Here is a 72,089-nt window from a genome sequence, read left to right as displayed (position 1 = left end):
GGCCCACTACCGTTACTCACAGGCTGGCGGCGCCGCGTCAACCACCCAAGCATGATTCCCAAATTCTACCAAGACGAAGGATGGAGTCACCCCAAATTGCAACGCCCTATGAGTCCGAAACAACTCACCCCGCTTACATTATGACCCGCCGACGGGATCAACCTGGCGGGATACAAATAAATTTCAAGGCCGAAGACCACGTGATATGCGAAGGAACAACTACTGCCTGGGGAATTCAACATCACACAATGAGCCTGCGAATGCAGAAACGAGATAAAGCAGAGTCGCAACCGGCTACATGCACTTTTGGAAGCAGGACGGACTATCCACAATGACACACCGAGAACTTTACTCGTCTAGTGAACTCTGCAGAGCGGAAGACAAACCCAGACCTTACAATGACCACTCAAAGGGCACAGGTCAGCTAGACCCATGTCCAAGGATACGTGAGAAGCGATCATGCAGCTATCGCTCTCTCGATCCACACCAAACCAATGGGATCCCAATGAAAAAAAGAATTACTGAATGGCACAAGAATAAGGAGAGATCAAAGGCAGTACTGTTGTGATCATGACGCTTGGACGAAATGCATTTGAAACAAAAATATGAAGTATGACAAGACGTACACAAATCATAAAGGACCTGAGAGCAATCCATGTCTGTATGGTGTTTTGCATCTGTGCATGCAAAAGTACTAAGCCCTGCTGTTGTTGCCTTTAGATGCTATTCTTCGCAGTCTATACCTTCTCCTTCAAATTTGCTCTGCTGAATAATATACGTGTTACAGGTGAAAATTCAACAGTTCTGCATGGAACCACCCCTTTTCACTAGAATATTCACAATTTCACTAGAAAAATGAACGCCAACCTTCGCGTAGTGAAACGTAAAACTTTTCTTATAGGTAAAAAAAAGTGTGAATGATGGTATCCCGAGAAAACAGAATATGTGTGCAGGTACTCCACCACATCTGGGCACTGAAACAGGCAGCAAGGTGACAAATGTATTCTAGTGATTTAAGAGGTGAAGTAATTATGCGCACCCGCTATGTGCGTCATCACATTATTGAGCGACAAGGGCCAGCTGGCGCTCTGGTGGCTCACGCCGAACTCTTCCATGAAGGCCACGTAGAAAACAGCACTATTCTTTGGTATCAGCATCGCCAGAAGAGCACAGATCATGAACAATGGGAGAAGGCTCCAGCAGCGATCCACAGGAATGTCACCGGTGGCGAGGAACCATTTCGCCATGGCCACGCAGGCTGGTCCTGTCTAACGAACTTGTACGACGAAACACACAAAAACAGAGGGTTAGGGAGACCATACAACATAGTGAACGATTTCAATAGCAATCAAGTGGGTACTAAGGGAGGGTGAAATGATTCAAAAGAATACCTACGAAAAGAATAGAAGCTACAGATAACCATAGGTCGGTTTCTGTACGGCGTCCTAGAGCTGTTTAATTTTGTATACCCTGTTGTAGTGGTACCTTACTATTCCTGAACATTGTAGGGAACAGGAGCAGAAATTTGCTCGGCAACGCTTTCATTTCTGAATGATTCCCTTCAAAAATTATGGGGTCTCTCCCTAAATTTTCCATGACGGCCTCAGCTCACACGAAGTTGTGTTGTAAGGACTATTGGTTTGTATCAATAATTTCAATCAAATCAAAGGAGGCCACTCTAATGTTTGCTACCTATAACGTCAACAAAACAACTGCTTGTGCTCCGTTAATAAACAAGCAGACGAATTTACTCAATTTTTTTCCGCGAAGAATTACACTTCTTAAAGCATCGATAAAGCGAACTGTTTTAGTGAGAGGTGTAGGCCATCGTGCGTGAATACGGACGCAAACGTTAGGGGTTCAAGTGTTTCGGGGTTTTTCATTCGTGCAGCACGCTCACCGTGTGCGTAGAATGAAGCTCATTCTATTGTGCTCCTGCCTGTGACTGCAGGGTGGTTGGCGGTTTGTTGTGCTGCGTTTTATTGCCTCTCCCGAAAAGCCGACGTTTACGTTGAAAAATGTCCTGCGAAGCAGCACACATGGAGTGTATTCCCGGGTTTCCGGCGATTGCAAATGTATGCAAATATTGAATGAGTGCATGTTTTCAAAAGTCCAGCGTAGATTTAAATAATTTAAAAATGCGAAGAACTATGGCGCGTGCATTGTGAAAGTTTGCATTTTAAACGCTTCTTTGATAAAAGGAGAATGAAGGAAAGTTGGGGCAAAATGTGAACAAGTAAATTCAAGAACGTCGTGTAAAGAAAGTCGACGCCAATATCTAAAACTCGCTGTAATTTCCTGAGCGTAATACAGTTCAAAGCAAACAAAAATTGATGGGATGGAATCGCAGCTATACTTTAATCGGATGGGACTTATACCCCTGCCACACAGCAAATTTAATGTCATTCCCATCGAATGTCATTCGTTCAAAATGACACTTGTTTGATGCCACACGAGAAAATGTAATGACATTCGATCAAAATGACATTACGCACCTAATGAGGATACGGAACCCATTCGACTGCGTTCTGCCAGCAAATGTATTATCTCGACACTAGACACTCGGGGAGTCCACACCCAAAACAGATTACCAAACCGTCAATAGTATTATATTTTTACATGCGGATAATTTTTAGTCAGTGTTTTATTCATATGAAGCGAGGCGAATAGAGTTGTAAAAAACGAAAACTGCTAGTCCCGCTACCATGTTGAATCGTGTTCTATATGTTGCTGCAACATTGCTTAAAGTGCATGGAAAAGTGGAGTATAGGTATTCGAGCTCCTTTCTCCCAGTTCCCCTCACACTGAAGCGCTTACTAAAATATTTTCTCTGCGCGAGTTTTTACCCATTGCAACTGCCATCCTTTGCCAATGACAATAATTTGGGCCGTGTAGCTGCTTGTCAAGAAAATGGCATTAAGTGAAACGAGTGACATTCGCTGGACTGACATTAAATTTACCGTGTGGTAGGGGTATTAAACGGCTTCAGAAGTCACCCTCTCAAATTAGAATATCAGCGGGCGACCATACGGAAGCTAGACGATTCACAGAGTAACCTGTGTCCATTATCAACCATAAAATACGCCAGTATTGAACGTACATCTCAATAACCTGAAATATTTTTCTGCGAATTTCTGCAAATTTCAGGCCAGATAATGTGCTAGAAGGCATAGGAACCAGTTATTCGGTTTGTATGCGATAAGTCAAATACATCATTCCGTGAACTTAGCGAAATGTCTAAGTTCACGGAATCTTAGCGAAATGTCTATTGAAACAGTGCATCGGTGGTAGCACACTGTGCTACTATCGTTCGCAGTGCGCTGTTTCCCCCTCTGTTCAACTCAAAGACACGTACTACCACATCTTTACAGCCCAAATTCTCGCGTTATAATGGCGAAGTCTGATCGATATGCTCTGTCACGTCCGCTTCCGCTCGTGACAGAGCATATCAATCCGGAGATGCAATATTGGCTACCTCTGCCGATGCGGTTCCCCGTGACACCAAAAGTAGGATTATGTTTCCATGCTAGAGCCGAGAGTTTTTTCATCACGCACCACTTACTGAACGCCATATATTAAACTCTCCGTAAAATCTCACGTGCCCGCATGAAGCGATATACATAGAGCAACTTTAAAGTCGGTTTACTATCTAAGAACGGGAAGCTGACAAGGCATTTCTTTAAGGCACTGTCTTCTAGGAATGGGATGATAGGAGTTCTTTCTGTGTCAATGCAGGAAGTCTAATACAAATGACGCGAAAGTATGCTGGCCGAAGTGCCCTTAATGCCACTCCGAAGAAGCTCCAGAAAAGTCGTCTTCACCAACAATCACAAATGCATTGCTTGGAAGGAATTTTTTCAGGCTACGTATATAAAGCGTTATTAAGGGTCCATATATAAAGGCCTTACCGCCTTTTCTCTTTGCATTTCACAATGCGGCGAATGTGTGCCACATCAAGCGTTGAAAGCAGGCAGACGTATCCTTTTAGAGCGTCTCTAAAAGTCTTAGGCACCCTAAAATTGGCATTCGGCTCACAATAGTTGATAAGGTAAAAGAGGAACCGATTGCTCATGCAGATATGTTGGTTACTGTGGTAATATTGTTTAATTGGTTCTGCCAAGTTCGGGGGCGCACAAGAGCGATTGGCTATTGCACTCGTTAACGTGACACGGTGATGACTAATGGTAAGACATGATAGTAAGAGCTCGCTTGCCACTATTTTTATGGCGGCACTCAGCAGTGGCATTCCTATACCGCTGCTGAATTTGCTGCTGCGGAGGCAGGGTGACATGGCTCGTATCTCAAAATGACAGCTGCGGGTATAAATACCAATGTTGCGGACCACGTGAGCAGTCAGAGCAAGCAATCACAGCGCCCTCTGACCATTCACGCGCTTCGCTTATGCCTGCTAAAAACCCGGGTTTCGGTCTTTCATAAACCAGGCATGTTCTGGTGTACCTGTTAATAAACCTTTCCCAACGGGGCAAAGTAGTCGCGGGGCAGTTTTAGTAGGCTTTGTGTGCATCACAAGACCTATATACCAGCGCAATGTCGTGGTACAATTTGGGCATGTGGTTGTGCACCTTACACTCCTTTGCACCAATAGATGAAGGGGACTTCAAGAACCATCCCTGCCTGCGCTTGGAATGTACGCTGAAGCAGACCGTCCAGGCCTTTAACATACCACTCTTAGCCTGGCGGTGACGTTTCGCTATCGATCGCGAAATGTACTGCTGTAATAGACTCCATGACGCGAATGTACTGCTCACCTGCTGATTGCGTGTCTAGCTCCTGCCGGTGATCTGACAAAACTGCCAGGTATATCTCGATCTCCTGACCACAAATGACCTCCGGTGTTGTGTAGTCTTCACTTGCTGTGCTAGAGTTGCGGGAGGCAAAGCTTCGGCAACCTTCTTTGTCCTTTTTGCACTACGCTCTTCAATGATCCTTAAGCACATTTAGTTCCAACCGTTAGTGCCAGCGATCGGTCTATACCCGGACATTTGTCCCACCCAGCATATGTAGATCGTTTCGAGAGTGAACAGTACAGTCAGGCGGCGTTTTAACGTTACTAAATAGATTTGTTCTGCTTCGGAGAAATTAAAACTGTGTAATGGCAGAGGAGATATTTTGTTATTTTGCTCCAGTAGCTCAACGGCATGCCGTTAAGTCCCTCTCAACGAGAAGTTGTCGGGTAAAGCCTGGGAACCACAGGCTTGTGGCGTGTGCAATGGTTTCAATGGTGCATGAAGACCACGTGGTGCCTGCTTTCCTTTAGCAGCAGCAGACGCAGAGGCCTTGTCAAGTCAAAACAGTGCGGAATGGAGTGCCTGTAAAAGCAACCATACCCAAGAAGCGCTGTGCACTTTTCATGTTTTGTATTTCCGGGGACCACACGGGAGCCTTGAAATTTCATGTTTGGACCTGCTTGATCTACCATAAAACCAAGGAGCTCAAACTTGCCAATGACCACATTTGCATCTTGTGGTGGTACACACTAAGGCCTGCGATCTGCACTCGATGGAACGGTATCCGCAGATCGAGGTCGTCTGAAAACATAGTCACATCGTCTTTGCAGGGCATTCCGCAGTTAAACTTGGTTTTCTAAAGGATTATTTCCGCGAAGCGCTATAAAGTTAGTGCAGAAACTCGCGAACCGAAAGGAACTCAAGGAATTTTAAAAGTATATCCTGCATGAAAACGCTGATTCTCATTTCTAGATATCTTATTTGAGTCTGTAAGATGTAGAAAACCCCCCCTGGATTGATGCGTTGAGAATTATAACGAAAGATTAACAGCGTTAAAGTAAAGAAGGAGAAAATGGAACTTCCCAGACCGACATCTGTGATCTCATAACTTCCACCTCCCCTATCCTGTGGTGCGGATTTTTTGCACTGGTTCGTCAATTAGTTACAGCGTCCACTTCAGTTGGTAATGATTTATAGTAGCATGGGTATTACATCACCGCGTCGCTAGAGATGTAATCGGGTGTGCGTCTGTAGTTATTTCCAATTTTAACTATTACGGAGTGAGCGAACACTCGAACGGAGCAACGTTTATATCTGAAGAGATGTTTAAAAATCCCCATAAGCTTTGAGGCTTCAATGCTGCAGCATTCACCGGTCCTTGCGAAACTGCGCCCACATGCGGTGACCTTGGTATGGAACCGAAGCGGCACCACACTACCCGTCTCGATGCTATTTTAAGGCGACAGCACTAGGTATTTATGTCTCATTGAAGGCTTTATGAGGTACAGAAAATCATGAGGTGCAGAAAAAGCCCCGGGAGCTTGCGCCGGCACTCTTAGAAAAAGTGTAGAAAAATGGAGAAAAATGCGTTTTTTCCCCCAGCCCAGCGAGTTTCTCCCTTTAGCTCATTACACGTAGCGCCCTCTGTCCGGCCTCTACGAAACACGGACACGGGGGGCATACATTCTCCCCTGTCGTCTGCCACATAGAGTTTCTTACAAACTCTACGGTCTGCGATCTGCCGTCGGCGCCGACGCCGATAACAAAACAGTTCTTCGTTGCACAACGGCTTTCGCCGATCGGGCGTACACGATTAAGCACCACATTATTAATGTGGTGCTTCCTTGTCCTCTCGGCGTTTTTTTTTATCACCATGTTCTCCACGCAAACGCACGCTTCTCCAGCCGTGTTTTTCGCGCACATTCCGTGGTAGCCGCTCCATTCTTGCTGGGTACGACTCGCCTGCGCCCAGTTCAACGTTACCGCTGCATTTGTGGGCGCTTTATACTCACTTCCAAGGGCAAAAAAGGGCAGCGATTACACTAAACTGCCCATTTCTTCATCAACGAGCACGGACAGCAGCATATTGATGCATCAGTGACCAACAACAAAAAGACCCCTGCAGTAGCGTTGACAGCATTTCAGCTGGCATCTCCGAATGGTTGCCAGACCAGCGGTGCGCTCTTCGCTAAAAGAGCGAAGGCAATGTAGTCACTCAAACAAACCCACCGTACTGTTTCGTTACACGTTTTTTTTTCTTTGAGCTATTGTACTACTTCTTACAAACCTAGAAACTAATAAAAGGTTGCAGCTGCATGAGTTACATTTGACCAAACAACAAATTACAGCTCAAGCGCACGCATTGCTGTGGGTTCTTCGAAACAAACAACAAGCTCATTATTCGTATTTGCACGCTCTGCAATCAGTGTTACAAATACACTGTAGCCGAGTGAGGTGTATTTGTGCTTTGTGCTTTGCAGACACGTGAAAAGTGTACTATGTGTTGTGCAATATGTATGTATACCTGTATTATGCTTGCGCTGTTGTCTATTGTATGTATTGTGCGTAGGCAATGCCTTCAATGAAGTGTATGTCGTTGCGTTGTGCTGTGTTTCTTCCCAATTTGTGCCCGCCAGCGTGCGGCCTCTGTAATGTTGCTATATATATATGTTAGCCATAGAGGAAACGCCTTGATGGAAGCGCCCGCTGATAGTTATGCTTAGTAGCTGCCCCTCCTACTCCCCAACTGTTTTTTTTGCGTCATCTATCGGTCTTTTTAAACGTTACGATTCGAGCTCGCTAGATGGCGAGCAGTGTCAACTTTTTGCTCGGACGGATGCGGTGGGTCCGTTTTTTGTGCCGCCTGCACCGCCTTTGCGCCGAGATGCTCGATTGCAGACGATATGCCGTTTTGATGTATAGGTTGTAGCAAGGTAAGGTAACTAACAACTAGTTCTCTAACGGCCGCATTGGATGTTTGTGATCTCGTGAATCGGTGAACGGCAAGATTACAAGCGTTTGGGAAATAAAGGCAGCATTTTGAATGCAATCATTTTGACTTCCGTTCTGTTTACAGCGGCGCGTTCGCGCTAAACGCATAGACGGAGCGCTTGGCGGGATGGATGCAAGTCGCGCATATACGACTGGCGTCATGGCTTGCTAACCGCAGTTCCGGTGCGCGGTAGGTAATGTTTTGGGTATTTTAGCGCATTTTAAGCGCACACAACCACAGTATCTACTTATTTGTACTTGCTCTATCCTCAAATCGATCACCTCGATAGACCTTTCTCTCATAACAAGCATTGCTCTGTTAGCGCCGCCAGGGGAGGAACGCTCTTTCATTAGCTCACGAAAGGGGGAGATCTTCCTCCATTCTTATGGGGGGAAACGCGCTCCTTCCTGCTCATGGAGGAAAGAAAAGGTTAGGAGAGGCCCTGACGTCACATTTGTGAAGCCGAGTCCCGCCATGACTTGAGCCCACGGAGCCCAGCACTCTATCCCATCATCCTTTGCTGTCTCCGGTTTGATTTGACTAACATGGCGTCGCCCTGCCCTCCCGCTTCGAAGCGAAAAACAGTTCGTCGCTAATTCCTCGGTGCGATATCATGTTCTAAGCTGTTGATCTCGCCTTCAATTTGCCCATTCTAACCCTCACCCAAAGTTTCAATCGAAAAAGGGCCTTCGTTTTTGAGATAGAAGGACGATTTTAAATGCAGAGCATTTCAGTAACTCACGATGTCACCGGCGTTGGCGTCCGTAGTCCGCATCGCCCCCCTACACAAAGCTGTGTTGTGTGAAATGAAGCTAACGTACGAAAAGACGCAAACATCGGTATCAAGGAAGATGTATAACTACAGCCAGGGGGACGTAAACCAAATAGGCTTCGCATTACAGGAATTCTTTCCAGAATTCGAACAACTTTCAGGGGGGGCAAGCACAATTGAAGGGTTATGGCTCCTTTTTAGAGCAAAAATGCTTGAGCTACAAGAAAAGTACGTGCCCTCGTGGGTGCAGACTTCACATCGTACCAAATCTAAGCCATGGTTTAATGGTCAGCTGCGCCGCCTTACTAATAAAAGGAACAAGATATATACAAAATTTAAAAGAAAACCCACCTCCAAGAATTGCGAACAACTTAAATGCATTACAAAACTCCTGCAAACAAAAATCCGCCAGACGAAAAAAGAATTTTTCCATGATTTGCCTTCTCGATTCCAAACAACGAAAAAGTTATTCTGGAATCTTGTCAAATGTAACAAAAAAGACAAAGTTTGTATTCCCTCACTTCAGCATAACGGAACAGAAATAGAAAATAGCTCAGATAAAGCCAGATGCTTCAACACGTTTTTTGCCTCCATTTTCTCATCGTGTGCGTCGAATGGGATACTGCCTTCGCCTTCCCACAGCAGCATGGCAAACATGGATGACATAGTTATTGAGGAAAGCGGCATTCAATTACTTCTCGAACGCTTAGATTCCAGCAAAGCCGGAGGGCCGGACGGATTGACGAGCGGTATTCTCAAATTGTGTGCACCGTTTATTCCACACTTCCTTAAGGTACTCTACTCGAAATCATTGAGCACGGGAAGCCTACCGCACGAATGGAAGGTGGCACGCGTTGTGCCTGTGTACAAATCAGGTCCTCGGGAACTGGTCAACAATTATAGGCCAATATCTCTAACAAGTATAGTCTGTAAAATATTGGAGCATGTCTTGTGCAGCAACATAATGAAACACATAACCAATCAAAACCTTCTTAATCCAAAACAGCACGGTTTCAGGCAGGGGCTTTCCTGTACAACCCAGTTAACGGAATTCGTTCATGAAGTTTGTAGTGTACTCGATGATCACTCCTGTGTTGACTCGGTATTCGTAGATTTCAGGAAAACGTTTGACCTTGTAGATCACAGATTGCTTTTATGTAAACTACGTTGGTTTAATATTAATGAACAGGTTATTAAGTGGATTCAGGAATACTTATCTTTACGTTCTCAGTATGTGGTGGTAAATGGCGCAGAATCGGGTACGGTACGCGTAACATCTGGTGTTCCTCAGGGCTCAGTGCTGGGTCCTTTGCTCTTTTTAATATTCATAAATGACCTTCCCGACACCATCGCTTCTTCCGTCAGATTATTTGCTGATGACCTTATAATATATAGGGAAATTACAAGCGCTGCTGATACCACTATCTTACAAAACGATCTAGCTGAAATAGAAAACTGGTGCTGTAAATCACAAATGCAAATCAACGTACAAAAAACTGTCCACATGCGTTTCACAAAAAAAACGTATGCCATCAACAGTTTATACTCTATCTGGTTCTCCGTTGCAGACGGTTTCAGAATATAAGTACTTAGGGATATTCCTCACACCATCCATGTGTTGGCACAGGCACGTTGATTTCATTACAGCAAAGGCATGCAAAGTGTTGGGATTCTTATGGCGTAACACGAAGCTGTTTCCTCAGCAAGCCCGCGATGTTCTCTATAAGAGCTACGTGAGACCAATTTTAGAGTATGGATGCACTGTATGGGACCCTAGCACGAGTACCGATCGCGAAAAACTTGAGAGAGTTCAGAACATTGCTGCAAGGTACGTTATCGGTAACTATGACAGAAACCTTAGCATTTCTGCTACAAAAGAAACATTAAAATGGGAGCCTTTAGGAAAAAGACGGCAAAGTTTGCGCTTGAAGTTCTTTCACGAGCGAGCGAGCGAAGCAACTTTATTGAAAATGCCTGCAGAACGATTAGCCCTCCCATGTAAGGAAGGCGTCACCGTGACGAGGCCATGACGTCTTCCCGGCTGTTGGCGCCTCTACTCCGGCCGCGGCCTCACTACTCCCTTTGGTCGACTGCGCCTGCCCCGGTTTTGGGGTGGCAGCCTCCCTCCGGTTTCGCTCGGTCGTTGCCTTTCGAGGGCCGCCGAGATCTGCTGGACGGCCTGGGCTTGGACTTCTTGATCGTAGCAACGCATTGCTTGCTGCGGGTTCTTGGCACAGTCCTTTCACAATATATTTTATGGCCACACTGGACTAGACCGCAATCAGTACATTTTTCAGCCGCATTATATATCCAGACGAACAGACCATGAACTCAAGGTTAGAGAATATAGTTGCAGAACTAATCTTTTTAAAAACACTTTTTTCCCCAAAACAGTTTCAGAGTGGAATCGACTGCCTGCTGCCACAGTTAGCCTATTAGACAACGAAGCTTTTGCAGCCGCCATTTGAAATCTCGTTGTACATGGTTCTATTATATTTGTGCAGTGTTGGATACCTAGGAATTTATGTTGGTCCATACATTAACACTGACATGCGTAACTTTTGCTTCGTAGTGCTCTTGAATATATACCGGTGTTTGTTGTAGTGTACGGTGTAGTTTACGGTGTACGGTGTATTCTTCATTACGGTACTTACAATGCATTGTTATTGCAGACTACCACACTGTTAAAACTGTGTTGTAACCCCCCCCCCCCCCCCCGCTGTAATGCCTGAAAGGCGCTGTGTGTACAAGAGTAAATAAAAAAAAGTAAATAAATAAATATATAAAAAAATAATACTTACCGGCGCCAGGTTTCGAACCAACGACTCTGCGGGCGGAACGCAAGGTGCATACTCTACCCACTGCACCACAAAGCTGACACAGAATGGAAGGTTACGAACACGCCTTATATCCTTGACTCATTCAACCGTCGGCCGCAGGTGCGCCCTCTCCCCCGCGTCCTCCTCGCCTTCTCTCCGCTCGCAACGCCCTCTCTTGCCGCGTTCGGTTCGGGCGCACAACAGGTGGGAACGTGCGCAACACCCTCTCTCGCAGCGTTGGGTTCGCGCTGATCAACAGTCGGTTCGCGCGCAAGAACAGGTGGGGGCGCTCGCATCGCGCTCTTTCGCCGCGGTCGTTTCGCGCTTAAACCACATATGTCGTTCGCTCCGGTCGCTAACATCTGTGGCGTGATCGTGACGTCAACATCACGCGTTCGTGTGGTGGCGCGATTTCGGCGCTATAACACTCCTCGCGATGGGCATTGGATTGGATTCGATTGGATTGGCTTGGCTTGGCTTGGATTGGATTGGATCGGTTTGGATTGGATTAAAGTGGATTGTGTTGGATTGTGTTGCGTCATAGCCGCGCCACGTTGCGTCATAGCCGCTCCACGTTGCGTCATAGCCACGGCAGGGGGTTCACGGCACGTTTCACCATCGACTTCATCGACAATGTCTACGCTGAAGACAACAATTACAACAACAACCAATACGTAATCCATACGACTTGCAGGCGCGCCCCCCGCGGAAATGCTCTGCATGTGATCGTGCCCCTCGCGAGGGGGATGTTTTTTCTTGTATCAAACGCTTCCACCAACTCTCTTGTCAATTCGTCATTGTGGCGTCAAAGAATACACGCTGTCCTTATAAACTGGGTTGCATTTTTCTTGAAGGGTTTCCTCGTGGGCCTTACAGTGCGGAGTGATACGTGCAAAAGAATTATTCTTGAGGGAAGCACGGTGCTCTATCAGCCGTACATTGACGCACCTGCCTGATTGGCCAATGTACACATCACCACATCAAAACGGCAAGGAGTACACGATGCCCATCGAGCAGGGAATAAAACGTGGCACATGTTTCACACTGCACCCGGTGCCAGATTCCTGTCCTGACAACTTGTTTCCCACCATTTTACATATTTGATGCCAAGGCTCGAGTACAAAAATCTACAAAGCGCTACTGCGTTTCTCTTCCTATAAGATGGTCAATTTGCCCGCCCTTCAGCCGTACGTGCTTCCTCGAAGGTCAAAGGCAGAAGACTAACCACGCATGAGGCCGCAGCTTGTGTTTGCTTTCATGCTGGTTGCTTGCGCGGCGTTCGAGGGGTGCATAGCGTACCCGCAAGAGTGCTTTTCACCCTTCATCGTTTGTCTGGGGAGGCCAGAATGCGCGTCTGGCTGATAGAATTGTTCCCTGGCGGGGAAAGAATAGAGAGTTTTAGCAGTCCGTCCGTTCTGTCGTATGCGTTGTTACTGGGTTGACCGGGACCCGGCTGGGCACTTGGGCATTCGTCGCGGTGGGGGGATTAGTTCCGCGGGCCTGCCTTCGCCATGTCCGTGCCTCCGCACCCTTCCTACTCGCCCTTCCGCGCGCTCAGGAGCAGACCGGTCCCGGACAACCCGGTAACAACGTAGCCAACGAAACGGACGGACTGCTAAACGGGACCCGGACATTTCGGTGTCGGACATTTCGGTCCAGCACGTTTCGGTGTGGACATTTCTGTGCACGGACATTTTGGTGCACGATGTCTTGGCCCAGACATTTTGAGTGAGGGGATGTCCCAGGCATTCTTTGAACATTTTAGCTTTAATATTGCAATTTTGTGACTTCATATGATTTTACGTTCGAGACTTGTGCTTGCGCCGCCGTTCGTAGAAACGAACGCTAAACCTTGGCGGAGCATTGCCGCGTGAAACCCAATTTCTGTAGCAGATGGTAAAAATAAACGTTGTTAATTTGGATCCGTTCAACCATTTTTCTGTTATTTTAACATTCATGTGAACAACCCTAATACTTTTGTTACCAAAGCGCTTTCCTTTCACTTCACCCAACGGTGCAAGACGCTGCTGCTTTTAGTCTATTCCTTCCCTCCGCTCCCCCCCCCCCCCCCAGGAAAACTTTCGCAAAAAAAACAACAACACAAAAACGAGGTCGATTAGGCGTGTGTGCATTTCGTTTTAATTAATCTCTCAATCAATCTCGCCTTCGTTGCATTCGGCGTCAGTTCTACTTAAAACTAACAAACGAACCATCGCACTTACGGTGGCGTTACTTAGGGGAGGGGAAAGCTGAGCCCCGCCGGCAATCATCCCCCGAAGTAGAGAGAGAGGGGTGTCACTTGTGCTTCACCATTGCGTCGACTGGACTTCGAAAAGTTGAAGACAACTGTTGCCGCTCTCGTCACACTAGCCCATTCATTTTTTTTTTGCTCCTTATAATGGGAGGAAGCGATGTATACCTGGGGTGTCCATGATATGCGCGACTTGATGAGTTAATTCACAAGGGGGCGACTGAAGGCGAAGAAAGAGCGATTCCTGGAGTGGCGGCGCCGTCGATATGACCGCGACGCGCGGAAGGGCGTAGCCAGCAAACGATAGTAGCCATTGTGTTCTCAGAGGCTTTTTGGGTGGCTTTTTGTTGCACATTATAGAGGTTCCGTGCGCCCATGGTGAAAGTAAAGCTTTTTCTCTGTTTTAAACGCGAAGTGTGCTATGTAATTGTTCTGAATGTATCACCCAATTCCTGCAAAAACCTCCACTAAGAGGCTAGCAGTATTTTCTAAATAAAAAATAAAAAATCACTGCGGTGGCGCTTCGGATACCGTGAACTCCACCACGCCAGTAGGATTTTCAGGGGAAACCGAAAATAATATTGCTGAAAAAGAAATCTGGTCGAGATTCGAGCGTACAGGCGGGAGGTGGGAGGGGGGGGGGGGGGCGCTAGAACAAAGAATTAAAAATGGGTTAATGTAGGCTTGTAAACATTAAACGAAGGTTGGTTGTCCCGAACACAATGGCTGGGTTTTGTATGCGCAACCGGTACGCGCTTAATCAGCGTTTAGGACATTAGAACCTGCGGCTGTTTTCCAAAAGGCCCGTTTTTCCTCCCCGACAATATCCTAGACCAGTGTTCGCGAATTCATTTTAGCAAGGCAGCCCAGCCTACGCAATACTCTTCATAAAGTTTTCTTCATTCTGATGGGCTAACTAATATTTGTTACTTTTTCGATATTGAGAGTGTGCATGTAATTTATGTAATTTGAGGGTGTGATTTAAAAAAAATACAAAAGAGGTGGTAGACCATCCTAAACACGGGTAATTGTCTTAGCTAAAAAAGAGCGAATATAAATTAACAACCTCTCATAAATGGAAAAAAAAACGAGTGCTAAAGAATTCAATCGGCTGCATAACAGGTGTCCCCAGAAAGAGGTATTTCAGCTCTTAAGCCTGGCACAGTAGCGTTTGTCGTCGTCATAGCAACAGGCTCGCGGGATGGCGAACGCAGACGACGGCAGCATTGTTTGGGGTCGTACACCACTGCGGTTTTTGCGCGCTACGTCTGAGCAGCGATAAATTTCACTTCACTTCATAACGAAGAAACCCAAAGTGAGCAAAGAACGAACTGTGGCTCTCGCCAACGCTGAGCGAAGGCGATTTTTCCGGCAGGTCGCCGGCGGCGGCAGCGGCTCGCTCCGCCGATCTCGACGCGACGTAAGCGCCTTTGCGGACGGGGTATGAGTTAAGGCCGCCTCCAATGGTGGAGTTTTCAAACTGGCCTAATCTAAAAAACTAGGGCAGCATACCATTGTCATTAGTAAATGCGGAGTTGTTAACTAACTAAGTAACTAAGTAACTAACTGACTGACTGACTGACTGACTGACTGCAACGGCTTACTTGCACGAATGCTTTGCTCTGTGGACAGCCAATGCACTCGCCATTTGTACAAGTGCGGCACGCACACACACAGCTGGCTGGCGCCGCATCTTTTCTAAGTGGTACGAGTTGTGCCGCGCCTCCGCCAGATGGCGCCACGGGTACCACGATCGAGAGAAGACGCAGTGAAACATCCCCCTCGCGAGGGGCACGATCAAATGCAGAGAATTTCCGGGGGCGCACGACGTTAAGTAGTTTGCGTTACGTTAATGTTGTTGGACTTGTGGCAACTGCTGACGAGAGAGCGCTCGTCAGCAGTAATTTGAATGAGTCAACGATATAAGGCGTGTTCGTAGCGTCCCATTCTGTGTCGGTTTTGTGGCGCAGTGGGTAGAGCACCATGTACATAGTGTTCCGCCCGCAGGGTCGAGGGATCAAAACTGGGCGCCGGATAGTATTTTTTTTATATAGTAGGGACAACGACGGTGCGGACTACGGACGTCAACGCGGGTGACATCGTGAGTTACTGAAATGCTCTGCATTTAAAACGTTTGTCGTAGCGACTGCGCTGGTTTGCAAGCGTAGCGAGGCAGCGACATACCAAGCACCTTAACTAAACATTTGTCCGTTCTATTTGCCCAAATTTGACTGCCGCAGTTGTAAACAAGTAAGCAACATTGTCCATGGGCTCAAGAAAAATGACGTAACTTCCTCCACACTTTTCGCAATGCATTGGGATGCTAAGGGCCTCTCCTGAGTATTCTTTCTTCCATGTTCCTGCTAAAGGGAGAATCTTTCTACCTCTTGGGGAGCAATATATGATACATTCCTGTTTCACCCTTAAGGGAGAAACTACCACACCCTTTTTTCTGAGAGTGGGGAAAGGGAATCAGCCGTTCCAGGGGAGCGCAGCCCTCTGCCGCACGTGCAATATGAACCACCTTGAGAGTGGAGGTACCGCCTGGGTGAACAGGAAGCCCCTGGCGATCGCAAGTGAGCGGAACGAGCTTTGGAGGGTACTTTCCAGAGGGGCCAATGATGATAATCGCGTCTAAAAAGTGCAGTGTTATATCAAGAACAGATCCACTGAAGGTCTAACTTGGTTTCTCTATTCACATTCTTAAAAATTTGAAAGCATAACCCCCCACTTATTTCCGATGTTGGGATTCCATGGAGCCAACATGAGCATGGCTGCAAATGCAAGTTGGAGTTCTGTAAGCGGGCGCTTTTCCTAAGTTTGTCGAGCCAATTCCTCAAAAATACCGCTCACGCGACCTGGTACAGACAACGCACCATGTTTCCGCTCAGTCAGCTCCAAAGTCGCTCCTACTGGTGGATCAAGGAAGTTTATTGATCGCGTTTTCGTATCGTAGTGTTAATAGTCTGCCTGTCACGGCCAAAAAATGCGGCCTTGAGCAGCACAGCACGAAAGTGCGGGAAGGTACAGAATGCCATTGTTCGATGTTTTGCGTGGTAGCCTGCAGAATTTGCCAAATAGCCGACTGTGCTGGAAGCTTTATGTTGGAAACCAGTTAATGAACTATTTCGTAATATGCCATTTGTGTTTCTACCGCACTTCTTAGCGCAGCGTCTTTGCTACTGACCACAACGACGCGCTTACGAGTCCTGGCCGCGGCCGCCGCTTTTGTGGTGGAGGCGAAAAGCGAAAACACCCGTGTGTTCAAGATTTCGGCACAGGTTAAAGATCCCCAGGTGGTCAAAATTAATCAGGAGCCCTCCTCTACGGCGCGCCTCATTGCCTGCGTAGTGAGGGCGCGTTAAACCCCACAATCAATTAATTAACCTAGGGCCCAATCACAGAAACCGTCGCGCCTCGGCAATGCTTTATAGCTGATCTTGGCAACTATCTGCACGATAATCCGTCGGGGCTTGTCGCGTTGCCCCTACCCGATGTGCTGTTAAAGATTGACCGCGTTGCGTTTCATTGTCTAGGACGCGGCTGATACTTTGGTTCTAACGTCAGGACCTGGGCTTTGAACATGAGCGTTCCTGAAACATTCGGTGACTACGCAGCGGAATTTACGCCTTGACCGCACCTGCACCGCGTGTCTAACACACTTACAACGAAGGTTCTGTCTCTTGTCGGCATGGCGCGCTGGATGCGCCATTGGAGATGTGACGACCATACTTCGAGTGGTGCAGTGACGCATGTCATTTTCAAATATTTTCGCACACTTCAAATGTGCGGTTTACCCCCATACGTATGGTTAGTTCAATTTAAGGACAGGAGTGTTTCACGCGGTGGCGCACATGCTTCGCGTAAGTCGGGAATAGACAAATTTCGAACGCGGAAGTGGGCTGCTCGGGCGAGCGAGGCGCGAACTCGTGTCCCGTGGTTGAGGCGCGAAGCTCAGGCATGCAGTGGCGGCTGGTCTCAGACGACTTTATATTCTTCATGATCTGCCCCATTCCCTAAGTGAAAACAAGTTGGTAGGACCCTGTAATTACCTGCCCTGCCCGCTGAACACGGCGACTTCTGGCATTTGGAAGGACTGCTCGGGCACAGCTCCTAGCAGCACCTTCAGGTGACAGAGGAGTGTGGTAGTATGTCGCCCCAAACAGCTAGGCCTCTACGTCCGGGCCCTCAACCACTAGATTGACATAGCCGAAAAACCAACGCAACCGCATATACAGCAACAATTGTGGAATGTCCTTCGCTTATCCTCAGAAACCTATGGCGCCACGGTAGTACCAGTTCACATAGGTGTATAGAGCACAAATATTCTACCAGGCTTCCAATGTGACCTTGTTCACGTGGACAAAGTGCATCTTAGACTCAGTAACCGAATTGAGGGGCACGCAAGCTTCATTCATGTGCATGTTAAAGTAGATAATGTTTCCAGATAGCTTCTTGTTGTATCTGCGGACACCAGAGTCATCTTACTCAACAACTGGAGGGTCACTGTTAATAAGCGTGCTATCCGGGACTACCACGGCTAGTTGATATCTGAGAACTCATAAAAACTCACCATCGCTTCGTAAAGAAAGTTGGGACAATTGACCAAATTTAGAGAGACATGTTGAGACAAGCGCTAAAGGTACAAGTGCGTTTACCATTCGCTAAAAATACGCCAATCAATCACCGAGCCTTCAAAGGCCCAAATCACATACGAAGAACGATTCCATATGCGGCGATTTTTCGTGCACTCTGTACGAGCGATTTAAATGTAAACCTACACGTGTTTTATGAGATAAATAAAGGTACACTATTGTACTCCTTCTTCGTGATCGACGCGTATATTGTCGTATCTAAATTCGTTCCTTTCTCGCGATTTTCAAGTAAGCGTTTAGACACAATGGAAGCCCGATTTTACGCACACTCCGTGTGTCCATAGACTTTACCAGAGCTTTTTGGTTGACCAACCGGTCTATGAGGAAATGCATTAGTTTTTGAGGGGACGCCATCGGTCCCACTAAGAATGTTTTCGCTTTAAAAGTTGACTACCAATTTGTAGTCGGTGTACCGGGCCTCGTTTGGTCTGGTCAATGTTTACTGCCATACCTTGGAGAGTCAAAGGCTTTTTTTCACTCCGTACTGCGCGGAATAAAGCTTTATCCTAACCCCTAAGTTCGCCGCCACGAGCATTTTTAGCGGCAAACCATACTCTCGTTACTATTCTAGAAGCCTACTAAGCTATCAACTGAAGAACTGGCTACGTGCCCTCTAGTATTGAATCTTGTGTGCACGGCACTATACGAGTGCACTAGTCATCTGCTTATCTTTGATGAGAATAGTGCATTTTGTTTGGCAGGCTTCTTGCATAATGAAGCGACAAATGCACCAGTGGTCTACAGATAGTGGCGCCTTGAATTATTTTTAATGATCGCGCCCTAAAGCATGTATCTAGTGAGCAGAGTATGCTGCGGTCCTATCTATGGCGTTTGCCCCACTGAATATTTCAAAGTGACGATGAGAGCAAGGTTTGTGGCAAGAACTCACCAGATTTATCGAGCCTCCTTGAATCGCCCCACTCAACCGTGTGCATCCACGTCGGCCCTGGCCGCTATTTGCTGGACGAGGTGGGTTGCAACCATTATCAGGGGATAACGTCCAGCGAAGCTGGACGGTATCCTGTTGGTGCCCTCGCATAGCAGCAGCTGGTGTGACTACTGCTGCCACTGTATTATGCAGGATAGCGGCCCGATCAAAATGTAGGCAGTTGTAAACACGGCAATGCTCAATGCTCTATCAGGCGGATGCAGGTTTCATGGCATATGTGAAGGTTCAAAGGGAAATAAAATACAGGAGTACATATGTAAAGTAGCTGCGGAGTTTTTAAAAGAACTTCCTTCATGTGTAAAGTGGCCCTGACGGTGATTCCATATGATAAAATCGAGCCCACACGCAAACACCACAAAGCACCGCTTTTTATTAGACAAAAAAAAAAATGAAAGGGCCCTAAATATTGACAGGAACCATGGCCATGGGATGAACACGGCCATGAAAATCATTTCACCGACTGCATAGTAGCACGTAATGCCGTGGAGCCTGCTCGAAAGTGGGGCATCCGATTCCGAGTGGAAAATCTACGCAGTGTGAGCCCATCACTGAAAGTGTTTGGTCACGATCGACACCTGTAGATAGTGGCCTGAGTGAATCGCTCAGCGGGGACAAGGTTTTTAATGTTTTAGATACGTTGACAGTTTTTCGTTTTGGTTTTGAAAAAAAAACAGGACCAAGTAACCTGTACTAAAACAGTCACAGAGGTATTAAGTAATTTTAATTCGGGCGGCAATGGTTTAACGTTTACGTGTAAGCAAGCCCTTCACAGCAGAATACAGTTTTTAGATATTAACCAAACTTTTCTGGACGACCACGTTTGCTGGGAATACTTATATAGAATCTCAAAGGGACTGTTAAAACTTTATAGATCATCATCATTGCTGCACCGATGAGATCATTATCATCGGTGCCCGTATCACGCGGGAGCAGCTCTCGCTCGAGCTGCTTCGTCTTTCTCCATCCGCCGTCTTGTAAAAACAGAGCAACACCGCATCACCGGGACGTCTCGGCGCTTGGTTTCTCTGCAAAGCCTATGGAGACGGCTTGCTGCGCTACAGCCTGCCTGTTTTGCAACGGCTGTCGCCCACATGCAAAAAGCAACTCAATGTGGCTAGGAATAACTGTCTGCGTACCTGCCTCGACCTTCCTAAGGACTCATCGTGTGTTGGCACTGTCGCAGAGGATAGTTGCTGGCCTTTAGCTATTATTAGAATGCAGGAAACATTTCGAATATTCTTGAGGCATACGCTGCACGCAAAATCCAAGTTCTTGGCAGGTATTGTACGATGCAACAAAATTTCGAGCTTCGCAGAAACTATAAATACTATAAACATCTCTGTACCCACCCAACGACGACAACTCATGCCATCTGATTTCCCGCCTTGGACTCTATCACCCCTATGCATAAAATTAAACATACCTGGACTCACCTCAAAAAATGTTATGCCTCAGATATGCCTCCTTCAATTACCACTTGCCCATATAAGTGACCAATACTCTCATATGACCCACATTTTTACTGATGGATCATCTACGCCTGACTGCAGTTCTTCTGTGCTCTTCATTTCATCAACCCGCCAAGCACTCTCATACCGTCTTGAGCGCCCAACGTCATCTACATCTGCTGAGCTTTATGCCATCAAACAAGCACTTCGCTACATTCTCCGCCAGCAGCCAGCACAGTGGGTAATCTTCACGGATTCGAAGACAGCACTGCAAACTCTTCGACGTGCCAGCTGCTTCAGCATTCACGAACATATATCCCGCGATGTCTCTTACCTAAATCATCTAGTTTGTGTGGCCGGGCACCGCGTGATACTGCAGTGGGTCCCTGCCCACTGCGACCTCATAGGCAATGAAAAAGCAGATGAGGCTGCCAAGAGAGGAGTACGACTGTGGAACGTGAGAAACATTTTCTTCACGAAGCAGGATGCCTCTAGATTAGCAAAGGAGCTTGTTTTCAGGGAAAGAAGCACCCTCTGGTCTCTTCTGCAAAACCAGCACTAATGCCTGCATCATGTCGACCCAACTTTGGCACTGAGGTTACCGGAGCGACTTACACGTCGGCTAGAGACTTTGCTCCATCGCTTACGTCTCAACGTGGCGCTAACACATACCTACCGCTATCGCCTTGGCCTAACCTCGAACCCCTATTGTGAGATCTGCTGTTCACCAGAAACCGTCGAGCATATTTTACTATTTTACTGGAGTGTCCTACATACTGTCAAGCAAGGAACGACCTCACACAGAAGATCGAGTGCTTCAACCACAGTTCCCTGACTTTAAAAGCACTTCTGGGACCATAGCCATCTCCCACTTCTCAGCGTAAAGTGCTAACCGCATTATTTGAATACCTGAATCACATCGGCGTCGCTGAGCTGAGATAGGACCAGACCATCCTTGCACTGTACAATCGTCTGTAGACTTTTCGCGTGTCGCACTGACAGTTCCTAACGCACACGCTACCTCACTTTTTTACTTCTTTTATTTTCTTCTTTCTTCTATCTCTTCCGCCTTTCTTCCTATTGCAACTTTATTCCCTCTTCCCGTACCCCGCAGAGTAGCATGTCGGCGTTAACATGCTGGCAGACCTTTCTGCTTTCCTCTAATAAAGAGCTTTTTCTCTCTCTCTCTCTCTGGTCTCTCCTCTTAATTTATATGGTGCCGAAACCCGGGATGAAGGCCCTCCTGTGACTCAGAGTTATTAAACTTGGGCTATTAGAAAGAGAACACCCTTCGATGCCCACGACTGACCGCTGGGATGAAAAGAGCCGCGGTTATGCTGCCGAAAGCCTACCGACGTGATGGGCAGATGGCACGACGATGAAAACTCACCTCCGACGACTGCCCGATGGGTCGAGAAACTAATTTTGTGGCAGGTGAGGTGCACGCTAAAGCTCATTGCGTAATAGCAGATCCATTACCCGAACAGAGTATTCCTGTGTGTACAATCCGTCTTAATGAATTGAAAACAAGACGAGACGTGCGGTTCATTGCTCAAAAACTACGCAGAGACGCAGAAGCGGCACTACAGTTGACCGCAACGATTAACGAGGTTCATGATGTGCTGAAGTGTTTCATGTGCCAGTTACGGGAAACTGAAGCCCTCTTGTGATCGTTAAACCAGGGAATGAAACCGTTCGTTGACACAGAGTCCCTGGATGAGGAATATGCCACCAACACTGACTGCGAGGACAAAATCACGCATATAATGATCAGATTATACTACTGATTGAAAGAAACGAAACCTGAAACCGCCGAGCAGTGCGAGAACATTCAGAAATTGTATTCTTCGGAAAACTTCAACAAGTTTCTTGCGCTTACGGAACTATGCTACGGCACACTTTATTTTAAAACCATTGGTGAACCAGCCTTGTTGCTAGAAAAGTTGCCTCTTTCCTCAGAGAGAAGGTGACAACGCGTCCCCTTTGTTGGCTGCCTTTGAAGTTCAAGCGGAAAGGGTCTTACATTCGTGTGAATTTGAAGAGTGCGCCAATATGACCGCGACCAAGACAAAGGGCTCATCGACTACCATTGCGTTTGAAGAAGGTGCGTATGCCTAATGTCTCGAGCATGAGGCCATGAATGTTCCACTGCCAAAGTTGAAATAGCAAGATTAGATGCACATATTATCGACCTACATACAAGCGATGCACGATACTGAAGAGCGGGATCACTACGTTTTCGTAAGATATGCAACGAAGATAGCCGCAGCACGTAGTTGAAAATGCGTTCTAAAGAAAACATTATACTGCAGAAACCTTCTGAACAACAATGCTCCTGACAGCGACGAGCTCATTACGAGAGACCAGAGCTTCAGAAAGAAGCGGGAGCTTCCAAGACAGTATATGGAAATTGCAGTGAAGAAAGCTGAGGAACTTGGATCAGAGTACAAGAACATCGAAGACGGGCTTCGTATTTCAGCCTGGCTGCGTCGTCTGCGCCGACATTATCGGCGTGCCTTCAAACGGCGTCCCGAGTGATAGTTTCACCGTCTGACTGCCCTATCGAATCGGACCGGACCGAACACATTGTAGTTAATGGACGCGGACTGACCACGGCTTCTTTGTGGCCGGGGAAGATGTTAAAACTTTATAGATCATCATCATTGCTGCACCGATGAGATCATTATCATCGGTGCCCGTATCACGCGGGAGCAGCTCTCGCTCGAGCTGCTTCGTCTTTCTCAATCCGCCATATCGTAAAAATAGAACCACCACCATATTGTTACGTGGCGCCAGGACAATGATGAGGCGAACCATGGGCGACGGTGAAGTGATGTATTTACAAGATGTTGCTGCAGAGCGATGCGATCTATTTACAAGCGGCCATGATCACTCGGGCCAGCCGCATCCTCTTCGTCGTCTTCGGTGACGGGTTATGGCACTGTTGGGCATTGTCCGCATTGGTGTTCCGTGACAATATCACTGGGACGCCGCGGCCCTCGGTCTCCCCTTTTATTTTATAGGAACTGTTGCCTTTTGATTCTGCGCATTCTAAAACTGCAAAACGTGTCATGGCCACTTGTGCCCTGCAGAATTCTTTTGAGCATGTTATGGGAAGCAGTTTTAACCATCAAATGGCGAGACTTCAAGTTAATGGGTTTCCGAGCTCAATTCTTGCCGCTGTGGCAAAGGGTTTGTTAAGGAAAACGAACGTTGCTCCTCAAGGGGCTCCTGGTGAGCGCCTGCCAAATGAGCGAAGGGCTGCGGTCCTACCGCACTCGCACCGAGTTGCGCACAACGTTAAGTAGGTCGCTTCCGGGAAAAACGTACCAGTTGTGTTTTCAGGGTCCTTAATACTTGTTACGCTGTGGTCAAGAATAGCCCCAGAAATAAATGGCAAAAAATGCAGAAATAAACATGCTAAGGCTTTCATCAAGTGTGCCATAGGTGTTGTGAATGAGAAATGAGATTCCTTTGGAAAATAGAACTTGTTCACATTTGCTGCAACATTGTAAGGATTGCGATTGTGATAGCAAACCCGACCTGGACAAAACAAATATAATCGAAAAAAACAGAAATATGACTGCACGTGAGGATGCCGACGCATTTTTATTAGGCTGCGTGAGTGCCGTCCGACGGTATTATAAGCACACCACTAGTATATTGACGTCCACCAGCGTTTTGTGACAAAATTGCCTCGTCTGGCACTACGTCGCTATAGATAACGTAAAGCTAAACAACCTAACCTAAACACAAGATAACCTAACGCGCACAAAGAAATAATTTTAAGCACCAAAACTAACCTAAGGCATAAAAATTATAGTTTAATTTAAAGTTCAAAAGCGTCTCTCCGGGGTATCACGCAACTCCTGCCCCTTCCCGCGTGCTCTAACTGCGGGCATCTATGGGAGCTGTTGACTCGGGCAAGCAAAGCAACGTCAGTTCTCCATATCATCTCAATAACACGTGATCCTCGCCCACCAGCAATTTTGCAGAAAAGGAAAAATCTTGGCCCCTCCCCATTTCCAGCAAGACACGAATCACAAAACAGTGCTTCAAAAAATTCGTGCAACTACCTTTCCTTACGGAACTTGGCTCCGCGAAACACTAATTCTGCCTGTCAGGCGGCGCTCTATATCATATGGCATGGGAGCACTCTCACTTCCCAACTGTGCCTCTTGGGCCAACACCATTCCAAGAGCCGTAGGAGGGCCAACTGGCCAGGTCCCACCAGGAATATCAGCTACAGCTGATCTCCAGCGCAAAGCTGGCTAAACGTGCCCAGGACAACCTGGACTACGGAAGCCCGCGGGGGGATTGAACGAACGGCTTCAACAACTTCCGTTTCGCTCAATATAAACGTTCGCTCGTTCTCCTCGGAGTGCAGCTTCCAATACACCATTTTATTTTAGAGAGCTCTCTTTCACCTTTGCCCTTTCCTGCTTCCCGCCCTTTATTTTTGCATACAGTTTACATAATTATTCTGAAAACAGAGATTTCTTTATCCACCGTGTTCCAACTCGAGCTCTGCGAAAGTATGCACAGCTCGTACTGCAAGCTGTTCCACTAGATCTGGCCGCTTGAATAGAAAATAAATGTTGTCCCACGGCGCTCAGTTTCCTTTCTTACGCCACAATTTCGCTGCAAATAAAATATCTAACGCAAATTATCGACGTGGGAAGCCCTACATGGTAGGGTGGTTGTGGCTTGCATAGAGAATTTGTGGCTGGTTTTTTTATAGAAGGGACTGCTTGCGGTCATTTAAAGTCACGTAGTAAATTATTTTACAATTCTGTTAAGCTGCTGGCTAGTGGGTACCACCTGCCAAACCACCCCGGATAGGTCCGGGCTGACAATGAATAGTAATAACCTGTGATCAATGCCCCGATACTACTGCTATTGTTACCTAAGGAGGTGCAGGAAAATTTTTATTACCATATAGATGCTGGTTGTGATCGAGCTGATATTTCTTTCTTCTACAAGCCGTTCCACGAAGCCAATTCCTGCCGGGAACTCTTGGCCCAGATCAGCCTCCGAGCTATCCAGAAGCGCGCGCGCTCCAACTATACATTTCCCACTGGCACAGAGCGTAGCCGCCACTTGCCCGCACACTCATTGTGAAATCTACAACTTGTTTTGTAACAAACTGGATGTTTTTAACGCATCCCCATGACAGTTTGCGCAGGCCTGATCAGTGCTTTCGAGTAACTATGGTTATGTGTTCTCGCTTTGTTCCGCGTAATCTTCATCTATGCCCTGCACATTCATGGATAAGTGAAACGCGAACACAAAAATATGAACCAGCACACACAAGTAGTGCGATATCTTTCTATGCAATGAAAATTACAGGCGTCTCAGTTACAAAAACAAAGTTGCTAATTGTGGATTTCGCAATAAACCATTAGCACGCCATTAAAGAATCTCAAGGAACAGTATCCTTGAATTTTACGCGGTCTGGTTCACATTTTTGTGTTCTCATGTAATTTGGCCATGGCTCTACATGCTCATTCCTTTGCGTATGCTGACCGCTGAACAAGCTAAAAGGCACCGAAAAATGAATAAAGCCAAAAAAGGACTAAAAACACGTTTCGGCTCCAACAGAGGAGCATTGTTCACGAAGTGGTTTAGCAGACAGAGGGGCTGCCTTAAATAGTGTTTACTCGTGACTGAGACAGTGCGCAGGGTTTCGCTGTTCCGATTAGTTGTGTGAAATCTATATTACGAGTGATTCTAAATTTATTTATGCAGCCAGATTCTTCTCCTTACAAATTACGTGACTTTTTCCTGTGTCGATCTCATGCTTCGTCAGTTCTGCTGGCTCGGCGAAGGCATTTGACGTCACTTTCTTGGTTTTCACGTCCCAACAGTGCCGCTTCAGGCACTTTTTGAAGGAGCCAGTTTCGCCTAACTCGATGCAGTGGCAGTCTGCACGAAGGACCTCGCAGAAAACTCAAGGAAATCTTTCTTTTCGGAGCTTATCTATTACGTGGTTCAGCTTATGCAGCAGCTTCTTCGACTGCAATCGGGCCAACTGCAATCGGGCTTCTTCGACTGCAGTGCGCACAACTTCAGCCAGAGCCTCACTTGTTCCAGAAACGTAGGGAAGGGCAGCCCGATTCTTTTTGCCGGCACTTGGCACATTCTGTTGAGTCACCTCTGTATTTATCAATGACACAAAAGCATCAGGGTAGCCTCAGCACAAAACGTCTTACTATATTTTGGTAATATCTCTCGTCATGTCTTCCTGTCTTGTGCAAACAGTCAGGGCTCGTCGGATCATACAGTACACTACAGGACGATTGTGTGAGGTGGGATAAACTTGGTTGAAGCGGATATAATGGCCATTGTGGCTCGCTTTTTGGTATACGTAAAATCTGAACTCTGATCCTGTATGCTTCACAAGAACGTTTCAAAACGGCAACTGGCCTGTTAGTTCCTGTGTGGGCATTCATGCGGTCTAGGTGCTTTGTAACGTCGGGGAGTACGTCCCTATGAACAATGCTGAAGACATACGCACTGAATTAGGTGTGGCTTACCGTTTCAATGAGGTCCCATCAGCTCTGGACCTGGGTTGACCCAGTGCGGACGAGTGCTTTTTTTATTTATTCATTGGATGGTGCAGTTTACCTTTCGCAATACATCCTCCCGATCAAATGAGCATTCGTCTAACACTCTACATCACGTACCCTTAAAATACTTCGCAATTGTTTTTGCTCTCTTCCTCATACTTCCTGGCTTCTTCTTGGTACTAGTCTGCCATTTAGTTGTTTATGTGCGTTTCCTTAACGCAGCGCATTATTTGCCTCTTTTATTACGTGCAGTATGCCCCTTGTCACTGCTGTTATTTCCGATCTCATTGTGTTATTGTGTTAGCTTTTAGCATACGTCGCGTTATGCGTCATTGTACTGTCATTATATTATTATTATTATTATTATTATTATCATCATTATCACCATCATCATCATCGGACTGGTTTTGTTCACTACATGACGAATGCTTCTCGCGAAGATTTCCAGGGACGTCTATTGAGTTCTAGCTGAGTCCACGCTTTCCCCAAAATTTTGTGGTACATCCTTCCATCGAGTCCTTGGCCAACGCCTTTACGTGACGGAGTATTGGAAGCCACTCCATTAAAAGGATGGTCCACCTGTTGTCCGTCATGCGCATGGCATGACCCGCTCACGCCCATTTCCTCAGGATACCGTATAACATCTTTTGCCCGAAGCTGAACGCCATGGCATTGGGTTGCTATTCCACAGAATCTCCGAGCTAATGTTGGCATGGAGAAGACTAGCTGGCATGGATTGAACAAGGTCACACCGTAGGCCATCGTTTGTATAATCTTTATTGGAAAGGCGAAAAAAGTGAGCTTCAGTGCTTTTACGGGTCCAGTTGAAGTGCGGCCACTACAAGTGTATTAAACATAAAGCTCTGTTAGTGGGGTCGATGGCATTCTGTCAAAAGACCCATGAATTTCCCCAGAGACCGAAAGCTCTGATAAGATCGCTGGACATGCGGCGCGCGCGCGAATGCGGCTTTTCATTGTGTCGGAAAGGTTACTCAAAATCGTGAAACAGGAACGGTTCTATATAAGACAACACACGCACCGATCATGAAGAAGAATACCTTTATATCATAAAGCACAAATTGGTATACATTTAGATTGCTCGTAGATAGTGTTGCTTAGTGAGCGAAAAATTGTCTCATGGGTGCGTTTTTAATTTACAATTTGCATTTTTGAAGGTTGGACGATCGATTCGACGCCCTTTCAGTGAAGGTTTGACAAACGTCTAGCTTTCGCGCTTTTCTCAGCCTTCTTTAAGAAGGGTTGGGAAACTTGTTATCCGCAGGATTCATTGCCGTTAGGATAGTTCTTATCCCAGGGTGCTTTAAAAGTTAATGCGGTTTGTTATTGGGGAATAACGACCAAATGTGAGCACCGCGGGGTGGGGCGCGAACACCATAATAGGAAGACGACGATTGGGTGTGTCCCTTGCAGCCTCGCCCAATAGACTTCATGATGAATTGAAAGCCGGACACCTGGTCTATCGAGGCTTCCACCACCGCGGCCTTTCGCATCACACATGGTTCGTCTTGCAAAGAGGATATTCGACGATGCTACGGATCTTAGCGGCATTACTTGAGTGTAGAGGCATGTTTATCCGACGTCTCGTCCTTATCTGATCCTCGCTTTGTCCTTTGTCCACTTCGCTTTAAGTCTTGAATGTACACGTAGAGCGTTTTGGAACCAAAGTTCATATCACTGAAACGATGGCCATAACCCAACGCTTGCGATGACTTTGTCGTTGTGTGGCGTCTCACCGAATGTTTCTGTCCACCGGTACCAGTCCACCCATTTTTTAAACACTCTGCCCGGGCAGTATAGAAATCCCAGCTTCAAGACTAAAAGGTGCAGCGAGGGGACTGTACGAGGCGTGGTTGGTGCTTTCACTTCCTCTCCGTGGGCTTTTTTAACCGTGAAAAAGCAAACACGGCGAGAGCAAACGTGATGCAGAGAGCTGCCATCATGCGGTACAAGTTGTCGTAGGACCCCATGCTGTCGCGGAACAAACCTGAAAGGGAGACAAAACAGAGTTTTAGGGCGAACGTTTTTCTTCGGAGAATAGATAGCCCGATACCAAGTCGCCTTTTTCTGGAGACTTTTGAGTGAATAGCCTTACGAACTTATCCGATGTGTTTTTTCAGTTTACTGAATACATTTGAGAGGATGAACTGCACGCGCCTACGGTGACTGTACTATCTGTTGTGTTGTATCGCCAGTGAAGGATGCATGGCCAGTTGTATCCTGCTTTTCGCTGGTCTTTCTCGAGAATGTGGCCTTGCGTGTCGCTTCTTGTCAACGCAGCATTGGTTAAATAATCAAATTCTACAGAATGTGTTGCTTTTGTGAAGAGATATGTAGTATTTTTAAACAACCAACAATTAAAAATACTCAAAGATTTTCTTTTAAGGAAATAGGAATGTGGTTAAAGAATCTGCTGTCGTGCTGTCCAGAAGTGCATTGTTTTTACCAAAAAAGACACGAAAACATTTAGAAACACGGAGATTACGTGCTACAGAGCGTCGCGGAGGAAGTAATAGACAAAATTAGAAAAGCAGACTTATGAGTGTAGTAGCCATACATGAACATTCATGCGCCACGACAAAACAAAATTAAGTGCTCCACTGAAATAGCAGTCATGCTTCTGAGCGGCGCCTATGGCTGGTGACTGGCAATCTCAAAATCAAGTCGCTCGGACGTCAGAGTGATTGGAAGAAAGAATGGCTAGTGAACCGCCGCTACTTTATCTTTTTCCTTTTATCTAACCTAATTGTTCAAAGTTGGCGTTCAAAATCGCAGCATTGGTATTTGGGCTCGACAGTTTTTTTAATGAAAGTAACTTCTATTCTGTCTCCATGGTCTGTAAAGAATAGCATACAAGATGCACGTTTACACGCACACACACGAAAGAGAAGACAGGTTTGAAGGAGCAGTATTGCTCTATTTGTTTAGGAAATATGATACGGCCGTTTTAATGTTCTGCGGAGGCACTTCATACCAAGCGGCTGATGGAAGATTTAACGAAAACATTCCTTCGCATTTTTGGCATTGTAACTCTTTTATCCCAATGGGATTCTAAAATATTTCCAAATGACAACCGCGCCCTTATTGGAGGAAGGCAAATTTTTCTTCAACTGCGAAATTTCGAGAAAGCTGTTGAGATTGTTTTTTTGTAGCCGTACGGCTGCATATCAGGTGGATGTCAAACTTTAGTTCGAATACACTTAATGAACCTATGACATTTTTTCCTCAATCTAGTCGAAGCAACAGTTTAAATAGAGGAATAACTGTGTGATAGTGGAGAAATACATGTATTGCAGTACATCCGAATCGGGACCCTGAAGATACCGAGTGTTTTGGGTTGCCTTTGATGTTTTACAAGAGTGTTTTCAGACGTAGAGGCATACCGAAGTAGCGGCTGATCTATAAGAAGAAAAACCATTTATTATAAAATATACTATTTCATACGAACTGCTGTGCACAAGGCTAAGTTAATAAGCAAGGTAAAATAGCATCGTATTTTAAGTAGTAGATTGATTGATTGCGGGGTTTAACGCGCCGACGCAACGCAGGCGATGAGGCGCGCCGTAGTGGAGGGCTCCGGATTAATTTTGACCACCTGGGGATCTTTATCGTGCGCCGAAATCTCGTACACACGGGCGTTTTTGCTTTTCGCCTCCATCAGAAAAGCGGCCGCCGCGGCCGGGAATCGAACCCGCGACCTCGTGCTAAGCAGCGCAACGCCTTAGCCACTGAGCCACCACGGCGGGTCATAATCTAGAGTACTCGTAACAGGGAAGTGCAATGAATATTATAGTACGGACAAATCAAAGGATTTAGGCAGGCTGATAACGCCAGCAATCCTGTTATTCGTGCTTCATGCACGGCAGTTAAAGTAATGAAAGGCGGCGCTGACGTTTTGTGGTGAGAAGGCATAAAACACCTGATGTATTATCAAAACAGCCACTGTTGTCTCCTGCGACGTCACAACGGTGCCTAAATTGCCCTCGCCTAAGACGCGTAATGTTAATCTAGAAGGCTTGGCGCATATATAAAACAAAACAAAAATGAAGGAAGCTCATACTAATGCGTAAGACTCGAAGGTAGCGAACCTGCACGCAACAGTAGCGTTTTCTCTCGTTCTCGCCTCACGGTGTTTAAGCCTCGCCGCTGTACGAGGAACCGGAGCTGGATGTTCGTCTGCCTCTATCGCCCATGGTTCTACGCCGCACGTGGCCTGATGTCCTTCCTTCGTGGCTCACGCTTATCGCTGCGACGGCGGCCTCCTCGCCTTCCTCCGCCACGTCCCGCGCACTTCTCCTTTCCCTCCTCATCTCTCCCTCCCCTTCCGCCTTTCTCTCCCCGTTCTTGGGCCGCTTCTCCGTGCCGGGCGCCAGCGGAAGGGGGTGTGGTTTGACCTCTAGTGCTCAAGGACAAAACTGGTCACCCCGCGAAGATTGCCCGAGTTAGATTAGTGTAGCTTGCGCTACAAACGAGCGCACGTGCCTAAAAAATAGAACACAAGCCCACCGACATACGCAGAGCCGGATAGAAAAGACCTCTCCTCGATGACCCGCCTGATTAAACAGATTCGATATAATCACGCACCGCACCGAGCTTTGCACTCCGTCCTCTTCTGATGCTCCTGCCCAGCGGAGCAGTAGCCACAAGTGAGCCGATGCGCTGTACGGAGCGCAGAGAATTTGGGTATTAAATTTTGGCACGATGCGCCGCTTAATAGGATATCAACTCTTTCATATTCACAATTCATGAGACGTGCTCACAAGCGCTGGTTTTTTTTTCTTTTTTCATACGCTATGCGCGCTAACCCGGTTTTACAATCGTGCAGATGTATGAGGACCTCCTGGTGATGCCTTTGCCAGACCCGCAGTGTTCAAATAGGGCGTTCAAGGCAGTGCTGGCCTTGTTGAAAAGCAGACGCTTGGCAGGTAGGTTGTTGCCCGAGCCCGTTGTAGTGATACATTGAACGTGTACTGTACGTGATGTAGGCATTTTTGTATATGTTTACACCCTCACCTCTATCACTGTCATATTACGTGTCACCCTCTATCTATGCTCTCTTCTCCCTTCCCCCTGCCTTTCAAAGAGTAGCAGGCCCGAGCCTATACGATCAGGGGCAGACCTCTCTGTGTTTTTCGTCATTAAAATTACTATCTTGATGCGCAGCCCAAACTCACCGATGAGAAGTGGTCCAGCCAAGCAGACAGGCGTCATGACGATTCCGAGTATGCCCCAACACAGCGAGAGTCTGTCCACGCCCAGGTTGTCGCTGAGCAACACCGGTTTCAGTGCGACCACGCAGCCAGCGGGTAACCCCGTTGCCATGGCAGCCGCCACCACTTGCGCAGGTGCAGTGGCGTATGGCATCGCTAGGAAGCAGACGGCCTCGACGAGCAGACAAATAGCCAGAAGGACGCTCCGCCTAAGTTGTGCTTTTTCCCAGAGAAACGGCACGAAGAGGCGCCCTACAATTTCAGATGCAGCCACGTACGAAATTATGGGTTCGGCTTTTTTCCGCGCCACGCCCTTGTCCAGAGCGTAATCCAGAACTGTTGACTCAAAAGTGTTGGATGTGTACTCCCCGATGGTGAATGTGGCTATGAGCAGGTAAAAGGCGGGGTTTAGAAACAAAGAGCGATTGCTGCCGTCAGTTCGAACTTGAAATTCGCTGTTATTTCTAGTAGGTTCTCGAATCGGCCCGGAAACGCGTTTGTAGGCACTTCTGTGGCTTTCTGAGTAATCGTTTTGAACAATTTTTACCGCAAAAGCGCACTTCGGCTCAGATATTGAGAAAGGAAGACCCAAGCTGCCATATGTTTGGGGGTTTGCCGCAGGATTTAAAGGGACACCATTTGCATGTCGCAGTTTTGAAACACTGGCTGCGGGTCCTTTTTCGCAAGTTTTATTAACTAAATGGGTGTCACTATTGCTCGTGTGTACAGTCTCTACATGGGCCATTTCTTCTGAACTAGTGACACGCCAGGCCAATGGAACGACATTGCTGGTGCATGTATTGGCCGTTCCGAGGGTGTTTCTTGCTGTACACCCATAATTGTCGAAAGCTCCCGGTGACTTTGTGTTGACGCTGGTACTTTTGCTTTGTTTTTGAGAATCGCTGGAGTCCGAACAGTCGTCATATTTCTTCCGGAAGCATGATGTGGGCTTTGGGTTTTTCATCAACATGGCAAGGGGCAACGTGTTGGCCGTCAACGCAGAAAGAATGAGCAGCGCCCCCTGGAGATCGTAGTGTCGGATTAGAGCTGAAAGCGCCATGGGAAAGATCAAAGGTGCCAAAGTCGTCCCAGCATACTTGAATCCACTTGCCGTGGCGCGGTACCGGTCGAAGTACAGCATGGCGTAGATCGAGAGGGAAAGTAAGTTCATCCCAACTCCTACACCTGAAAAAGACGAAACGTTTGACCGCACTGATAAGCGCTCGATTGCAGTAGCGGTGCTAATTTGAAGATGTATAAAATTGCGCATATATAGTGCTACTGAGTGCGCAGAGTTTCCAAATGACTAATGGCTTGAAGCTTGTGAAGGTTGATTGGACACTCCTAGCTGCCTGATAAGTCTCTTGTGAAGACAAACCGCCACTGGTAAAAAAATACGAGTCTTGGTCATTCTCGTCGGCTAATCGCAATGTATAACTAACCCTCACTGTTACGCAATCTGTTTCCGATCCCTGATCAATACAATGCAGACTCCATAAGATTCTGTCTGAGAATTGCATGGCCAGGCGCCTCTTTTCCGAATTGGCTCCCTAATTCACGATGATCATTTCTATCCCCTTGTATAACAATTATGAACCCTTTTTCCATGGCTCGCCTGACTGGCTTAAGTTTTCTTTCAATCTATCTGGTATGCACCCAAATCAAATTAGGTCTTTATTTTCCTTTGTAACAAAAAATAAAGTTTTGATTTGATTTGAATGTACTAAGTTTAAAGGGACACTGAAGCGAATGCGTATAACTCACGTTTTTGCTTGTACTGCGTAGACTGGCTCAAATTAGCCCGCTTTTCATCGTTTACCCGGTTGAGAAGTCGGTAATTATTTTATACAGCTCGAAAGAAGAAAACTACCATGCGCGGACCCCATGCGCGTAGGAAATACCATGCGCGTAGGAAATATGAGGTATATAATTTATAACAAGTTTACATTTTTATTTAGTTTTAGCATTTCAAGCAGTTTAGGGGACTATTTGTTGTGTAGTGATCGTGCAGTAACCATCCCCCAAATTTCCTTAATATCTCACGTCTAGCACTTGCATTGCATAGACGGAAAAGTGTTCGCAGCTGCGTAGTCGTGCTGCTGACCGCTGTGCTTGTTCACTCAGCGCAAAAAAGTGCTTCCTTCTCCCTAGTGTACGTTAAAAGTTTCAATTGATTTTATTTCCTTACTACCTATATTGGCTTCGCTAACTTCTGCAGCCTTCAAGTGGCCTTAGATTTTCCTACTAGCGTGCCAGTCAGCGAAGCTTCGCATGTACAGTTGTGCAGCCCTTGTGCAGAGCGACCTAGATTTGGAGCTTGATAGAGTGCACAAACTAACAAACTAAAGAAAGGCACATTCTTCTACTCACAAACGTGTCGTGGCTTAGTTTCAACTGAGCGAACGAATTGCGAGGACCCGTCGGCGGCCGCCTGGCTAAACGATGTACGATAAACGCTAGGCCGACTGACTCTGTCGGAAGGTCGGTGAGCCGTGCAGTAGCGCAGTCAAGCCAAGTCATCTCCTCCTGACGTCACACAAAAACGCCACAGAAAATGGGCGGGGATGCATAGAGGAAGACAGTATTTTCGAAATGATTTTTCTACTAAATAAATTCGCGTAAACACACTCAGAGTGGTCTAAAGATGGCCTGTTGACACCGGTCTAGAATTTGCGCTAGTAATCACGCAATGTTTACTAATCACTTCAGTGTCCCTTTAACTGGGAATGTAATCTCCAGAAGGGCGCGTGTCTTTTGTGCGATTCGTTTTACCGTCGGAGGTAGCTAACTTTTCACCACTTGATAGTGCTTGCGGAGCGCATAGCGTCGTATATTAGATCTACGCCTTTTTTGTTATTCGTCGTTTGTAACGACACTGCAAACTTTCCAAAATTAATTTTGCATCCACGTTTCCCATTATGTAAGAGTCTACAATGACGGGGGCGTGACCGTTGTACGTTTAACATTATTACGATGAGTATGTGTTGATACGTAAGCCTTCAAGTAAACTGTATGACTACAATTCGAGAAATTTTTTTATTCTCATTCAAGGGGCTATCTACCAAGACGAAGATATTTGTAAATTTTAAATGGCCTATAATGTTCTCTCTTTAGTAGCATTCCTGACTACTCCTAATCTAGCGTTGTATTTATCTCCTCCTAACAGGCTGTAAGAAATTTCAGGTGTGTGGTGCCGAGTTGTGCGGCGGTCTGCCTGTTTAATGAATTGTCGCTGTTCTTCAGAAGAAATACTCTGCCCGTACGTGTCACGCATGTGTCCTCCAGCAGAGGACGGACATGTGCAATATACGTATGAATGCCATATATTATAAATTTATGCACGGGCCTCCTATACTCTGTCGAATTTCAATGCCTGTTTGTATTAGTAGAACGCACAATGGTAAATCTAGCTGTCGCAAAAAGTCTGGCTTACCGAACCACTATTTCTGAAAGAGAGGTTAGGTAACGCTAACTTTTCAATAGTTATGGGTATACGGTGCCACTGGCTGTCGCCTGTTCTTTTACTTGATGGGCCGCGGCGACTCTGCAACACCGCAAGCTAGGTTCCAAAATACGTACGCCATAACATTACAAAAGGAGCTAGGGTGTCCGGTTGTGCCCCTGGATTTCTTTATGGAGCCCGGCACAGTCAATACTCGTAAACAGTGTGCTCACCACTTGTGACGCCCATTGTAAAGCACATCCAAGATATATTGGGCACGAAGGATGACGCAATGAGTGCCACGAAGTTCAGCAGGTTTCCGAGGAGTGCTATGTGGTAGATGCTCAGTCGGTGTTGAAGAAGCCAGACCAACAATCCTGTGAGCAATAGCAATTGCGTCCAAAGCAGCTACGAAGAATAAAAAGGCTTTCATACTGCAAATGCCTTTTTATTCGGAAAGCCTATTACCTCCTTCTCAACTACTGTTACATGGTCCATTTTATTACGGATACATTGGCCTGTTTTTCACTGTCACGCTGTATTATCCTGCTATGACTACGGCATCAGCACATAGAAAGAGAATATATTGTTACGAGCATGGCCCAAGACGTGCATGCCGTATTTAAAGGTATTTAAAAACTATAGACACTCCACAAAACAGGAGTAATTGTAAGGGAAGGCAAGGGGGCTGCGGTTGAAGCGCCCTCCCTCTGCTTCGACTTTTTGGACGCCAATCCTTGTATCTGCCTCCTCTCCCTAGGTTTCTATAAGGGCTGGGTCAACGGCTTCCTTGACTTTGGCACATAGCTAGCTTTGCGGCTCATCTTCGTTTTCGCGTGCCTCCACACTCCTCGGAACAATATTTTGTAGTCATCTCTGATACTTTCACCGGAGATATTAGGTGCAAACATCGACGAAAGTTGCTTCCGATTTCTTACAGCAGCCTCTTTCACCGAACTCTTCGAAATGCAGAGAAACCATTTACTTGGTGCGGATGTTAAAGTATTGTGTGAAATATTTAGTATTTGAAAATCTGCCACTTGTAAGCTCAACTGTTCCCTGAAGGAGGTGCTTATTATTTTGACCTCACGAGAGTTGGTTGTCCCTGTCATGGTAAAGCGTACAATATAGGGGCATCGGGCCGCAAATATTAGCGTCTATTTTTCTTAATATGTGTACTGCTATTGTGCCGTTTCGGCCGGCCTACGGCAAGTTCTATTTCCTTAGTGCTGAAGATGACGCGCATGAAAAGTGAAGATGCATGGGACTTTTCTAAGGAACGTGTATTCCGCGATGCGCGGTGGATTTTTGACTTCCTCGAGGCAAAGGCACCTGTGCTGAGCATAACTGGTGTGACGTTTTGAAGAAAGTCTGCGTAAAGAATGCCGCGACCGGAACCAGCTTCTATTTGGTTTAAACACCTAAAGGGACCGATACTAGTGCAGCTTCGAAGCCATATAACGATACTAAGACCTTGCGTTATACCGCAAAATGACCCGCGACAGCGTGCGTGAGCTTGGGCTTCGCCTCACAGTTCCAGTGTTTTGCAGTTTCATAAAGGAGAAGCCAATGAAGCCGGAGCAATGAAGCAATTGTGGCGCTATCGGTCGGACTAGCCAATTCAGGCCCCAGTCTACACAGCCTGTCGTGAGATGAAGAACTGCGCAGCATATATTTCGTGTTGTCCATTTTATTATTTTTGTTTCATTTTAAGTGTAGTTATGGTGGATAACTGAAGTTATATGTACATTTCTCGAAATAAAGACCACAGAAACGTATAACGTGTCTAATTATTTTCCTTCCCCCATCAGTAAGCACGTTTACGCCTTCGGTGTAATAATTGTTTACCGGCATTCTCAAGTTTCCCAACATTGCTTGAGGAAGCTTTTGAAGTTAATTACTAAATAAATTTCAAGGCTGCTGTTGCTAGGATTTAGGAAGAGGATTCTTTGAGACCTATGAGCTGGTATCCATGAATTGTGCTAAGCCGGAATCTTTACTGGGAAGTGAGCACAAGCCGTTCTTTTCTTCGAAATATCTACCTTTGGTAATTTGGCAAACTAAGGTCCAGCCACAGAGAATGTTGCTTTTACCCGAAAACCTCGCAAATATTTCCAGACTTCTTAAACTGCACACACAGCGGGATTAGCGGTGTAATTCGTTTAGCACACAGAGCAGAGCAATCAGTAGGGATATCTTGTATTAGCATTCAACTGGTTCATTTATAGTGAGCGAGACGCGGCAAGTCATACGAGCAGTCATATTCATCAGAGATAGCTTTTGTCGGCGGCCACCGAGCGCCCAAGCTAATCCGGTGGTGTCATAGGTGGAGCGCGAAAAACATTTACTGGGTCGCGGGTCTTTCGCCAGTCCGGTTATTACTCTTAAGTAAATGTTTACAGTTTGTGCTCAATTAACAACATTGCTGCAAGGTCACAATGTCCATGGCCCCTTTGGGGGTCAGGAGCACTTCGAAGGGGCCAGGAATAACAAATGTAATCTTCGTTCATCAAAAGTACTGCTTTGTACTTTGTCCCAATAACATTGGCCGCAAAGTTATCGCAAACTTGAATCAAATTATTTAGACAATATTACGAGACACACATGAAGCAGTGGTGTTCCACAAGCCACCTTCTTGCTGGGGCCTCATGACCCCAGGGTTTCTTTTAATATTAATAGCGACTACTGAACAAAGCAACCGCCCAAAAAATATTCCTGCGTGATTGTTGCGGCTCCGGCTACTTCCTTTTTACTCGAGCACTTCGATATCGACCTGAATAAATAAACTTACAACTGCGCATTTAAAGTTTCTTCTATTCCGTCACAGTTGGCGCCCTGTTGTGCAAAAGGTTTGTTTTAAAGCGAAGATTTCTATGCTTCACTGATGGCTTTTGATGTCGCGCCAAAACGCACTGCAGGAAAGCCAACTTTAGGAAATGGGTTGTGCAAAACGATGATGAAGTTCATAAGCGAAGGCACGTCAAGCGCCTGATGAAAAGTTAAAGCCGTTCCCCTCAATGTGAAAGCAGTTATTCGCGATAATTGGAGGTGGCGCGGTTATCCGCTTCCTGTAGCCACCCATCATGCTTTTTGCCGCCCTGTCTCCCTCCTCTCTTGATGAATATGCAATTCAGATTTCCCGCCTTCGCAGAGCTCGCGCAACCCCTCCCTGAAACTACGCCAATGGGAGTTCTGTTCTTTTTGTGTTTGCTTTAATTTCATTTGGTGGAGCTGATTTTGCGTCATTTAGAACGCGTAATTTTTTTCTTGCGCTGCTGGAGCCTTTCTGCGTCGTTTTGCACGGGCCATTCTTGCACGGCCACTTTTGTCGCTTACGTAAAAACCAACTGAACGAGCGTTCCTAATAAATGAATGCGGGGGCTGCCGTTTATATACAAAAATTTTGCCTGAAAAGTACATGCAGTTTTCTTTGCGCTGAACAACCGGGAGACGTATGGCAAGCGCCACCGTTTCATGAGGTTCGGACGGTTATGACTATGTAAACCGCGTGGTTTTCGAAGCCTCAGCGTGACCCCCTGACGACAGCGCACTAGACTCTACACGGGTCAGTTATCTCGTTGCGCCGCCTAATCACGGCTGCCGCTTTACATCGACAGTTAGCGAGCTACGACGACTAGGCGAGCTCATAAAGTGCTCTGCCCTTAAAAAACGCTTCCCTGGGTCGGAATTGAACTTGAGTTCCTCGCGTTATAAAGTCCACGTTTATTCAATGGCAGCGTCCCCGCACGGTCGAAGCAGTTGGAATTTTAGGCTTTGACTTTGACTCAGGTTTCATATCAGAAAGCTTCCTTTCTAACAATATTTCTCTAAGAAACTGGTTTGATTTTTATATAGTTTTTACTTTTGTTTTATTAAAGCCATGTTTTCCAGGACTGTAATGCTGCTTACCAAAGGCTAGGTTTTTCAAACTCAACAACCTTGTAGTTGTTCGTGCGGCCCCTTTAGGAGCACGCGACTTCACTCACTGGTTTGAAGATAACATGAAAGAAATTTTCGAATCGCGCTTTTGAAGTGTTTGTCAAAACATCCCCAAATAACCCGTCATCAACAGCGCCGATAAAATTCTATGTACTGTCGGGATCAATATGAACGTGATCACGGGAACATCAAATAGCAGGTTCTGCAAACTGTAGAGCGGCCATTTTTAGAACTTTGAAGATACCGGTAGCAGTGTCGTCTTCCCCTCGTTGTCTCTTGCATCATACAATCTTAACACAACCCGTAACAGGGCCCTTCTGCTTGTTTATTTGCCACCCGATCGATCACCTTCAAATTTATCCCGACTACACCTAGCAGTTTTTAGGGAAGAATGGGTAATTTTTCTTTATACAGAGCGGGTAATTCCAAGAAGCGTGTGGTGGTGGTAAACTATCGCGACTTCTTGCCACTGTTGCGTAGCTTGAGAAAGTGAAATTGAACGATGTCGCTTTGCCCGCGTTCTTCTTGTGTGAAACCGAGTTGGCGTAGTTAAGAGAATTCATGTCAGTACGGGTTGAAGAACCTGTACCGTTGCTTTGATGAATTGGCCGTGTTTTAACACTTTAGATGTTTATTTTATTTTAGTAGATATTTCGTACTACTATAGAAATTTCGATCGCCCTCACCCTATTGGCATTGTTAACGCTAGTCACTGTTCCCGCCATACTACTGAGATTGACGAGACGATCTGACGAACCGTCGAAAAGGAATGAAAGGTACCTGAATTATCAAGACAGGGATATCTGTGTACCAGCTCCTTACGAGTGAAGTAATTTTTTTTCTGGCATCACCGTCCATCAAGGCGAACACGGGGTACCCTCAGAGGTTATGGTAAACGTGGAAAAGGGAAGCGTCACACAGGGACAGAATTAAGCTGTTCCTAAGAGTTCGACAATGTGTCAAAAAATCTGAGTAAAAAGTTACAAATTTTAAGGAAGACACGCCGATAATAAAGTGTAAATAGCAGGACGCACAGTGTTCTGCAAAATACGAATAAATTTAAATGTACGCTGGTACAGAAGGGCGAAAAAACCAAAAAATGAAACAAAATCGCATGGGCAAATAAAATTTCAGCTATACCCATAAAAGAAAACACTTGCACGCGCACCTGCACAAACACGACTTTTCATATAAGAAAAGGCCGACAAAAATGTTTATCAAAAACATATGAAATGCTTCTATAAACGGCTCAGAGGTGTTGAAAAACACGATAACGACGCGTCTTTCATGTAATTAGAGACCTATTTCTAGATGAACACCTTCAATACACCAATTGTTGTACGACCCTTAAATTCTCAACAAGGAGCAATAATTCTTTCAACATCAAAGTGTGGTTTTCAACACTAAATCTCCTTTAAACGATCAATGCAGCTGACAATTTCGCTTTGCGGCGTAAAACACGGTAAAGCAGTGCATTCTGACAAAGGTTTGCAATATCAAGTATCGAGATATAATATATTTTTGATACTTCGTTTTCACGTATCATGTTCTGGGAATGCGACCAGCGCCTACGTGAGGTGTCTACATGCGATATTCTAGATTTATGCATACGGAAGCAGCACCTCGTAGTGCTTTCTGCCTTTCTACGCCCATACACCACATTCGTGCTGAGTATCCACCCTACCAATAAACATTCTTATGAGCTTCCCGGGGAAGAGAAAGCAGGTTTTTCTGCAATAACCGTAATTTTTCCACGCAATTTTGTTATGTAATGCATTGACGAGAAGAGAAAATAAGAGCGACGCAGGTTACAGCGCAACGTAAAGCTATTTCTATTTCATTAGTATTGCCTCAAAATAACAGTGAACTATGCTCGTGAACATGGCCCCAATCCAAAGCCTGTGAAGATGTTCAATCATATCTGCACAGTGTAAACGACAAGAAGGTTACCAATGACTGCCAGTCAGTTTAGAGATGAAATATTCATGCGCACCCGCTATATGCGCCATCACATTATGGAGCGCCATCGGCCAGCTGGCGCTCTTGTGGCTCACGTCGAACTCGTCCATGAAGGCCACATAGAAGAGTGCACTGTTCTTCGGTATCAGCATCGACAGCAGAGCAGACAGCATGAACAATGGCAGAAGGCTCCAGCAGCGATCCACCGGAATGTCGCCGGTGGCGACGAACCCTTTGGCCATGGCGAGGCAGCTGCTTCCTTGTAGTGAATTTCTACGATAAACACATAAAAGAAGCACAATATTCGACTTATATCTCATACACTAGCTAAGCAATCTCCACATAAAAGAAGTGGACCGCTAAGGTAGGATGCAACTATTGAAAAGAACGCCGATCAAAACAACAGAATGCAAAGCTGACCTTCAAGTGCTTCAACCTTCTGTGCTTTCTTACGGAGTGATGAGCCGTTTTGTGTTATACCAGCAGTTGCATGAGTATCTGATCATTCCTTAACATTGAGCGAAATGCGAGCAGAAATGTGGTAGATCACAGTGACATGGTAGCTGTCCTTTGTAACGGTTGATTTCATCGGTGGTTATGCCTGTCACTAAACTTATGATGACATGTAGAGCTCCACACGAAGTTTTATGGTCAGACTCATTTGGTTTCGAACCAGATAACCCTGACCACTGCAATGGTGGCTGCTTATGATGTCAATATGTCCATAAATGGTCTTATTTCTCTTATCAAATTTCCGAGGAATGTGGTGGATCTTTTTCCCACTAACATTGGTGTTTGTCAACGGGCTGCTAGAACGCACTGTTTTGGTGAGAGGTCTGGGCCATTTGAGGTGCACTGTAAAAAATTTTTGCTCGAAAAAACAGACATTTTCTGGCAGCTGTCCTGCCAGAAATTTTCTGTAAAGTTATGTTTTCTGTTTTTAATGTTTCTATTATTTTACAAGCATTTTCTGTTTCTCACTACAGAGAATTTATGTCAATTCCCTGTTTTCAGTTTTTCATGTTCTAATGACATGGCTCGATGCGTCCGCCTTTCGGTGTGGAATGATGGGTGCAAAAAATATGCACCCATCATTCCACACCGAAAGGCGGACGCATCGAGCCATGTCATTAGCTCGAAAATTTCCCCCTTCCAGAGCTAACCTTTATGTGGACGCTGAAGAATATCGCCATAAAGAGGCGTTCGCTATCGCCGTTATTAACTCATCGTCATCTCCTCCTCTTGCTACCCTCACCCTTCGTACCCGACACCCGCATGTAGCAGAAGAGGCGGCAATCGCGCTGGCATTAACACAAAGGCCCACCCCAGAAATTATATTCTCCGATTCGAAAACGGCCGTCCAAAACTACACCAAAGGTCTCATTTCGGCCCAGGCACACAAAATTCTCTGTCTAAATTCGCCATCCCACACGGTCGAACTCCAATGGTTCCCGGCTCACACGGGCATTGGAGGGATAGAGACGGCCCACACGGCAGCCCGAGCACTTGTCACCCGGGCATACGATGTGGACTCTACCCTCCATGGAGCCAGATCAACCAGGGATAGTCTCCTGACCTTCAGAGAGGTCACGCAGCATTACCGCCTCTCCCGCCGCAAGCTTCCCCCCGCCCACTCATCCCTCACTCTAGAGGAAGAACGCCTCTGGCGTCAACTGCAAACGGAGTCCCTGCCCTGCAGAGCCGTCCTGCATCACATCCACCCCTCCCTGTACCCATCCCCCCTCTGCCCCCGCTGCGGTGAAAGGGCCACGGTCCAGCACCAAATGTGGGCTTGTGCAGAGGACCCATTCCCTTTCATTAATTCCCCTGACCAGTGGATGGAGGCGTTGGGCCGCTCGGACCCCCAGCTCCAGAAGGAGCTCGTGACTCGAGCGGCTGAAGTCGTCGCAACCCTCAGGGTTGCGCCCACCGCGCCCTAATCCACTATGTAAATAAAAGTTATTTCTCTCTCTCTCTCTTTTCATGTTTCTGTTATTTTACAAGCATTTTCTGTTTCTCACTACAGAAAATTTATGTCAATTCCCTGTTTTCCGTTTTCTGCTTTTTATAAACTTTTTGTTTTTTAAGGTTGTGTTTTCCTCCACAGAAAATCTGTGAACCTTCTGTTTTTCACTGGCAGCTTTTTTATAGACTATTTGTGTTGTGCATACATTGTTTTTTCTTACGAAAATTATAATAATGTACTGTTTCACGTTTCTGGTTAAATTGTTTTGCTCATTTAACAAGTAAGGTTACATAATTTTGCTCTGACTTATTTTGACATCAATCTCTGGCAAAATAAATCAAAGCAAAAGTATTCAGCTCCTTGACACAGTTTCGGTTATCGTCCTTCATAAAATACATTTCCTGTTACTTTTTCACATCTTGAAAGTACTCCAGTTGAATTCACGGCTTTGTGCTTCATTGGTGAGAATAATCATGCCTTGAAAATAAAACATCACCCTGTATCATATTGTTTGAAGCTGCCAACACAATTACTGGTGTACAGTACACAGCATAAAGTGACCACTCAGGCACACAAGAAAGCAGGGTGAAAGTATCATTGACATTATTTATTTTTCTGCCAAACTTAAGGCTGTTGCTACCAAGAATTAACTCAGTTACGAACAACGTATCAACAATTTCAAATATAAGGATCTATGAGTATGAAAACAAAATCACAATTCATGATATTGTGGCACAGTGAACAAAGGGAGACTTTCCGTGACAGAGGTGTTGTTAGGCTAGGAAGATCACCTTTTCTTCAACTTTCAGAAATGCCCACAAACACGCCACTGAGGCAAAACGAACTATTTACAGAACTTAATCAGTGACGTTAAACTGAGAACACTTTTTCTACAGTGACATTAAGCTACAAAATGTTCACATCTCGTATTACTACAGTACAATACTACTACGGTGAGAGCTCCGATAGGACTAGAAACACATTTTCTTCTACTTCCAAAAAAAAGAACATCAATAAAATAAAGTCCGACATTTTTCCCGCTTTATGGAAGCAGAAAGATGCAACATAACGCAAATAGCACGGTAATGAAAAATGAGGGAGGAAGTGTTGTGAGACTAGGAACATACCACCTTTTCCACATTAATGAAATCACAAAAAAGCAGAGAACATATAAATGTCAATTCATACAATAGCAAAGTAACCAAAGATGCGGCACGTTTGGTGCAAGGCGCTTCAATCAGAGACATCTTCATTGCTGCCCAGGGAAATTGGAGAGCCTAGTAGATTTCGTGGTCTTCCACCACAGTGACCAGGGATGCGACATTTGGAAACAGGAAATGCTGCTTTTGCTTTGACTTCTCCTTCTTTGCTTCCATGTCAGGGTTGATGGCTGCAATAACCCTGCAACAAGAATAGCATACGTTCCGCATATAAAATACATGTGCACCAACAAAACAACATCGTTTGCAGGGTTTTATGTATGGTATCATGCTGTAATAATAGCTGCCAGTTTTTTTTTTAATGAAGTGTTAAGCTAGACTCAGGTGTTTGATAATGCATTTCGTTTTCTTGTGCTACTGAGGCGATCCAAACGTACCACCTGAGCAAAGGCAAGAAATATATATAGCAGACTACCAACATTGCAAGGGGGTGAATAAATACAGTTCACTGTATCTCTTCACTACCCGCTTCACAGTACACAGCGGGAGCAGTCAACCTCGATTTTTTTCCAAACGGCCAAACTGCTCCCGCTCACTGAGTAGCCAGTTAGTGTTAAGTATTAATCAATATTAATATTTGCAGATTATCCTACGTAGCTCTATCAATGGCTACATCAGCCTTGGCTTCAGCCTAAGCGGCAGCGGTTTGGCCGGCTGAATAAAAATTAAGACCGACCGCCCTCACGGAGTGAATCGACCGTTGTCCAGTACCGGCCCTCCAGGCGGCCACCACGGCGAAACAAACTGGCTGTAAGGCACGTCCCCAAAAATGTTTGGCTCTCGGGGAACCCCTGCGCGAAATATCCTGGTCCTGCACTCCCTCCCGCACCCAGCTGTCACTCGTGCCTCTCACATTAATGCCATGGTAGCAGGCGCACGCTCGCTTGACTAATCTGCAGTGGCCAAAGCACCCCCTTTCCTTCAATTTTTTTCATTTTCGTTGCTCCCTCACAGGTAGCCAAGTTCTCGCAGTGGTCAGCCTCAAACATTTTTTCTCTTTCTTCGAAATCCTTTTTTTGTGCATGTACGAACTCACTGCGAACTTCCCGGAAAGGGAAAATAAAAACGTGCAGCCCTAAGAAGCATAGCAGCTCTCCAAGCACCAAGCTGAGGGGGCGCCCTTTTGTTTATTTCACCCGAGGCAACTGCCAAGAATGGTGGACCGGCAGCCCGCTCATGTGCAGATTGCCACTGGAAAAAGGTCCAACGGAACTTTTTCCAGTAGCGATCTGTTCATACGGGGCGTGAAGTATATCTACAGCTGTTACAAAAGGCAGGCCACGACCACATAAAGAAAAAAAGAAAGAGGAAAGCTTGAGGGGACTCGAACCCGTAATTTTAACATCCGTAAGCAGAGGCTAACCTTCACACTAAACTCCACGACGGAAAACGGCATCTGATCCGCCGAATTTCATTTCGTCTTTACGGAACTTTTAGCAACCCACGCCAGACAATGCCTATGTATAACCACAGACAACGCGCGAGGTGGTGTTGATTCGAGGTCATCAGCGGGTAAATAGAGAGGAAAAGGAGAGTACGGCGGCCGCGTCTGCGTACAACATTCATAAAAAAAAAACTCATATTAAGGCGAGCGTCACTACATAGGCACGGCACAACGCACTTGTCCCATGTCGTTACGGTACGGGGTGAACACTTCATAACAATCTATTTCCATCCAAGAAGCCAACAAACAACAGTGCAGGCACGAAAAAGAGAGGCATAAATAGGAACTAGGCGCCGCCTCCACACGACATAGTTAAAATTTAGTACTCACCCTGGGAAGATGAAAAATTGAAGAAAGAAGCCCGCCGCTGTATCGTTATGCTGGTACCTACAGGGCGGCCATTTGCAAAGGGCCGCATTTCAAAATTGCAGGGGCGCAACAAAATGACGTCGGCCGGGCGCTGTTTGACGGTTAAGAAAATTCTTGTTAAACATTAAAAAAATTATTCATATTTTATTCTATTTTATGCAAATAAATAGTACAATATTTTCACGATTTCACGCCTGTTATTGGTCAAGATGAGGAAATAACAGAAAATTTGTGTTTTTTCTGTTAACAGGTTTCTGTTTACTAACCATCACAGAAAACTTCTGTACGGCAACAGACATTGTTTGTGAAAACTCTGTAAATTTACAGAAATTTTTTACAGTGTGAGTGCTGGCGGAAACGTTAAGAGTGCTGTTTTCACTTTCAATTTTCACTCTGTTGTGAACAGTACTGGCTCAGTTCCATTGTACGAAACATTTGTTTTTGCTATACCAGCCTCGTGCCTTTTGGACTGAGAAATGTGCCTATGCCGTTACTCGGGGTGATGCTTCGAAGGGTTGACAAGCAGCTTACTATAAATCAGCATCACATTCATCTAGCGAGGAAAAATTGGACAACACTCCTTACAATGATATTTTCGGCAAATGAGAAATATCAAACTGATGATAAGTGCAGGGTTTTTTGGTGAGGAACTTACAATGTTTGCTGCCCCTTCTTAAGGCGCTCCGTTGTACCGTTTGCATCCACGCCGGCGTCCTCATCCGCTGTTGGCTTCATTCGCCAGCTTGCAATAATTTCTGGGGATGGAACGATGCTCACTCAGTTGGCCTGTTTCCTGTAGTTGTCCTCGGTTATCACAGCTGCTGTGATTGAGGCTGCACCTGCATTAAGAAAGTCAGCGTTCCCAGTAAAATGTACATTGTTGTGAACAAAAAAAAATTTAAGCCGTCCCATTAAATGTGACAGTTGTCGGAAGTGCAGACCAGTGATTTGCCATAATGGGCTGTAGCGCAGTTATCCGCTCACTTCTACCACGCAACGTAATGCAAATTTCCCGCCTTCGCAGTGGTCGTGCGCCTTTGCCAGAAACTGCGTCAGCAGGAATTCTGTTTTTTTTTAATCGTTTTCAAGGGGTAAAAGTACGCTTATTTTTCTGTTTGTTTTTCCTCCCGCACGTCCGGCGTTGCACTGGCACTTTTGTTCATCAACCCAACAAGCGTTCCTAACTAAATGAATGCGGGCGATGCTCGTTAACTACATTTATTTTGCCTGAAGTGTACCAACAGGTTTCTTTGCGCTAAACAACGGGGAGATGTATGACAAGCGCATGGGATTCACGAGTTTCGTCCGCTGATGACTGTATAAACTGCTTGGCTTTCGAAGCCTCTGGGTTACGCCGCGACAAAAGCCGCTACGACGGAACGCCGTCTGTCTCTACTTTGGTCCAGCGAGCGAACTACGACGACAAGGCGAGCCCTTAAAGTGCTCTGCACTTAAAACGCAGAACTGGGTGATCAGGCAACAGTAACCCTACCAGAATGGGTGAAGGTTAAAAAAATACAAAAATAGAAAACTTGAGCAGCTGGGGCGCCTCTAAACGCTGCTTTTATAGGCGTGAAACTATCACGACGCTGATACCGCGCAGCGAAATAGTGACGCCAGGCAAAAAGGGGCAAATAACCGGCCTTCCAAGAGGTCAAAAATTGGAAGACACCAAAAATAGAGGGAGAAACCTTGACCTCAGAAACAAGACGCAGTAAAAAAAAAGCATTGCACCGACTTTCCAGTGCGTAACGGCAAAGCGGTTCCACAGAAACCGCTGGCGGTGTTTCGGATTCTCTGGGAGAATCCCCTACGTTTTGTGCATATCGATAATGCCTCTTAGAGTGTGTTGTCCGATAGTTGCAGCAGCCGTACTCGCAGCTCATGAACTGGCCATCTTAGCCTTGAGTTGTTGCCCAGGGGCCACAGCCCAGTAGGGAGCATCTGTGGCTTTATTACCATCATAAAAATGGCTGCGGCTTTGCTCAGCTAACCTTGGATATGCAAAGCAAAAGCTTGGCCTAGTCTGGTTAAGTCTTGGTTTGGCTTGGTGAAACCTTGATGTATCTGTATTGCCGGCCACGACTCAACGCCGTTCGGTCCCGCGCAACGCTCACAAAACGAGGCCCGGCCTCGAATTCATTCACGGCGAACGCGGCGTTCCTCTTTCACGGCGCACGCCCCGTAAGACCAGCCACGTAACCCGAGACGACCCAGCGGCACATGCGTCGGACACTACGAGAATGGTCGGCGGCCGATGAGCTGATCGTCCGCAAACGCCGCGGGCGCCGCCGCTTATGGCTGAGCAGAACGACCGAAAACGGGACCTTGTGCGCAGCACCGAAAGCGGGCCGGCCGAGTCACGCGATGCGCTTTGAAGGGTGTGTCTCACGGATTGTGCCTCCGATCAAAAGGGAAGCTTGCGCATCCGCGGCGAAACCGATGGACGAAAATAGTGAAGCTTTGCTATAAAACCCCCATTTCATTTATTTTCTTTCGTTGTGTCCTGGTGGTCATGCTTCCACAACACCACCTCTCGCTGTCGCTTTTTTAGGCCGGAAAGACAGCAGTGAAGTATGGTGTACTACCTCTCTTACTGTTGTGTAGGAAAGCAGTATCAGCTAATAATATTACTAGAATAATTTTAATGAAATGGCGCTAGGCCCCTTTAGGAGAGAGATACGGTTGGGAGGGGTCAAGTGTGGCCCACTATAGATGCAACGCGGGCTTAACCCTAGCGAGTTCAGTGTCTCTTAAGTGTCCGTTCGTGGTCGTATGCAATGTTCGTAATGACATCCCCATGACTGGTCGCTGCCTGCCGAGAACCGACTTAATATTGTTACGGGGAAAAAGACTATATTTAGAGCCTTGGAACAGCGGGATGCAAGCACCGGGCAAGACGAAATAGGCTGAGTGCGAGAGAGAGCCGCGATGATAATGATAGGGTCAAATGATGATGATCGCAGTTATACGCGTAGATTTTCCACCTTGTATCATGGGTCCTGCTTGCCAACAACCTAACAATGACTTGTAACATGACTCCCCGCTGGAAAAGCGTCGTCCCGACGCTAACTTGCAGTCGATGAAGGTGCACAGTATGGCTTGAGGCGAGACACATGCACAATGTTAGTAGGCGGGGTTCTCTGGGAAGCTGAAGGAAGGACGGGGGTGATCTCATATCTTACGTCCGTAACCGAGCAGAGAACACGGTAAGGACCGCTATAAGGCGCAAGCAGTTTTTCTGAAAGTCCCACACGATGGGATGGTGTCCAGAGAAGGACCAATCATCCTGGAGGGAAGTGTACTGGCCGGTGGCGCTGGTCATATCTGTTCTTCTAAAAGGCTTGTGAAGCGTGAAGACGGTCGCGGGCGATCTGCCTTGCCAAAGTAGCTGGGGTGATCGCATCCTGAGCGTATTCGGTGTACAAGGGGGCAGAAGGGGGCAGTAAGGTGTCCAGGGGCAAAGCAGGCTCACGGCCGTAAAGAACGTAGAAAGGGGAAAATACCATGGTGTCCTGACGCGAAGAATTGTAGGCGAATGTAATGTAGGGAAGGGCGATGTCCCAATCGCGATGGTCCGCTGAGACGTAGGCAGACAGCATGTCCCTAAGGGTCCGGTTGAGTCGTTCGGTGAGTCCGTTTGTTTGCGGATGATATGCTGTGGAAAATTTGTGCTGAGTATTGCATGAGCGTAGAAGGTCGTCAACTACTTTGGATAAAAAGTATCGGCCACGATCGGTGAGCAATTGACGGGGAGCTCCGTGGTGCAGAATGACGTTGGCAAGGAGAAAATCGGCAACATCGGTCGCGCAACACGTAGGCAGGGCACGGGTGATGGCAAAACGTGTTGCATAGTCCGTCGCGACGGCCACCCACTTGTTTCCGTACTTGGATAGAGGAAAAGGGCCCAGTAAGTGCCAACCTACACGAAAAAATGGCTCAAGGGGAATTTCGATTGGTTGCAGCTGACCAGTGGAGAGCGTGGGCGGTGTTTTCCGCCGTTGGCAGAGGTCACAGGCGGTGACGTATCGTCGCACGAATTTGTATAGGCCGGGCCAAAAGAAGCGACGTCGCACACGGTCGTACGTGCGGGTTATCCCGAGATGGCCAGCCGTGGGGACATCGTGAAGCTGGTGCAAGATGGCCGCACGCAAGTGCTGAGGTATAACAGGGAGCAATTCGGGACCATCGGCGCGGAAGTTGCGATGATAGAGGGTGCCATCACGAATTGCATAGGCACGTAGAGAAGGGTCAGGTGTTGCGCGTTCGAGACCGTCAAAGATTAGGCGTAATGATGCATCACGGCGCTGGTCTTCAGCAATGTTCAGGAGGTCGGAGATGGGAAAAGGAGAGACATCAGAACTTGTTCCGCTGAGGTCTGGACGGTCCACAGGATTCCGTGACAGGCTGTCGGCGTCCTGGTGTAGGCGACCAGGTTTGTAGAGCACAGAGAAAGTATACTCTTGAAGTCGGAGAGCCCATCGACCAAGCCTGCCCATGGGGTCTTTCAAAGACGAAAGCCAGCAGAGAGCGTGGTGGTCTGTAATAACACTAAATGGCCTACCGTAAAGATATGGGCGGAATTTGGCGACGGCCCAGACAAGCGCAAGACACTCCCGTTCCGTGATGGAGTAAGTGCGCTCGGCTGGAGACAGGAGGCGGCTGGCGTAGGCGATAACGCGGTTCTGGTCGGCCTGTTGTTGTGCCAAAACCGCACCTTTACCATGGCCGCTTGCGTCGGTGCGGATTTCGGTTGGTGCCGATGGATCGAAGTGGCCGAGAACGGGTGGCGAAGTTAAGAGAGCGATAAACGTAGTGAACGCTTCATCCTGTTTGGGGCCCCATGCATAGGTGACATTCTTTTTAGGAAGGTCTGTGAGAGGACGGGCAATGTCGGCGAAATTTGCAATAAAGCGACGAAAGTAGGAACGAAGCTCCGGACATCTTTTGACGACTGTGGTTTTGGGAAGTTCTGCACAGCGTGAACTTTATCGGGGTCGGGTTGAACGCCGTTGGCGTCGACAAGGTGTCCAAGAAGCTTAATTTGGCGTCGACCAAAGTGACATTTTTTTTAGTTTAGCCGAAGGCCTGCACCTTGGAACACTTCCAAGATAGCCGAAAGCTTCTTGAGGTGAGTACCGAATGTAGCGGAAAAAACAATCACGTCATCGAGGTAGCATAGGCACGTCGACCACTTGAACCCATGGAGTAGCGAGTCCATCATCCTCTCAAAGGTAGCAGGGGCGTTGCATAGGCCAAACGGCATTACCTTAAACTGGTAGAGGCCGTGCGGTGTAACAAATGCCGTTTTTTCGCGGTCGGATTCGTCAACAGAAATTTGCCAATATCCAGACCTGAGGTCTATAGATGAAAAATATTTGGCGCCGTGCAGGCAGTCCAGTGCGTCATCAATGCGCGGCAAGGGATAAACGCCTGTCTTGGTGATCTGGTTAAGGCGTCGGTAGTCTACGCAGAACCACCAGCTGCCATCTTTCTTTTTGGCTAAAACGACAGGCGAAGCCCAGGGGCTCGACGAAGGTTCGATCATGTCCTTACGGAGCATGCTTTCGACTTCCTGCTGAATGACCAGTCGTTCAGCATGGGACACACGGTATGGACGGCTGTGGACAGGGCTGGCAGCACCGGTGTTGATACGATGTTGAACAGCAGTAGTCTGACCCAAAGGACGATTAAGGAATTGAAGTGGTTTGGGTATCGGAATTTTGGGGTGGGTGCACGCACAAAGCTAAAACTTGGTGGTCACCTATCGGCCGCAGTGTAGCCAGAGATATACCCTTCGGTAAAATTTGAGGGGATGATCCAAGGTTGAGGACTGGTAGGTGAACGCTGCTGTCCACAACTGTCACAACAGTGTGTGGCACGGCCACTTCACGCGATAGCAACACTTCCAGAACAGGCGAAAGCACGTAGTCACCGTTAGGAACCGGAGGGCTTGATAACAAGGTAATGGAGGTTGCTGCTTGTGGCCGTAAGCGAACATCATGCGTGGAGACAATACGGCAGAAAGGTTCTTTGGCGTTGACCACATCTGAAGCCATCTGAACGGGTTCTTCAGGGGACGGATTGGGAGAAGGCAAGTGAAGGCGGAGGACACCGGTGGAGGAATCGACAAGAGCTGAATGCTCCGGCAGGAAATCATGGCCTAGTTTAAGGTCATGAGGGCATCGCTCCAATACTGCAAATAGAACGACAGTGTCGTGGCCCCCAAATGCGAATTCGGGCAGCACACATTCCGGCGACGGCAGACGTCCCTCCATCGGCGACCTGTACGACACTGGGCACCGCCGGAGTGAGAACTTTGCGCCGGCGGCGGCGGAGGTCTGAGCTCATAACTGAAATATGGGCGCCGGTGTCAATGAGAGCACTTACTGGAATACCATCGACAGTAACGTCTAGTAAATTTCGTCTAGTGGGCACGGTTAGCAGAGGATTTGGTGGCCGGGTCATAGATGCAGCGTCACCTCCGGGAGCTGCACTGCCTAGTTTTCTGGAGAGGAGCGGTCATACAGGGTCGGCGACAGGAAGCGGCGGGGCTGCGGCGAACGGTACTGGCGGCGGTGCGGTGACGGCGAGCGATTGTTGCGGCGTGGTCGGGCGTCGACGTCTCGGGAAGGCGGCTGAGGACGGGGAGAGAAGCGAGCAGGGCCTCCTTCCGGGTTGTTATAGGCAGAAAATTGGGGTCGGGAGGCATAAATCGACGACTCTGGCAGTATCGCGCCACGTGGCCAACACGATGACAGTGGAAGCATATGGGTCGGTCGTCAGGGGTTCTCCAATAAGCAGGGTTTCTGATCGGGTAGTTGAAAGTACGAGTATAGGGGGCTCGCCCATCAGTGGTAGGTGGAAAGCGGCTAGATGTGAAGTCAGCGCGGCTAATGGCGCAGACGGATTGAACACCTAGCTTAGCAAGTTCTTCGCGCACGACAGCTTGAATTAACGGGACGGGAGGCCTGCTGTCTTCGGCAACGTATTGGGGAAGAGCTGCGGGGGCCATGGCCTCGAGCTCTCTACGAACTATCCTTGTCAAACCTTCAGGTGGAGCAGTGGCCGTGGTCACGCCAGATGAGATTGGAGGTGAACGGGTCTGTGGTGGAATGTCTTCGCAAGATGATGTGGCGGCAGTGTTTGGGAGCCGGGTGAACTGCGACGTAATTCGGCGGCTCTTCGCCTGCTCGAACCGGCGACACTCGGTGATGATAGCCTCGACAGTAGCACAGTCTTTGCAAATGAGCAGGTGGAAAGCGTCATCAGCTATCCCTTTGAGTACATGTCCCACCTTGTTGGACTCAGTCATCTGGGCGTCAGCTTTTTTGCAAAGGGACAGGACGTCCTGGATGTAGGCCACGTATGATTCAGTGGAGGTCTGTGCGCGTCTGGCTAGCGCGTTCTTGGCTGCAAGTTGGTGACCAGCTGGGTTGCCGAACAATCTGCGCAGCCTTTCCTTGCAGATGTCCCAGCTTGTTACCTTCGCCTCATAAGTTCAGAACCAGGTCCTGGCCGGGTCCGTCCAGACTGTAATCGACGTTAGCCAGCATGATGGTTGGGTCCCACCGATTATAGGCGCTGACCCGCTCGAACGAGTCGATCCAGTCCTCAACGTCCAAGTCGTCAGCTGCGGTGAACTTACGAGTTTCACGGGGTTGTTGAGAGACCACGATAAGTGGGGTGGTTGAGCCGTTGGCCCCATTGTTGGCCACGATCGTTGGTGGTTGAGCAAGGTCACGTCCGCTGCGAAGCTCCGTTGTGCGTAAAGCGTTACCCAGCACCTCCACCAAAATGTTACGGGGGAAGAGACTATATTTGGAGGCTTGATACAGCGGGATTCAAGCACCGGGCAAGACGAACAAGGCTGAGTGCGAGGGAGAGCCGTGATGATAATGATAGGGTCAAATGATGATGATCGCAGTTAGACGCGTAGATTGGTCACCTTGTATTATGGGTCCTGCTCGCCAACAACCTAACCATGACTTGTAACAATATTTTCGAACTCCCGAACCAGGGGACGCAGGTTAGGAGTAAGTTCAATGGCCCATGCGTAGCACTTTATTGGAGACTGACGGAGGAATGCTGGGGCCGCTCTATTGCCGTCATCATTTTGTCAAAGTGCTGACATCTCTGTCGTGGCGTATCCACGTTGGGCTTCATTAATAAAAACATGTGCAGAAATTCAGAGAACTATGTACAAATGCGCAGCATTCTTATGCCACTTGTCTTCAGTTTATCAATATTTTTTTTCATGAGTAGCCACATTAGTTATGTTGTGGTATTGTTTTATATTTTTCTCTCACTTATGATTGCCCGTCATGTACATAAGGCTATTGCAGTGATAAGGTGCCTTAACTCACCAATAGTCTGTTTTCGTGCAGATGCAAGGCTTATTGCATGGTTGGTCTGACCTCACAATATTTTATTCGTACGTCCGTCGTTCTTTTCTTGGTATTTCATTTTGCCTTCGTTTATTTTGGCAGATATATCAAAGCCGTATTTTTAATTTCGTTAGTTCATTTTTCGAAAATTTTAAGGGTCGATAGACTGTGCATTCACGGCATTCACGGTGTTATTTCCCCCAGTTCTACTTTCTTGTGCGGACGCAGTGGGTTACATGGTTGGCGCATTTTCGCTATTTTTATGCTTATTTGACATTCTTCTCTGGGCTTTTTTACATTTGTCTTAGTTTTCGGGGGGGGGGGGGGGGCACCATATCAGGTACATAATTTTGATTTCTTAACTTTTTAATAAACATTTATTTTTGTGTTCTTTGGTTTTTCGGAATTGTTTAACCAATTATCTTCATCTGTGCTATAATAACGATTCAGCGTGTTACTTCTGTAGGTTTTGCAGTTTTGTGCAAATGGAAAGCCTTGCTCAATCAATAGAGCAAGGGGGGAGCGGGGAGGGCGGAGATACTCGGAAAAAAATGCCACGCAATAAAATGGGCTCGCGCAAAGCATTTAGGCTGCCGAATTGTCGGATTTGGGGATGGCAGCCAGTCATTGTATCAGGGAGTTTGCTTCAATTGACGGCTTTCCTTTTCTGCCTCCCTTGGAGTCCAGAAAATAAAACCAAAAGAGAGGACCCCCCAAAGATTCGGGTGGTGACTGAATTGCGCCTTCCTTGTCAAACCGTAAATCCGCTGGTTACTGGCCTTGTGAGAGGGCCAATCTTGGCGCCAATCTGAGGTTGAGTGAGTTCGGTTCTTGGGGGGTTTTTAATGTCATACACCTTGGAGCAGCCTCCCGCAGGTCTATGGAGCTCTCGAATTCCCATAATGCTCTCGGGATAAATGTTAATTTTCTTGATTTGTCCCAAGACAAACAAATTACCTTAAGCGCAAGCTCAGTCTCTTCCAGTAGAGCAGGAAGCTTCTCAGTTACATCTTCTCTTATTTAAGCACATTGGTGCGGTGGGCGTCCGTACTTTCACAATGAGCAGCGATCCCTTCTTTTGAATAGTCGGTGCGCTAGCATCCGTTCGAAAATATACGGAGCGTAGTGCTGGCGCCGCTTGTGTGTGCCGCAGCGTGCGAAACATGGTGTCGTTAGTGCGCGCGATTTAGTCGGTTTGTCGTATCCATTTAGAGTTTCGCACCCGTCACCATCGCATCTTCCCAGGATACGATCAGCGGGGGTATGTTCTGCAAGTCATGGTGCTTGTCGAAGCCGTCTTCTAAGACTACGCCCTGTCCTTGGATGGTTAGGCTGGGGTGTGCATCTGCTTCCTGCCGCAGCCTCGTGACATTGTATTGACTAAACACTGAACGGGTTAGTTTTAAGTGTAAAGCTCCTCCATCGCCAACAGAAGCTCTCCTAAATTCATTTAGTATCACAACGGTGTGCTGTAACAGCGAGTCTTTATAACTGACTACCATGCGTAAGTACTGTTATTTGCTCCTTGCTACCCCGGATTTGATTTAAATGCATCATTTTAGATTGTGCTTGTTACGCCGATGGAGGTGATGCAAGCGACTGTGACGGCGAGTGCTTATGCAGAACTGGGACACGCAGAAATCACACCAGCGCTGCATTGCTAACACGTGTTAAGGCTGCCGTTGACGTGAAGTTACTAATCTATGATTCAGGACAAGCAAACTCTGCCTTTGCCATGACTAGGACGACGAATAAGCCGATAGGGGGCGCAGAAAGGACGTCTGTTCTGAATATTTTGATCGTGTGACAGCTTCAGTGTTCCTTTATAGCTGCTGAAACAGGACAACTTCCCCGAGTTTCGCACCGACTAAATAGACCTTATTCATAACAACTGTGGGACGAAGGCCTCTTCCATCGGGATATGTTTTTGCGAAATCGATACAACCTCTGCCTTGCGGTGCAGTGAAGAACGTTCGAAGTACTAATGCGCTGCGCCGCACACTTAGACGGACCTGAATTCAAATCTATATTATTTACGAAGGGTGAAAAAATGACGGTTCTTGGCAGTTGTGTAGGAAAAGGTTTATTGAGCATTGTTCGCCAAATATTTTATTTGCTGGGGCAAGCTGAGGCTCTTCGCGGCACAAACAACTCTTCAACACCCAGACTAGTGAGGTCCACCAGCGGGATTCTTCTAGCAGTTGGTCAGAAGTAGTTCGAGAGTATTCTAAGCAATCCAGTAGACACGCATGATTCTGAGAGGAAGTGCCGGCCTTGTACTTATCTCGGCACAGAATGTCGCCTACCATCTCTAATGCGTAACGCATAAATTCCGCATAGTCCAACAAGGTGATCCTGACCTGAAATTTCTACTGTTTCAAAGCGGCAACATTTAGAACGCGATTAGCACTTGTTGAGAGTTTCCCACATCTCATCCTATTCTGAATGCCACTATCTAGTCGCGTACGCTGAGCCAAGGAATCTAACAGCCAGAAAAGAGACATTTCAGCAGACGTAACAGGTGGGAACCGAACGGACGTCTTACGAGTTATTGAAATACGGCCTTCTTTAGCGAATAGGATTTAAGCACTCAACCGTGCCTACTACGGGCTACCTTTTCGATGACAGCGAAGGAGCAGGAGAAGAAAACTTTATTCAAACGCAACATTAAGTGTCGACAGTGTCTATGGCCATGTTCATCATCATCATCATCACCCGCCTATATACGCCCACTTCAGGGCAAAGGCCTCTGCCATTAATCTCCAATTACCCCGGTCCTGTGCTAACTGCGACCAATTTATCCCCGCAAACGTCTTGATCTAATCTGCCCATCTAACTTTCTGCCGCCCCCTGCAACGCTTGCCTTCTCTAGGGACCCGAGATACGATAGCGCGTCGCGAAGCCATCACTTATTGAAGTGGCAGGGCCCTATAAAATTTGGGAGACTGGGTTAAATCAGGTGCTCAGTCGTCAAGAAGAAAAAGGATACCAAGCATACTTCCGGTCACTCAGCGGCCTACTTGGATGGTCCTGTGAACATCAACGATAGGGGACAACGCCGATCAGACTCACCTGTTACTGGCAAAAGGTGGCGTTTTACTGCCACTGCGTTTTCTTCAGTTATAAATCTATCACGCTTTTTATTGGTGTGATTCTGGTCACAGTATCGAGACGAACTTGAGCCTGGCAACTTCATTGCGCCTGCGAAGAAGCTCTTTCACCTGTTAACTGAGATCCTCTAACTCTGCGCAAATACTTGAAGGCAGATTTTGTTTCTCTTACAAGCTTGTGGAGGTTGCTGACTTGCCCCGACACAACCTTAGTTTGCATCTGACACGAAAGCATCTGTTACAAGAGCGTCCGAAAGAGGAACAGTGCCTACTGGCTGAACCTATGCACTACAAAATGCACTATACGTCCAGACAAAAAGAAAAATTTCATCGTCTTCCCATAGGGGAACCCTGAGTAGAATGCGAAGCATCCATGAGGTCGACTCAAGTTCCCATTAGTTTTCAGTTCGATCACGGAGTTGCGGGAGGAGTATGAGGGGAGCGGAGCGCGCACGCGCGTGTCATTTATACCACGGAGCTACAGTGCCGCCCCCAGTGGAGTATGCAACAGCTACCGTCGCGTCTCTAACCCGAAGCTGCTTCTCATTATCGCGCGAGGAGCCACAGGTGTTGCCATTCGTTGCGCAATCCCGGAGAGGAGAGGTACTTCGGAGAGGAGAGGAGGAATGCCGGAGAGGAGTGGAGCGTCGAAAGGAGAGGAGAAATGCCTCGCATACTACTCAGGGTTCCCCTACGGGAAGATGACGACGGTGGTTGAACGCGAAGCTATCTCGTGATGGATTCTTTGGTTGGCCAATCCCTAGGGGCATCCTGCCACAATCATCGTCAGCGGTGTCTGGCCAGGCATGCGCAGTGGGGGTGTGGACGCCGCACAACGGCGCCCACAATAAGGCGGAGGGAGCAGGCTCGACCATAAGCTGCTTCGCATGTAATAAATGGGCCATCGTGCCATGGAACATAGATTCACCCGAAACGGTGCTCGATGTACAACCGCGTGTATTACATCTACGGCATGTATGAACCCGTTTGTTATTGTAGTGTGCTTTTTAGCTAACTTCAACCATTTTTTTATTGTGTCTGGCCCCTTAGGGTAGTAAGTTGTCTGGGAGAAACATTGACTTTCGAGGCTGAAACGGTAAAGTGAAGATAATTGTCGATCGCCTATTTCTAGACTGCAGGACGATGACCTTTCTCTCCTGTAGGTTTTCAACCTATCTTGTTGGTGGCTTTTTAAGCCCGTTCATTACAACAAAATAACAGTATTGCATCACGTCGTGCTTTTCTGGTATTTTCTTCATTTCTCTACCCGTTCATAGGCAGCCATTCTTTCAACCGGATGGTCCACCGGTTGTCCGTCATTCGCATTAAGTTACTTGCCCAAACGCCCTCCCTACGCCTGATTCTAGCTAAGATTGTTTCCTTGTCCTCAAATGAAATTGTTTCCTCATCCATAACGCAGTTTGTCACGCTTAAATTCTGCCCCAACTATTCTTCGTTCTATGGCTCGCTGGGCCGACCTAAACTTTATTCCAAAGTACCTCTAAGTCCTCAAGTTTCCGGCTCATGTTTGACCAGCCGAAGTATAAATTGGTTTGATAGCATTTCTCAGTGGACGTCCTCCAGCCCATACAAACCTGCTTGCTCCTATCGCTTCATCTGTGCTCCAAGTCGTAGCTCGCTGCGCGCCCGCTCTGCTACGAGTGATATAAACCGACTGAGACTCTTCCTCCTCTTCTAACTCGCCTCCAGCGTAGTTTTCCCCACGTATGTAGGGCGGGTTTAAAAGAAAGAGTTTGTTGCCTGCACAGAACCGCCTCATGAAGGTTTGCTTGAAAAAAAAAACAACTCATATATACAGTGAATAACATGCGCACACCATTTAAACCAAGCGTTCAGCATGGGAAATTCAAGCACCTGTGCACAAATAGGTTGTGCCACAAAATAAAAAACTGCGCCGCGTACCGGCTTGCTTCGCGGCAAACGTCGTAGAAAGAAGATAGTTCTCTGCCACCTCTGCTGCACCAGTCGTCGTGTCTCCGCAGCACACCCGTGATGCTCTTCGTCTACTATTTCCGTCCTGGCATGATAAATGTAATGGAGGTTGGTTTAAGGCGATTTCTTTTTTTTTACCGCATTCGCACTGGTGGTGTGCGGAATGATCGTACCGCCAGGACAGAGCAACGTTTGGCTCACGTGTGGTACTCAAAGTTTTCAAAGACAAATTGTTTGTGAGACATAAGTGTATTTTATTGCATGGACGGGTCGCAGACTGTAGGCATAATTCCAGCGCTGCGCGCCTGGTGGGCGTCATGTTCTTTGTGGGAGCGCATCGCCTAACAGTTTTTCGCCAGCCGCTCCGCACGTTGCTCGGACGTTTCCTGGACACGCGTTAGACGACAGGCGTCGGCACACCGACGCTTGCCCACCAAAATGTGCTCCTGGGTCTTTTCCTTGCGGTTTTTGGGCATGACCTCGCATGTTGACTTGGGACTCCAGAAATACTGGCATGGCCGCTGAAGGGCGAAAAATCGCGTCATCTGGCGCCATCCTTTCTAGAGCTACGTGCGCGCTGCACAAAATGTACGCATGCGAATCGCGGAGCCCTTCGACGAAGATAGTTGCGGCGACACTGGTGTTGCGCGCTATCATTGGCGGTGGTGGGAAACATACGGACGCACGCACCCGCGGCCGCTGCCAGGTGGGGGGGGGGGCACCAGTTCTCATTGGTGTGCTGTTCTTCAGGGGCTGTGCTATTTATTTGGCGATTCCAAACATCAAGCATCCGTGTATTTTAAAGGAAACCTTTACTAATCTCGTCGAGCCATTTCCTCGTTTTGGGAAATTTGACCTTCATTTGACCGCCGCTGCGCCGTACCCTTGGCAACACATCGCGTGAACCGCCATGCCGAGCTCCACTGGCGGCCCTGTTCGCTGGCCGAGTTAGCTAGCCGCCGCCGCTGCCGGCTTGGCGCATGGGCTCTCCGCTTCGGGGTCACCGCCTGACTACGTGACTCAGCGGGTAAAGCAATCGGATGAGGGCGACGCCTTCTCTGAGCGTGATGCTTTAAAGCTCAGTGGGCAGGTGGGATCTGACGACCCCTCGGATATCGCCCGGCCAGCTATTTCGTTTGAGGGTCCGGAATGCCAAACGCGCGAAGATTGCGCAGGAGAAAGAGGAAGAGTGGTCCGTTAAGCTCGGAAAACGCTGGACGCGGTACGACAACCGTAGACGAAAGAATGCTTTGGACGAATGATATATAAATTGCAGATAATTCAAGGGTTAGCCAAGTGAAGCCAAAACAACCAGAGTAAGCCAAGCTTTCCATTTGCATAACAAGGATTAGCTGAGCTAAACCGCATCCAATTCTAAATAAAGAAACACTGCAAATATCACTTCTGTATTAATGTTTGGCCTCAGTTATGCGTAAGGTGTAATTTTTCCTCAATAATGTTTAAAAGTATGAATATTGCCAACAGATTTACGGGTTGAAAGGGGTTTCGGCAGTGTAAAAGTCTCGTTTAATATCTGCGTTACTTTGGCCGTGCGGCTGAATCGAGGGGCAGACACACAGACAGACACAACCACATTTCTGCGTACAAGTAGGCCAAGAAGGCCTACCGCCTTTAACTATCATCTTTAAAACTGGATAGGCAGAAAACGGTAAACACGGTTAATGTTTTGTGTTCATTTGTGGAGAGGGAACGTACTCAACTTCTGTCGCCGATAAACTCAAAGAAGGCATGCTGGCGCATGCGTCACCGAGGCGCACCTGTTGTAAGGCTTCAATGGTCTCTCTCGTGAGCTGATTTGTCATGTCCCGCTATTACGATCGTCTCGTCAAAAGCAGCACTCCTGGCGCAACCCTGGAAATTCCCGCTCAAGGGCTCCGTGTTTCAGCGTTTAACATTCCACAGATGCTCGCGGAATCGCTCGCGCAAACACCGGGCAGTCTGGTGCGGCGAACAGGTGTTATACGTTATCCCTGTTTCCTGTAGTCGAACATACACAGGCCAGATCTCCCGATGTTTGAACGTGTGATTGCGAGAGCATCTGCGGAATGTTAAAAGCTGACACACGGGAAACCTGCGTTCACATTCCTGGGGTCGCACCTGCACACCTGGTTTTGGCGAGACCTTCGTAAAAGTGAGTCATAGCAATGTATTCCCATAAAGACAAGTGCAAGACTGACTGACTCACTGGCTGACTCAGTCACGCCCAGCCGAAATTGATAGACCGAGCGACTTGAAATTGTGGGAGTACATTTGTGCGATGGCGCAAAGGCTCATTAAGGCGGGATTTTCGGAAATTGTACTCCTAACCGAGAAAAAGGGGAAAATGGTTCTTTCGTAAATTCATGATTATCTCGCTCACGTGTTCACATACCGAAGTGCTTTCTGTGGTTACATGTAGCCCTTAAAAATACCTAAGTAGTTTTACGGATTCACCTTACCGAACAATCATCGCACGAATGTGCCTTTCAGAGGACATGGGGCGTTTTTAACATACCCTCAATATATGTTTGCTGCTTATTGCATACAATTAGTTTTTGGAGAAAAATATTCGTATTACAAATGCACCAAACCAAGTCTAAGGATTGCGCCCTGCGACGCCGCTTAAAGGGGCCATGCAGACAAAGCACAAGTTTGGTTCATTCTTTTGATTACCTCTTTATAATCATACTGACACCACTTTTAACGTAAACTTCTCCAAAATAAGCTACATAATTATGATAAACTGGCAATGGCCATTCGAATCACTACCTCATTTTCTTCACTAAAACTTGTGACGTAGTACGCACAACCATGCGATTGGCTGAGGCCGGCAAAGACTGACGCACGTTAGGCAAGGCTTATAAGCTTGCGGACGAGCTAATTTCGCTTAAAGGTAATGCATATTCAGTTTACAGCAGTAATGGTGGTCTAAACCATAGATGTTACGAAAGTACACGTAAACATAGAAGTACCAGTGCGGCGCGCTATGCTTGTGACAGCTGCACTGCAGTCCTCCGCTTTGGAGTTGTCTTACACGACACTGGGCGATCAGCCTAAGCGATATTGTCCTACGCGACCCTGTTTTTCGAGCCTACCCCATGGTTCACGAAACGATTACTTTCTACTGTAACGAAAACAAGTCAGGTGCAAATACCATCAAAAACAAATCAAAGGCCACCATATTGTGTGGCTGCTCTGGGCAGTATGGTGGCGCCAGCTAGGACGACTGACGGTAAACAAGGTTCCGCGATCCGCTGCAGAGAGTACAGCGCACTAATGTTCACTTCAAGACCTGTCCTTGTTACGTCATCTCAGACGTCACAAAACACACGATTGTGCGGTAGAATGAAACTTTTAACGTAAATTTAAATATTTCTTAGTGAATAAAGCATCGTTTGCTGCTGGACAAGCACTGGGGGCACGGAAAAACACTAAATCTTTCGAATAAAACAAACGTGTATTTTTCGGAGTGGCCCCTTTCAATGGCGAAAAGGATTTCTTGAAGTTACACTCATGAAGGGCCGGAAAAGCCTAACATTTGATGTGAACGCCAAGGCAAGCTGATAGTTATAGAAAGTCCAACACTGAAGAGCACATTTCTATTATGGGGTAGGCGCTCATTATGGCTCAGTTTTCAAAAAGTACAACCGTTGAAGCATGAGAAGTGCTAAAAATGGTTCCACAATTTTTTGTTTTTATTGTAGGCTCGTTGGGATATGGAACAAATTTTTGATGATTAACGAAACCAATACAAAGGACTGTTTTACAAGATTTTCTCATAACATCCACGTAATAGGGCGCATAATGATTTCTGGCAAATTAGCCGTTTTTACGAATTTCTCTGTACCTATTTAGAGCATAGATATGTCGCCATAATTTTTGGTTATAAATGCTACCCAGAAACCTGTCAACAAGCTAATTTAAGTATTTGGTCCCATCAAGCGTCTAAACAGGTGAGCGGGATTTTCTAAATTACATCCCTCTCGGAGTCAAACTCAGTTCTATATTCTTGCGTAGCATAGTGGTCACTATCTGTGGAGAATTTCTGCAACCAAACCAGACGCTTCCCCTAAGAGCTCGAATTATTTATTATAAAACTGTGACTGGTGCGTTTTTGTTACACCTACCACAAAACACTTCCCATGAGCAAGTAGTACTTTGAGCAAACCACGTTGGTACAATTTTTGTCGGTACAGCTCGAATAGAGCACGAGTTTCAGCCGTTTTCTATACGTACATGGTCTGCGAGAGGAACCCATGTATTGACAGCAGGCAAGAGTTCCTAATTCTGTACAACTCCATGGCGAACTACCTAATCATGACAAGCAATAGTTAACAACTGTTTTAGCCATTCGTGTAATCAGATGGTGGCCCACCCGGGCATCGCCGGGTGGTACCGCTAGTCAGCTATAACAACAGAATATGGTGAGGACTCACAAAGTGCACGCCTTGGGGGCGCATGCGTCAGCATGCTTCTTCATCGGTCCTCCCACCGATGCCCACATGAAACTGAACGTAAAAGCCCGCTGTTTCTCTTTTCGGTTTCTATGACGCAGCTGTTGTAGGCAAGGTTTTGACCAAAAGTGCTCGACTCAACCACATGTCGGATCTACAGATTTGACAGCAAAGCCATCAACTTTCTGGCGAATGACCTGCAGCTATCCATGTATTGTACGTATCCTCAAAAATATACTGAAAATGGTCGTTGGTATGGCTCTGTCATTACGCCAAGTTTTATTTACTTGTTACAGTTACTTGGTTTGCTGTGTGTGTCGCAAACATGACAAAATTCTCGTTTGCTCTCAGCGCGTGGCCGTTTACAGAGGGAGTATGGTTACGAAAAAGGCTGTAACTGTTGTTTATTGACCCCATTTCGAAGGAAATGTAATGATAATTAGCGGCAAATGCAACTGTAGCATTACATTTATATTCATTTTTTGTGTTAATTATTTCACAGTGTAGTTGTAAATGTTACAGAATTCCCGTCTGCTGCCATTCCATGCTCAGAGAAAACCGTTGTAACTCCAGTTTTATCGCAACTGTCTTGAAAGAAATCATGTGACTATTATTCGCTTAGACGACTGTACCATTACGCCGAGCCTATTGGAATTGCACATTTTGGTAGGTTAGAGATAAATCGTAAGTATTGCGGTATTCCCGCCCGTTGTCAATACATCGGTTTCTAAGCAAGAGAAACGGTCAGCCCCATGTCTGTCCGGTAGGATAAAACTCTAGCCCGCCCAAGTTTTATTCAGGTAATTAACTAAAAATATACCCAATCACAAATCAAAAACACATCTGTGTTGTTTTGTGCACCTGTTAGACTGCTTCCCGTTCAACGGAGGCACAGAGTGGAACGGCATTGATTTTAAGTGGCACCTCAAGGCACTTGCAATTTTTTTAACAGGTCAGTCGGCTTTGTGCGCTGGGGCCTTGATGTCAATGACTCGCGCATGTGATTCAGTGTAAAGATGTGTCTTCGTTTTAGAGCGCAGTGCTTTAGGGCCCGGCTTGTTACCGTAGATCGTCGGTCTTGCGCACCCAAACAATGCACGGCATCACGGCGTAAGGCCCCCATACAGAGGCGTCGTAAAGATAACTGCTTTCACTGGCCTGGATCGAACCTGTCTCCCTCGCGTTACGAAGCTGATGTCTATCCCATTTCGCTACAGAGACACACGTTCATCATCTGCAAGTGTTTGTTTGAGGTGATCTTTGCCCAGCGACACTTTCCAGGGACGCTGTCGTTGCTATGCAGCAAGTAAGTACCCAGTGTTATAAAAGACGGGGAAAATCATCAATTAACGCATCAATTAACCCAAATTGATGAAAATGCAATCCAGAGTTTCAGTATAGGTCTTTTAGGTGCTGTAGCGTCCTCTTTTGACTGTTTCGGTATCAACGCCGCGATGATACGGAAGCTAGTCAAGAGAGGGTGCTACAGCCCCGCTTGGAGGGATTTGCACTTCCCAACAGTAGTCTGGTTAAGTGGAACCGTTTTAATTTTTTGTTTGTAATACGTCAGTTGAGAGTAGCGCTTGTCTGGGCCATTTCTTGCGCATATATTTAAACTGCGTTTTACACATCGCCTAAGAGAATACCAACTTGCTGAAAACAAAGACAAACATTTTTGCGATCATTCTTGAAGCTCTTTTCTTAGAAAAGTTTATACGCAACGTAAATAGTGCCATCCAGGGATGTCTCAGTGTCGCGAAGCCTTGTGTTCTCATGTAAGTCCCGCCATTGGGTAAATTATGTGACGGCTACCATATACACCTAGCGGGTGCGAAATATTGTCCTCAAATCCATACTGTTCTCCGCAGTATGTATTCCAAATCTTTCCGCCTTTACTTATGCTCCCGCCCTTTGTTAACTCACGGTAGCTACTTAGTGCACTTCTTCGAAACGACCTCACTGTCTTTCCTTTGATTAAAGTTCGCACCCCTTGTTTGGCGCCGACGCATACTTGTCCAAATCGCCGTTGTTGGGTTAGCGCTATGGAGCGCTTAAGCTATGGAACACTTCCCAAGGGGTAGTTTCACGACTTTAGCTTTGCGTAGGCTCCGGCGTTTTTTACTTAGAGGCCATTTGTTGTTTTCGCTACTGAAGCCGGCGTCCGTCCGGCGTACGTGTTTCGATTCCTCGAGTTTGTCAAGTGCTAAATAGTATTGTTACTTTTGGCTCGAGAGATTGTGGTTCATCATAAAACGACGCTGTTGAGGAGCAAGGTGATTGCTCCTCTGCGGAAGCTCTTAAACCTTCCGGTACGCGCGTCGCTTCATTTGACGTTTATGATGAACTGTCGACATAGTATTGTTAATCTAGGCTGTAGTCTTGGGGTTTTTTATCACAAGATAGAAGAAGCAATGGCATGTGATCATTGTTATGTGTCATCTCCTAAGCCTCGCTTGGCTAAATCCTGCGTCCCTGTCCCTATAGTTTTTATTTGATATATTTGAACTGCCCGTTTCCTGGTGATGCGTTCTTTTTCTCGTAGGGGCTACCGACCACATACTAAAGGATATACGTGTGATTTTAAATAACGAATTGTTAGTGACTATTACTCTTTCAGGTTCCGAAGACTAGGTGACTAGGAACGTAAGGAAATTTTGGTGTTTGTCATATTTGAGGCCGGTATCATGAACATGACTATCACATTAGGCAAGGCCCCAGAGCAGTTTCTCCCAGTTTTTCTAGCCTGCTAGAGAAACTGAGAGCCCGCGTACAGAGCTTAACTGTTTATGTGACCGCCACAGTTCGACGGCCACCATGCTAAGTCCTAAACCGAGGAAGGTGGGTGGTGGCAATGCGGACAAGTTAGTCGACTTTTCACCCCTTTGTATTGCACAGGCAGTATCTTCGTGAAACCCCATGAGCACGAATTGTCATCGTTGTGACTTCACAGTGGTATATCATCCCTGTGGCTATGCCTCGAGTCGGAACTTGATATATATGCATCAAAAGCGCGCGCCGTATAAAAACTGGTTGCATTTATGTGTAACATAGTCAGTCCGTGACCATATTGTCATCGTTGTGGGCCTTTAATCTAGTTGGAAGCCTTATTTTCGATATCACATGTTGAATGGCGGGTCTTCAGTAAGGCGGCCGGTAGCGCGTTATAACTCAGCAGATGCAACTCCGTCGTTGGTGTGCTCCACACGTTGCATTCGCATCCCGTCTCTGCCAAGCTAACAGCGTGAAGGCATTAAGAGTCTTTTTTGATCTGAGTATGTTGTCAACAAATCTTGGGCTTCTACCACACGTCTGTAACGTCTGTAGGGGTGTTTCATCAGCTGAACGTTTTTCTTGCTTCGTCATATGTCAATGTCATCATTATGGTGGTGCTTGGGACTCAATAAATGCGCATGCTCAATGTGAGCGTCGTCTCTATCTGAAACTTTCTTGTCGAAATCTTGTAAGTACTGGAAGCATCTGCACTTTTGTCGGTGCAACAGTGGTATGATAGAGAGTAAAGCAAACTTCAGTAAATAAAAAAGACAGAGTTCGTCCTGGGGGACTTTTCTGGCCAGCTATTGTGCGTGAGGACGGGAAGAAGGGAAGGAAAAGCGGAGAGAGGTGAGATGACTATAGCAGGAATGTGGAGCGTCCGCCGTTTAGTCCACTGCCCAGTAGGAAAATTCTATGCGGGCCTTTATGAACATCCAAACTCTAGAGAATAACGTTAAGAAGGGGTCCACAATGACCACTTCCAGCGCAGAAATTTTAGGCGCCCGTGTATGCACGACGGGAAGTCATGAACGCTTTGTTTTAAATAAACGCTTTAGCATTTTCTGAAGCTTCTTAGTTTGAAGCCATTCGTTCTCATTCAATTCCGCATTCGTGCATGCAGATTCGCTTTGAGCTTCTGCCCTTTGGGGGAGTGGATTCAACAGAAGATTACCAGCCGTGCGCAATAGAACACGGGCATCTGAAGGGAAACGGGGCGAGTGTCTTCCCTCACTTGCACAAGTGGTGCCGGCCACGCCGCCTGAACCTGCGGTGAGCTTTGTTACTTAGTCGACAAGTTGGGAGCTTTAAGCGTCAGCAAATTAAATGCGTACAGAGATGTCACTGCAGTACTGCAGGGTGAGATTGCAGCCGGTGAAAACTCATCTGGCTGGGCCACAGCTAGGCAGCCGGAGTGAATGGCGCTACAATCCATGGCAACCTGTGGCGCCAGTAGGGTGAGTCTTTTTCTGGACTTCGAGGTCGACAGCGCACTCAATCAACGGAGATGCTTTGAAAACAAGAGGGTGACTTGAAAAAAGCTTTGCGCCTAAAACTGAAAGCCCCAACTTACTACTTGATGTGGGTAGCTCTTTAGAATCCTGTTTTTTGTCCGACCAATAGCCATGAATCGCAACAAACTGAAATTTCCGGTCATATATTAGTGGTAACTATATACGAGAATAAAACGAAAGGGGAGGAAGAGTAAGCGATGATTAGGGAGTAGGAAGGATGTAAATATTGAGAGACCAAGGAACATATCAGAGTAGGCAAGATGTGTGTAAAGAGGAGGGGAGAGGGGAACGGGAGGTAGCAGGATGGGACGACCAAAAAAAGTGGAAAAAGATGAGACGTTTACCAGGAAAATTGGGAAGAGGAGCGGAGCCTGGGGTGACGGGGTGTTAAGGGAGGCGGGATCAAAGAAGGGGAATAACACGGCGAGGCGGGGAAAGGAACAAAAATCCCCCGCATTTCCCTGAGGGGAAGAATGTGAAAGTGCGAATGCACGAGTTGAATTTGCGCGGTTCGGTAATGTTCGCGAAAGAGAGATCACACACACACACACAACTACAAAGGAAGAAAGATGCATTTATTCACAGACACCTATTTGTGTTGTCGTCGTACTTGATTGCTAGAGCGGATCTCAGCTTGCTTTGAAATTTCGTGTCAGTACTCCTTTAAGCGGGTGCATTAGCCCTTCTCACGCCCGATTCCTGGCCAATCCCCCACGCGGGTATGCTATGCGGACATCGCCGGTGGACGCAGGTTCAGGGTCGCTTAAGAGGTGCATTCGCACTTAATAAGAGCAGAGGTTGGTCACATGACCGGTGTGTCACTTTACCGAGTGCATGGGTTGATCGTGCGATTCGAAAGGCATTAAGGGGTATTAGTAGTGAAAAGAGTGAACGGTGGAGATTTTACAGAGAGTGAAACGTGTAGAGAACGACGGAGAGTGAGCGGTAAAGATTTGTGTGAATTGAGGAGTAGGGATGAACAGTTGGGCCTGTAGATAAATTGAAGGGGCAAGGAGGCAGAAGCAGATGGATGCGGAACGGCATGAAGAGGTGAGCAGGGAATCGCAACGTGGATATGAAGAGCGAGGAGATGGTTGTTTGAGGGGCTGGTGGGAGGCATATTGAGAACAGTGGAATTCGAGGACAAGTGACATAATCATATGTGGGAAAAGGGAAAGGTTTGATTCATACCTTACTGGCGAAATGAAAAGATGGTGCCGGAGAAGGGATAGCGACAAAGAAGAGAAGACGAGCGAAGCGCTACGGGCAACATATAGAAGGAGCAGCACCAAAGCGGAGGTATGAGGGAAGGAGGGTTAAACACGAATAAGAAAAAAAGATGCTGAAGAGAAATAAAAGACGAACTGAGAAACGTAAATGGCAGGGGAAGAAACCAGCGGTAAGGTAGGAATGAGAGAGAAGAATAGCGACCCGGGCTAATTGATATCTTATAAAACTGCGCATAAAACAAACACTTCATGAACAACTTGCACGGGCTGCACGAGCTGCTCTTACTCTTTCCTTCTTCTGAGGCGTTTCTCTTGCGGCAGGTTTTTACATAGAAGGAGAGAGGTGTGGCGATGAGAGCAAAAAAGAGGGTAATACAAATAACAGAAGGACATGGACAGCCGACCCGCGGCCCCATTTTGACGTCATTTGAGGCAAAGCAAGCCACTACTAGGAATATTTGTTGCACAGGGGCGCTTCCAGAAAAATGTCTCATCAATTATATGAAACGGGCTGTGGAACATTCATGACCACGGCAAATGCGCACCTTACCGGAGGAAGCAGTCGTCCGCACAGCATCATTCCCTTACAGCAGTCCGCGGTCAACAGCTACATTCCTTGTTTATCATTTATCGGTGGGTTTGGATCGGATTGTCGCATAGCACGACAGAAAAATACCATCATTATCATCATCATCGTTGTCATCATAAGCAAGTTCTTGTTCAGTGCAGGATGAAGGACTGCCCGGAAGATTTTCAGTGACTTCCATTCTGTGTTTTCCATGCTCATTCTTTGCCCCAAAGTGTTTCTAGTTCATCTCTGCATTATATTCTAGGTGTTTCATAACTCCGCTTGCCGTCCCTTTCTAGCCATTTTGTTAAACGGATGGTCCTCCCGTCCTCCCGCACACGCAAGTCATGACCAGCCCAGCTCCATTTATTTCGCTCAATTTGAGCTACGGTGTCGTCCACTCGTGTTCGTTCCCTGACCTATGCTGCTGATTTACTATCTTGACGTTTTATCCCTAGCAGCTTTCTTTGCGTGGCTATTTGGGCTAACCGAATTTTTCCTTCAAGGTACTTGGTGAGATACCGTGTTGTAGCGTCGTAGTTTCTAACCTGTAGTACACAGAGGTTATATACCCAATTTTTTTATCGGCTTTTCTGCTTCCGAAATGCTTCTAATGGTTTATTTACGCACAAACAATCTGCCCAAGATAGTTATAACTATCGAGTTGATGCTTTATCTTGCTACCTATTTAGAAGGGTCGTTGCTTTTCATGTTGCTTCATATGTAACGTTGGATTTTTCTGTCTTTATGCCTCACAGTTAAGGTTTCCGATCGTAGTTTAAGAATCATTTTACTCACGTCCCGGTACGATCGACCAAAAAAGACCATCCCATCAGCAAATTTGACATGTTTAAAATATTCATTGATGTCCCTAATCCTGAGATCTTCCAAAGGAGTTTTCAGCAAAACTCGTCGGCACACGCTGCAAACAGTTTCGGAGATACTGTCGGAAAGATCCATTGGGAGACAATGGTAATTAATGACAATGGTGAGGCTATCCCGGCAGAGGCGCCTAGCATTCTACACCATTTGTATGAGGCGAAATTAAATTGATGAAGGGATGACGATGATTATGATGATAATGCGCGCACTAATGAAGCCTTATATAGAGAGCCTGACCACGTCCTGCACTTACCAGGCAAATCAATAGAGCTTTTGTCGCTCGGGATGCTCGTTTATAGTTAGATCAGGGGCCTAATACGTCACCTAGTCACCTAGTGTTAGTCTTCTAGAAAGCGGCTGGTCCAGGGACACAATGACGGACGTCCTAGGTGCCGTATACCACGCAAATTTATGGAGTACGTCATCCACGTCCGCGCACTCGTTGCACGT

General features: G+C 46.8%; 2 protein-coding genes and 1 long non-coding RNA gene across 3 annotated transcripts in view; all 3 read right to left on the bottom strand.

Moving 5' to 3' along the window:
- LOC144146592 (uncharacterized) overlaps positions 1–1,247 on the bottom strand; it is a 9,365-nt gene extending 8,118 nt beyond the window's left edge. The window contains exon 1 of the mRNA XM_077678531.1: positions 1,040–1,247. Within this exon, the coding sequence (XP_077534657.1) occupies positions 1,040–1,247 (208 nt within the window). The remainder of the gene's footprint in view (positions 1–1,039) is intronic.
- Positions 1,248–27,961: 26,714 nt separating this feature from the next.
- Positions 27,962–47,603, bottom strand: LOC144147107 (uncharacterized). The gene is made up of 5 exons (XM_077679174.1): positions 47,426–47,603; positions 41,806–42,044; positions 36,107–36,250; positions 32,396–33,616; positions 27,962–29,208 (listed from the first exon to the last, which is right to left on the bottom strand). Exons 1-5 carry the CDS (start codon positions 47,503–47,505, stop codon positions 29,084–29,086), a joined length of 1,809 nt encoding a protein of 602 aa, XP_077535300.1. The 5' UTR covers positions 47,506–47,603; the 3' UTR covers positions 27,962–29,083.
- Positions 44,324–47,056, bottom strand: LOC144145283 (uncharacterized). Its single transcript, XR_013317464.1, has 2 exons — positions 46,732–47,056; positions 44,324–45,138 (listed from the first exon to the last, which is right to left on the bottom strand). It is a non-coding gene; the product is annotated as an uncharacterized LOC144145283 (long non-coding RNA).
- Positions 47,604–72,089: the final 24,486 nt, after the last annotated feature.

Source organism: Haemaphysalis longicornis, unplaced genomic scaffold (genome assembly GCF_048455015.1).
Source record: "Haemaphysalis longicornis isolate Haplotype H1 unplaced genomic scaffold, Haemaphysalis longicornis Haplotype H1 scaffold_7, whole genome shotgun sequence".
Taxonomy (NCBI): domain Eukaryota; kingdom Metazoa; phylum Arthropoda; class Arachnida; order Ixodida; family Ixodidae; genus Haemaphysalis; species Haemaphysalis longicornis.
The sequence above is the reverse complement of the archived record's forward strand: the minus strand, read 5'-3'. Positions and strand labels throughout refer to the sequence as shown.

Bases quoted from the DNA above. Each gene is read 5' to 3' on its own strand.
- LOC144147107 (XM_077679174.1), bottom strand. From the start codon at position 47,505: ATGAAGCCAACAGCGGATGAGGACGCCGGCGTGGATGCAAACGGTACA. The intron at 36,251-41,805 runs GTGCGCATGAAT...TATTGCTCACAG, and splicing joins TGTGATGGCGCATATAGCGG to GATTGTTGGTCTGGCTTCTT. The intron at 29,209-32,395 runs GTGAGTTTGGGC...TCTCCCTTTCAG, and splicing joins GGCTGGACCACTTCTCATCG to GTTTGTTCCGCGACAGCATG.